At 50.5% G+C, this 59,081-nt stretch overlaps 19 protein-coding genes across 19 annotated transcripts; 11 read left to right on the top strand and 8 right to left on the bottom strand.

Annotated features, from left to right (window-relative positions):
- Nucleotides 1-157: 157 nt before the first annotated feature.
- Nucleotides 158-775, bottom strand: T310_4948 (uncharacterized protein; the record flags this gene model as incomplete). Its single annotated transcript, XM_013472200.1, has 2 exons — nt 158-439; nt 503-775. The coding sequence occupies 2 exons, from the start codon at nt 773-775 to the stop codon at nt 158-160; spliced, it is 555 nt and encodes a 184-aa protein (XP_013327654.1).
- Nucleotides 776-1,793: 1,018 nt separating this feature from the next.
- T310_4947 (Hydroxymethylglutaryl-CoA reductase (NADPH)) lies at nt 1,794-5,400 on the bottom strand (the record flags this gene model as incomplete). The annotated part of the gene is made up of 4 exons (XM_013472199.1): nt 1,794-2,145; nt 2,218-4,580; nt 4,635-4,997; nt 5,059-5,400. The coding sequence occupies 4 exons, from the start codon at nt 5,398-5,400 to the stop codon at nt 1,794-1,796; spliced, it is 3,420 nt and encodes a 1,139-aa protein (XP_013327653.1).
- A 662-nt stretch (nt 5,401-6,062) lies between these two features.
- Nucleotides 6,063-7,346, top strand: T310_4946 (uncharacterized protein; the record flags this gene model as incomplete). Its single annotated transcript, XM_013472198.1, has 7 exons — nt 6,063-6,263; nt 6,336-6,364; nt 6,496-6,515; nt 6,729-6,856; nt 6,907-6,978; nt 7,134-7,208; nt 7,278-7,346. The coding sequence occupies 7 exons, from the start codon at nt 6,063-6,065 to the stop codon at nt 7,344-7,346; spliced, it is 594 nt and encodes a 197-aa protein (XP_013327652.1).
- Nucleotides 7,347-8,431: 1,085 nt separating this feature from the next.
- T310_4945 (uncharacterized protein) lies at nt 8,432-9,609 on the top strand (the record flags this gene model as incomplete). Its single annotated transcript, XM_013472197.1, has 2 exons — nt 8,432-8,885; nt 9,044-9,609. 2 exons carry the CDS (start codon nt 8,432-8,434, stop codon nt 9,607-9,609), a joined length of 1,020 nt encoding a protein of 339 aa, XP_013327651.1.
- Nucleotides 9,610-9,942: 333 nt separating this feature from the next.
- T310_4944 (uncharacterized protein) lies at nt 9,943-15,032 on the bottom strand (the record flags this gene model as incomplete). Its single annotated transcript, XM_013472196.1, has 10 exons — nt 9,943-11,410; nt 11,479-11,649; nt 11,878-12,659; nt 12,809-13,200; nt 13,280-13,456; nt 13,550-13,684; nt 13,844-14,069; nt 14,267-14,443; nt 14,631-14,801; nt 14,937-15,032. 10 exons carry the CDS (start codon nt 15,030-15,032, stop codon nt 9,943-9,945), a joined length of 3,795 nt encoding a protein of 1,264 aa, XP_013327650.1.
- A 1,331-nt stretch (nt 15,033-16,363) lies between these two features.
- Nucleotides 16,364-17,764, top strand: T310_4943 (Complex: NBP2 interacts with Nap1p; the record flags this gene model as incomplete). Its single annotated transcript, XM_013472195.1, has 1 exon — nt 16,364-17,764. One exon carries the CDS (start codon nt 16,364-16,366, stop codon nt 17,762-17,764), a length of 1,401 nt encoding a protein of 466 aa, XP_013327649.1.
- A 1,195-nt stretch (nt 17,765-18,959) lies between these two features.
- T310_4942 (Uncharacterized protein) lies at nt 18,960-22,300 on the top strand (the record flags this gene model as incomplete). Its single annotated transcript, XM_013472194.1, has 4 exons — nt 18,960-19,413; nt 19,522-20,389; nt 20,449-21,679; nt 21,710-22,300. The coding sequence occupies 4 exons, from the start codon at nt 18,960-18,962 to the stop codon at nt 22,298-22,300; spliced, it is 3,144 nt and encodes a 1,047-aa protein (XP_013327648.1).
- A 989-nt stretch (nt 22,301-23,289) lies between these two features.
- On the top strand, nt 23,290-24,423 carry T310_4941 (Peptidylprolyl isomerase; the record flags this gene model as incomplete). The annotated part of the gene is made up of 4 exons (XM_013472193.1): nt 23,290-23,494; nt 23,708-23,901; nt 24,035-24,141; nt 24,240-24,423. 4 exons carry the CDS (start codon nt 23,290-23,292, stop codon nt 24,421-24,423), a joined length of 690 nt encoding a protein of 229 aa, XP_013327647.1.
- A 983-nt stretch (nt 24,424-25,406) lies between these two features.
- T310_4940 (uncharacterized protein) lies at nt 25,407-27,436 on the top strand (the record flags this gene model as incomplete). Its single annotated transcript, XM_013472192.1, has 4 exons — nt 25,407-25,610; nt 25,715-26,691; nt 26,789-27,227; nt 27,371-27,436. The coding sequence occupies 4 exons, from the start codon at nt 25,407-25,409 to the stop codon at nt 27,434-27,436; spliced, it is 1,686 nt and encodes a 561-aa protein (XP_013327646.1).
- Nucleotides 27,437-27,830: 394 nt separating this feature from the next.
- On the bottom strand, nt 27,831-28,753 carry T310_4939 (Exosome complex endonuclease 1; the record flags this gene model as incomplete). Its single annotated transcript, XM_013472191.1, has 2 exons — nt 27,831-28,299; nt 28,458-28,753. 2 exons carry the CDS (start codon nt 28,751-28,753, stop codon nt 27,831-27,833), a joined length of 765 nt encoding a protein of 254 aa, XP_013327645.1.
- Nucleotides 28,754-29,183: 430 nt separating this feature from the next.
- T310_4938 (DNA excision repair protein (Rad26L)) lies at nt 29,184-32,285 on the top strand (the record flags this gene model as incomplete). Its single annotated transcript, XM_013472190.1, has 1 exon — nt 29,184-32,285. The coding sequence occupies one exon, from the start codon at nt 29,184-29,186 to the stop codon at nt 32,283-32,285; it is 3,102 nt and encodes a 1,033-aa protein (XP_013327644.1).
- A 766-nt stretch (nt 32,286-33,051) lies between these two features.
- Nucleotides 33,052-34,887, bottom strand: T310_4937 (uncharacterized protein; the record flags this gene model as incomplete). The annotated part of the gene is made up of 2 exons (XM_013472189.1): nt 33,052-33,160; nt 33,248-34,887. 2 exons carry the CDS (start codon nt 34,885-34,887, stop codon nt 33,052-33,054), a joined length of 1,749 nt encoding a protein of 582 aa, XP_013327643.1.
- An 835-nt stretch (nt 34,888-35,722) lies between these two features.
- Nucleotides 35,723-36,607, bottom strand: T310_4936 (Phosphoprotein phosphatase; the record flags this gene model as incomplete). The annotated part of the gene is made up of 1 exon (XM_013472188.1): nt 35,723-36,607. One exon carries the CDS (start codon nt 36,605-36,607, stop codon nt 35,723-35,725), a length of 885 nt encoding a protein of 294 aa, XP_013327642.1.
- Nucleotides 36,608-38,392: 1,785 nt separating this feature from the next.
- Nucleotides 38,393-41,327, top strand: T310_4935 (Acyl-CoA dehydrogenase; the record flags this gene model as incomplete). The annotated part of the gene is made up of 3 exons (XM_013472187.1): nt 38,393-40,227; nt 40,576-40,612; nt 40,668-41,327. The coding sequence occupies 3 exons, from the start codon at nt 38,393-38,395 to the stop codon at nt 41,325-41,327; spliced, it is 2,532 nt and encodes an 843-aa protein (XP_013327641.1).
- A 964-nt stretch (nt 41,328-42,291) lies between these two features.
- Nucleotides 42,292-43,298, top strand: T310_4934 (uncharacterized protein; the record flags this gene model as incomplete). The annotated part of the gene is made up of 3 exons (XM_013472186.1): nt 42,292-42,582; nt 42,872-43,102; nt 43,161-43,298. 3 exons carry the CDS (start codon nt 42,292-42,294, stop codon nt 43,296-43,298), a joined length of 660 nt encoding a protein of 219 aa, XP_013327640.1.
- Nucleotides 43,299-44,032: 734 nt separating this feature from the next.
- On the top strand, nt 44,033-46,418 carry T310_4933 (Oxysterol binding protein (Osh7); the record flags this gene model as incomplete). The annotated part of the gene is made up of 8 exons (XM_013472185.1): nt 44,033-44,092; nt 44,310-44,427; nt 44,549-44,808; nt 44,841-44,983; nt 45,048-45,323; nt 45,373-45,622; nt 45,673-45,986; nt 46,037-46,418. 8 exons carry the CDS (start codon nt 44,033-44,035, stop codon nt 46,416-46,418), a joined length of 1,803 nt encoding a protein of 600 aa, XP_013327639.1.
- Nucleotides 46,419-47,776: 1,358 nt separating this feature from the next.
- T310_4932 (Histone deacetylase) lies at nt 47,777-49,246 on the bottom strand (the record flags this gene model as incomplete). The annotated part of the gene is made up of 1 exon (XM_013472184.1): nt 47,777-49,246. One exon carries the CDS (start codon nt 49,244-49,246, stop codon nt 47,777-47,779), a length of 1,470 nt encoding a protein of 489 aa, XP_013327638.1.
- A 2,738-nt stretch (nt 49,247-51,984) lies between these two features.
- On the top strand, nt 51,985-52,896 carry T310_4931 (Allergen Asp f 4; the record flags this gene model as incomplete). The annotated part of the gene is made up of 1 exon (XM_013472183.1): nt 51,985-52,896. One exon carries the CDS (start codon nt 51,985-51,987, stop codon nt 52,894-52,896), a length of 912 nt encoding a protein of 303 aa, XP_013327637.1.
- Nucleotides 52,897-57,091: 4,195 nt separating this feature from the next.
- Nucleotides 57,092-59,071, bottom strand: T310_4930 (uncharacterized protein; the record flags this gene model as incomplete). The annotated part of the gene is made up of 2 exons (XM_013472182.1): nt 57,092-58,727; nt 58,773-59,071. Coding segments are annotated over 2 exons (1,935 nt in total), but the record flags the coding sequence as incomplete, so codon positions are not given.
- Nucleotides 59,072-59,081: the final 10 nt, after the last annotated feature.

The raw sequence follows: 59,081 nt of genomic DNA, 5'->3' as shown, positions 1-59,081 counted from the left end.
AAGCATCCCTAGCTCATCAGTGGTCCATCCATTATGCTAGTCCCAATTGCCCAGCCCTTTGGTAGATCTGGATACCAATTAGATTGGTGATTCTTGCCAGCAAAGATGATCATTGGGGGCAGGGCCCAGCCAGCTGCATTGATTGCCTCAATCACAGTCACCCATTCTCGATTCCCTGGTTGTATTGCTTTAGGCCGGCCCCTAGATTCAGAGCCAGTAACAACTTTGCTGTTGATATCATGCCCATTGAAAAGCCAGTCTCATCAAAGTTGTAGATATCCTGTTTAGTAATGCCATATTTTTGTACAGCCTCAAGAACACGCTGAAACCACTCTTTAATAAGCTTTGGATCCTCACATAGAGCCCGTTGATGATCATGTCTGCGGCTATATTTGGATTTGAGCTCATGGTGGCGATTGATAAATCTTCGGACCCAACACTGGCCAACAGTAGCTGGTGCATTTAACCGGCTAGATAGTAATAGACTGGCCATATCTCGTACAATGGTGATTCGTGGTGGTAGTCCCTGTTGGTCCATAGATAATATCCATTTGACAAGCATAGATTCTTCAGTGGTAGTGAGCTTTTTGCTGTTTGGTGTTGCATCTACGCGTGCAGTACGCCCGCGTAGGCGGTGGTAGAGTGTTGGATGTGGCACATTATATGCCTGTGCAGCAGCCTGTATGCTTTTAAATTGACCATCATTGAAAGCTTTAATTGCAAGCAAGATACGGCCCTCTTGATGAACTGCTGAATCTGCTGTTTTGCGTGGCATTTTGGTGGTTGAAGTTGATGAGCGCGTCGCGTAGTTTGGTGGGGTGTTTCGCTCGGTGATCTGTTTCGCTCGATGATTGATTACGTTAACCATTTAATAAACCGCCCTATTGCGAGGTCCGGAGGATTAGCTACTTTTAGGTAAACAGGTAGTTTACCTATCTAGTTAAGGAGTGACCAGATTAGCGCACCTAGTCAACCTCCTAGGTCCCTGTTTTGTTTAATACGGAACTAATTGACCAGCTAAACTAATAATTTCGTGGTTTAACTACGTTTTTGATCTGTGCTGTAACTGTTGTTGCATCCCTGGAACAGTGGAAAATAATAACTTTTCTTGCAACCCAAGTGCTACGGACAGTGAAACATGATTGACCGTGATGTCAATGGAGAATGGCCGGGAAAAGAGGCTCCACGAGGCTGAAGCAGGGGTAACCCTGGATATAAAGCCAATTACCCCGTACTTGTTACACAGTGTTCCCATTCCAATCGGGTTTCGAGTTAGTTGACACAAAGAATCCATCGCTTTTGCTTAAAAAAACAAATAAAGAACATGGTTTCCATTAAAGTATCGGACATGAATGTGTTCCTGGGGAAAATCCCGTCTATGCAGACCGCACATGCCTCCAGTGGAAGGTCACTATATAACATGATGCAGCCAAGAATAAGAGACAAGAGATCTCAAAACGGAATCCCTCATATCGGACATGCAATAATATACACATCGAAGTGATGCAGAACAAGTGCACGGTGGGGGGTTTGGGGGGGGGGGAAAGGGCATCGCCGTCATATGCTTGGTTGCGATGGTCTCCATCTTCAAGGAGGGAAATGAAAGGAAGCCATTATTAAATAAGGCGGAGGTATCAATCCAACCAAGCGTTATGTCAAACATATCAACAAAAACTCTTCCACAAAAAGAGACGCCAATCTATGTTTTTTTTTCTTCTCGAATCACTCCGTCTTTCAACACGCTCCGGAAGGCAAAACCGTGATTCGATTATTTCTGCTGTATGCTTCTCTGCTCATTTCGCAGACGTCATGGCAAGTTTTTCGGCAGTGCTCTTTGCAGCGCCCACCGCGGACGACACCGGTGTCGCGGACCGTGTAGGGACCGCGCTCCGATTGTGCGCCATATGTGCCCTGACCAGGTGACCGGCAGCGAGGGCGGAGCACAGACTGAGTTCACCAGCAAGAACTGCCGCGGCCACGATACGGGCCAGCTGGCGGGCGTTGTCGCCGGGATTCGTGGGATGAGAGCCGCGCACCCCGAGCATCTCGAGCACCGCAGACTGCGCTTCCAGGATCGTACCGCCACCGATTGTGCCGACTTCAATGGATGGCATCGACACGGAGATATGGAGATTACCATTAACACTATAGACACATCATCAGTCAGCGGGATCATACCCCCCGGCAGAAATGGAACAAAGAGCGATCATCACTTACTTCTTCATGATCGTAATACAGTTGCTGCTTTCAACATTCTGTGCGGGATCCTGCCCCGTCGCCAAGAAGATAGCGGTAACAATGTTAGATGCGTGGGCGTTGAAACCGCCGACACTGCCAGCCATGGCGCTGCCGATGAGATTCTTGCTCGTGTTGAGTTCAACCAGGGCATTGACATCGCTCTTGAGAACGGACTTGACCACATCACCGGGGATGACAGCCTCTGCGACCACCGACTTGCCTCGGCCGTCAATCCAATTGATAGCAGCCGCCTTCTTGTCCGTGCAGTAATTGCCCGACACGGAGATCGTCGCCATATCTTCAAATCCACATTCGGTAGCCATCACATGAAGCGCTTTTTCAACACCCTTCGAGATCATGTTCATGCCCATGGCATCGCCCGTCGTGGTCTTGAATCGAATGTAAAGATACGTGCCAGCAAGCGCAGTCTTCAAGGACTGGAGACGGGCAAAACGACTGGTCGAGTTGAACGCGTCCGTGAGAATTCTCTTCCCTTCCTCTGAATCAACCCAGTTCTTCGCCTCGGCGGCTCGGGCAAGCGTCGGGAATCCTACACAGGGACCACGGGTCATGCCGTCACCATGGAGAACAGTAACAGCACCGCCTCCCGCATTGATAGCCTTGCATCCACGACTCGTACTCGCCACCAGCACACCTTCGGTAGTAGCCATGGGGATGAAATAACTCTGTCCGTCGATGACAAGAGGACCAGCCACACCCAGCGGCAAAGGAAGATATCCAATAACGTTCTCACAGCAGGCTCCGTGGACGAGGGTGTAGTTGTAGTCCTTGTACGGAACCTTCGATGTTTCCAAAGTACTCGTGACAGCAGACGTAGCAGGGGTCCTCGAAACGACAGCTCTGCGAATCTTGACTGCTCTCGTGAAGGCCTCCAGACGGCTCATGATGGGTTGGTCCGTCATGGTCTTTTCAAGGGCATACCCTGGAATCTTTCCCCGTAGTGAGAGCTCGATGAGTTCCTCGTCGTTCAAGAGTGACGCTTTCCCTTCTTTCAGCATGGCCTCACACTCTTCCTTGGTCCTCCGGGTTCCATCATCCTTGTATTCAACCTTTGCAACCTCCGGCTTGGGTTCCTCGACAGGAGCCTTCGCAACCGAACTCGCTGCTTCAGGCTCCTTGATGCTCCATCGTGCAGCATTGAACAGATACCCGTTCAGGACGATGCTTAGCGTCAAGGCTGCGATGATCCACTTGCTGATGACGGGGTCCTCGACACTCTTCAGGAGACTTTCAAGAACTCTACCGCCCACAGCGTCCAGAAGTTGGTCGGTGTATTCAATGTCAAAGCTTCCACGGTTGTCCGGCTGAGCGTAATGTACCGAGGGGTATTCCAGTTTGTACTTAATCGGCGGAAGAACAGTCACCACGGTCTCAAGCTTGTTGCTCTTTGCGGTCACGTAAATGGAATCAAGACCGTTTTCAGCAACCTTGAAAGGATCAATCGGGGTCGCAGCAAACATCCGAGACAGGACAGGGAAGCTCTCACCCCGAGCCGGGTTTCGGAAGGGGATGGTAGACAGATTGACGACGTTCACCAGAGCAAATCCACCGACCATGAGCATCTTGAACTTGGACACACTACTAGCCTTGATTTTCTTCCCGAAAACACTGGTGTCGTTGTTCTTGCTGCTATCCGAACCCATCTGCGGCCAGTCGTTGCTTGAAGCCACGTTTTCCGCGACATGACGAGACACACCATCCTCCTCCAGAGCCTTTCGCAGTGCAACATGGCGCTTAATGCGAGTGATTTCGAGCTTGATGCAGAGAATAGTGGTGTAAAAGGTGAACAGCAGGACGCAGTCGAAGAACAAGATCCACGCGGCGAGGAAGCAGAACTGCCGAAGTCCACCTTGGACCCCAGATGCAGCTCCGGCCACCAGGATACCAATCTCAATGCAGTAATCTCGGACAATGCCAAAGCCTTCTTCTTTAATGGCGAGCTCGATCGAGTCCTGAATCGACTTAGGCGAATTGGGGACGTTGCTGTTACCAGCGTTACGTCTATTGGCACCACCAGCTTGGCGTTTGGCATTAGTTGAAGCGGACAGTACTGCCTTTGTCAAAATGGTGGGCTTTTCGAAACCAACTGTCACAACAAGGAAAGGCAGTCCCTCCGAGAGTAGCAGCATGTTGATCGGAACACCAAGCTTCGTAGTGACCAGAAGACCAAACAGGAACGCAAAGACACTTGACAAGAGAACCGACGTTGCTAGCCAAAATTTTGAACCCAAACGTCTCATGGAAATGAAAAGTGACACAAATGTCAGGTGCATCGAAATGTATCCTAGGGTCATAATCGCGATGTCGATGGTTTCCGCATGCTAGGACATGTTAGAACGCTGACGGGTAAAGATAATACAGCTAATAGTGCCTACCTTGATCAGATCAACAAAGGAACTCCAGGCATCTGATAGCCAGATCTTCAGGGCCCTACGAGAACCAGCCCCACGAGCTGCCCTCATGATCCATTTTCTCTGCTCCGTCGCGTCCTCCTCGGCGGTTGGATCGGAGATCTCTTGGACTGCCTTGAGGAAATTGGGCAGATTATCAAAGGGAACGGTAAACGCCAATGACGAATCGTGCGAGAAAGGAGAGAAAAGATTGGGGGTGTGAGGGACCGGGCGAGCAGAAATGTTTTCCGGGATAGGAATGTCATCGAGCAACGGCGCAGTGGAGGTGGATTTCCAGGATGAGTCGGGGAAAATGAAAGTCGTAAGTGCTAGGTGCTGCGCAACTTGCTGTTTTCATTCTCAGTAATCTGGAGAGAACCCTTATGGTGGGAAAGGTCTTGATGCTCACCTCACTATCCTCGTAAGTCAACTTATCTTCCACCTGCCATCGCCATGAAGTACGCTCCCCCAGACGAAGGTTTCTACTTCCGTAGAGAAGAGAGTTGACATCCAATTGATTGGTAGCATCTCCTGAGCTGCGGAATGCGTCGAAGAGACTGCCCTCGAGGAGTCCAACATAGGTCGTACTGGCAAGCAGCGCAATTACGACGATGGTATGGATTGGATGCACGCATGCGCGACGGGACACTGATTGCAGCACGGCGGTCACTTGACGCCTCAGCCAGCTAGGTTCGGCATCGTTGTCCAAGCCCGTGGGGCGAAACCTCTGCGGAATCAAAGAAGTAGCCATCGCATCAGATTTCGCGGATAGGCGGTGTAGGCTGATAGGTTATGGAGTCTCAGGGCCACTTGTGGAATACCACAGGTGATCGTAAGACAGAGAGGATAGGTACTAATCAGAGTGCCTTTCAATTTGCCGAATTGCTGGCAAACATTGGATGGGATGACCGTGCCGAATCGTGGTTGAAACGATCTGTGGACGGGAAAGGAGTCAGGTATAGCGTCTTGGGGAGTCATCAACTGCAACACGTACTATGACAGATTATAGCACGGTCTGAGCAATCTTCTTACTGCAGGATAATGCAGCGAAAAGTACTGCCGTCCCAGCAGAACTCTCCCTCCGGATTTCTCGACAATTGTTGAACGAACAGCCAGGGGGGGAACCCGACAGTCTCAAAAGAAGCGGGTTCGCAACCGCACGGACGGAGCAGATTGCCACAAGAAATCCGATAAAGACAGAGCAGCGGCTCGAGTTCGAGGCAAGAAGAAGAAGAATGACGTTGGCAGACGTCAATGAGAATTGGCTTTTCTTCTCTCCCTGACAGAGCTGCTCGCCGCTCGCCAAAATTGTTCAGAGAGCTGCTCTAGGGGCGGTGGGAAGAGCGGCAATGTGACTGCGTCGTTAGCTCGACGTCGGAGCCCCGAGCGCATTCGCTAGATAAGCCCGGCGCTATGCCCAGCAAGGCTCACCGCCCACGGCAGCCCCAACAAGCCGAGAAACAGCACCGACAGCGATCGGACAGCGATCGGACAGCCGACCTATTCAAGAACAAAGTAAACAGGCAAAAAAATATAGAACTTCTCAACCCATTATCAGCTGTCGTGTTTTGTAGGTTGGCTGACTGCAAGCATGCCTCTTCTTTTATGGAACTAGTAGGTCAGAAATAATATGGCCTTGATGTCAATGCAGAATATCGCTGTTGAATCATACTGCCAGGCACACAGGCACATGCCTTTTGCCACCCTCACATAAGGTGTGTTCGTAACGTTCTCTTTCATGCAATGGGGGTGACTCGATCGAGATGGGGCCTTATGCGGGGAAATCAGTCACAGCCAATATGACAACAGAAGCCACCACCTTCTCTGTCTGGCTACATGTATTCAGCTGTACGTATAGAGGCAGCCGTACGTCTCACAACCCTCAGAAATAATAGCAGGGGGTAGGACAGTTGCAAATCCAGACCCCAACATCCCAAATATATTCAGCTTGGCAGTCTTTATGATCATGTGGAAATATGTCGTTGGACATCACTGACCCATAAACTCTAGTGTTGTGATGACTTGGTCCAACATCCTTTGAAGAGTGCCAATTCTGATATCTGGAAGAATTGCAACTAGATCCCTCTGTTAAAACGGAAAATTTTTTTTTCGTGAAAATTGCCAGTCTGACCAAATTACGAAAATTGCATAAGCATGCTGCACATGTTCGCAAGGGAAACAACGAAGATTATGGCAAAGAATTACAGGTGGGAAGCCCGCCTGAGAAAGAGATAATAAAAACTACCCAATCTAGTAGGTAGACGTGGGTCCAACAAGCTGGCATAGACCAGCTATTTTCTCTTCGAATCAGTCGAGCGAAGCGAGACTTGTAAGGTGTGTCACCAACATGAGATATATATCTCGATGACTCAAGCTAGTGATGTACAAGTAACTCAGTCGTGACACCAAACCACCCTGCGCTCTTTTCAATCACACAAGTTCCGCAGAAAGAACATATTCTCACCTATATGTTGACTACGACAGATGGTTGTCATAAAAGTTTACAATGAGAACTCATCCGAAGTCACGGTTGTCGAAGTAGCAAGCTGGGATGGTCAGGTAAGACAGTGGAAGCCATATCACCTACAAGTTATAGAAACACCCAAGGTAAAAAAAAAGTTTCTCTAGAACAGGCCCGGCGGCCTGGATGTCGAGGTGAAACGAGCGCAAAAGCTGCCCGACCAGCGGAGTGGCTAATATCGCTCGTCCTCGTTTGCGCGCGGCAACGCCGTTTCGGACCATTAAAGAATTAGCCAATCAGTCGCACTGCTCGATATCCAATCATTCGACTCTGCAACACGTGAAATTCTGGATGACGATTCCTAGCACGTTGATTCTAGTCATTCACTCAAAGAAATCGCATCAGAGTAGCGCTGCAGTCGGCACTGTAGTTATACTCATATACTCAGCGCTTGACAAGGAGTCCTTCAAGATATACGTAAATACGTGGAACCGTTGCTGATCCACTTGGACTGTGTTGCTATTGCACGAAGCAAGCCTATCATATTGCAACAGCTAAAGATGAAGAGCCCAAGATGTGGTGATCCAGTCGTGATGGATGAATTATGCCCGGCCACTGAATAATTACAGGATTGTGGCTCTGAAACAAGCATGCCATATCCATATCGTAAGGCTAAGAAGCATGTTCGAGGAGCAGCGTTGATAGGGCGATCGATTGGCTGGGCTTCTCCTGCTTCACTTACTTTGTGAACTTGACTTAGACGCTGCACTGGAAGCCAGTTGACTATGTTTTCTCCTTGGCATCCATGACATCATCAGGCGTTTCGAATGTCTATGATCAAGGGTAATTTCATCTTAATTAACCAGAGGCTGATTCACTTTATTCTCTAGACAGTTTGCCAACAATAGACAACATTCTATCAGGCACCAAGCTCCTACTTTGTCACTTTCTGGATGCCTTATATCATGGCAAGAGAAGAAAAAGGGACGCCAAAGTCTATCAATTATCTGTATTTCTCTCTTTCCTATTGATTGTTTGTTCAAATGCGGGCTTTCTTTCCCGTAAGTGACTGACTTACCCCGAGCATTTACGCTGCTAGCCATTGTCCGACCAAAACAATAGAATATAACAATGCTCATTGTTTCCGAATCTCCCTTGGACAGTGACAAAGCATCCGCACTGACACTTTCTTTTCGACACGCAGAAAAGGATTTATTTATCGGCTCCGGACTTCTGCTAGTCAGAATTCCTTGTTCTTTTCCTTCCCTTGCCAGACGATCATTGTTCTACGACTCAGATGCTGGACATCATGAGACGCAACATGCAAGCTTTGATAACGCTGCTCACCATATTTATCTCCACAGTTAGTGCCCACAGCTGGATCGAGCAGCTGATGGTGATTGCTCCAAATGGTACCTTCGTTGGAAAACCCGGGTATCCGCGTGGCTTCGTTCCTAGAGATGCAAAGGGATTCAGTGACACCGATATGACCTACCTGATTCCCCCAAATAATCAGGGAAATAACGATATCCTCCCTACGACCCCCATATGTTCGAGTAGTCAACGGACTCGGAATCAGACAGCAGGCTACCCAAGGCTCCAGGCGCCTCCCGGGGCTGCCGTCGCACTTCGATATCAGGAGAACGGCCATGTCACCCTCCCGCAGAATCAAATTGGAAAACCACCGAACAGAGGCACTGTCTATGTCTACGGCACGACAGACCCGCGCGAGAACGATACTCTCCTTGCCATTCACAAGGTGTGGAACGAAAATGGTACAGGTGGCGACGGGCGGGGGGTTCTCTTGTCAAAACAAAACTTCGACGATGGCCGTTGTTACCAGGTCAATGACGGTAGCATTTCCAAGTATCGCCAACAAGCATTCAACCACACACCAGACCCGTTGATGGGAACCAATCTATGGTGTCAACAGGATATTGCATTGCCGTCCGATGTGCCGACTGGCAGGCCCTATACCCTATACTGGGTTTGGGATTGGCCCAGCTGCCTTCTTGGAATCGAACAGGACTGAATGAGACTTATACAACCTGCATGGATATCGACATCACGGAGAGCGTTGGCGCCGAAACTTACACGAAGAATGGCTACATTGAGAGCCAGCCCCTCAACAATGCCGCAATTCCATCGGAGTTCGCTGAGCTTGTAAATTCTCGCAACGGATCCCCATCCCCCACGGCTTCTCCTGTCGGACCTGCAACGACGTCTGCATCTCCAGTGTCTTCGACGACCCCATGTCCATGTGCAAAATCGCCAAACCCTTCTACTGTCACCGTCACTACCACGCTGTACGAAGTTTTAATGCCGCAAATGGAGATCGAACTCGTATGGCCTACTCAAGGTTTGACGAGTACCTATCCGCAACCACCATTGACACTTGTCGCTCGTACTCAAACGGCTTCGACACACCGCTGTGAGAAGACTGCTGTCTCGCAGCAAGTACGGGATGCCTCTGACAAGGGAATCGGCATTCCGTACTGACAGTCACCACGGTTACATCCGACAAGCAGGCTTGTGAATCACATCTAGTCTGCAGCCTCACTCGAAGACATAGCGCCAATGGCCAAAGGAGTTAGGAGTCACCAATTTGCCTATCAAGTGGCTGAGACTAGGAGAGTTTGTGAAATCGAATTGAAACTTCTGTTCTTGTAAAATAAATAAATAGTCTTCGAAAAAAAACGTCCCTTGAATAGAAAATATGCTATTATGTATATTTATATATCCTCCCATGTAACCAGATAAGTATGCACATACACGTAGCAGACAAGAGAAAAGAAAGAAAGAAAGAAAGAAAGAAAGAAAGAAAAAAGACACCTAGGACATTGTCCAAGAAATACACGTCGTTTTCCTTCGTTTCAGACTAGGCGCCTGCTCCTCGCCTGTGTCTTGGGCTTCCAAGAGAAATATGTTATTATGATTACTACCGTCGCTCGTGTAGGTGGGAACGCTCGTCTCGGACCGCTCTACAATCGCCGGCAGCGACAGATCGCCCACGTCATCCAGTGAATATCGCTCCTGGGCGCCCTTGTTCAGCAGAATCCGGGAATAGCCCTCGCGCCTGCCGGCGGCGGCCGTGTTCAGAACACTCGCCACGCTGGACGATCGGATCTTGTCCGGAAGGCGAGACAGCGTCTGCAGATGCAGCTTGCCGTCCGCGCCCAGGGTCTGCAGCACGATGGCTCCCTCGTCCAGTTGCGTCAGTTTCGAGATCTGCGCGACCCCGTCGCGGTTGCGGCCGAAGGTCAAGGAATCCGTGTGCTTGACGGCGTTTTTTGGCCGATCCCTCTTGCAAAGAGAGACGAGATGTTCGAAGGTCCTCTTCCGCGCTTGCTGCTGCAATGCCGTGTTGGACCGGACAGGGAGGCGAACCTGACGATCATCATTATCCTGGATGGTGCGCGGTTGCCGCTGCTGCTCCTTCTCCTTCAAAAAGTCGTCGAGTTTGATGACGACAGGATCCCCCGTCTTGGAATCCTCGCCGTGGATATACTCCCCATCACTGATGAAGCCCAGTGAATCGAGGAGGCCATCGTGAATGACGTACAAATTACGAACCGGGAGATTGGTAAGATGCTTGCTGTCGTTCAGAGAACCCCCAAAGTGCCACAAGTATGTCTTGACGGGACCGGGATCAAGTCTCCCGGAGCATGGCGTCCGCGAAGGGATCAACGCATGGAAAGCTACAAGGGGAAGACGGGGATGAAAGACCGTCGCTCGGTCGAGGAAGGAGGCCGTGTATGCCGACACGACCTGCAAGTGCCACGACTCAAAACAGCCGTACGAGGGCCTGGGGTGTCCCGTGGCGAAGTTCACGTCGTGGAGAAACTGAAGGAGTCCTCCATGCACCAGTTCTCCGCAAGGCGAGTAAGAGTATCCCAATGTACGACGGAACACGGCGACGACGCGTCCAGAACCCCACAGTTTTAGCTGAAAGGAAGCATCGACGACAGGCTCCCTGTGAGACGGCAGTCTGCCGAAGACATCCAGGGTATTATACCAAACCTGTGCCAAACCGGGGCTGAGTCGGACGACCGAATTGAGAACAATCACCGCCTGGAGGTCATCTGCAATGGCCACCGGAAACCGAAAACCAGTCCACTTCCGCCAGCCAGGCAGTCCATTCGTAGCGTCTTCGAACAATGTCTTCAGTGCGGCGGGCTCGACATTCCACGTAATAGCGTCCAAGTGTTCATTCGGCTCGAGACTCCACAGATCATACCGAGCTTGCCAGCCAACAATATCGACCAGATAGTTCGAGTTCTCTGGAATTTCGAACATTGAGCTGGAAAAAAAAAAGAGGATGTATCAGCTCCGACGAGTCACACATTGTGAAGTGAGGACGGCACTGACCTTGGAGGGATCAATCGAATAGTGGCTAATTTTGTGGCATCAAGGGAGGCCTGACTTTTGATCAGAATATTCCTCTCCGAGGCTGCATGAATCCTTTCCGGACGCGCGATGGGGATGACTCGGCTGTGGACCGTCTGGTGCCAGAATCGGGATTGAGTGAAGGCCTGGACGCTGTGGCCCCAGACTTCGTTGGGCTCTTTTTTTCAGCAGATGGGACCATTCCCGCGTGAGTTTGCGGACATTCCCCGCGAAACTGCCGACATCGTCCACGATCTTCTGGAGATTGATGTTCCCATGATTCACAGCCGCGAGAAAGCCGTAGGGCAGGGGACAGACTGTCGGTGGACTACCAAAGAGCCAACAAGCTTCCAGCCAGACAGTCACTTGTTCTTGTCGTACAGAAATCGGATAAAGACATGAAGAAGCTCCTGGAGGCTGGGGCGGGAGGTGTTGCAGCTTGCTAAAGTTCCCGTAATAGCGTCTACTACGTGTTGGGACCAGAACTGAGAGGCATACGGCAGGAGAGGAAACCGCCGCTTTGTCAAGTCAGCATCCGGCGTCGTATCGACGTCGCCGCTAAGTGGCTCGCCAGGGATGGTGTACACAAGATATGACAAGCAGCACATGGCAATGCAGTGCTGGACCTCTGCGTGGTCTGCCTGAAATTCTGATCTTGTCGATGTGGACGGGCCGTCATCCCCTTCCGTGCAAGAGAAGAACTCGTAGGCCGACAGGTAAATGAAGCAGACGGTTCGTTTTGATGTCAGTTCAAGGAGCCCTCCAAACACATTACTGAGGGATCGCTCGAGATTCGGGATTGTGTCGGCCGCAGAGAGCGGCCGATCGAGGGGGACGGCGACAGCGACGGCAAACTCGTCGATGTCGACCGGTCTGCGGGCGCCTAGAATCCACTTCAGGCCCTTCCGGATGTTCAGGTTCGATTGTCCGGAAAAACGCTCCCGGGGTTTGGCTGCAATGGCCCTGTACAACGCGTCGAGGCCTTCCAGCCGATTGAGGTACTCGATCGCGTCGCATCTTTGGTTCAACGTGAGGACGTCCATGTAGAGGAAGTTGACCAGCAGCTTGACCCAGAGAAACATCCCACTGGCCCGGGAGATGATTTTGTCGACGTAATCCTCGAGACTGGCCGTGCTTGGTAGAAAGCCTCGCCTGGCGAGCTCCTGTAGATGGAATCGCAGGAACAAGATCATGTCATTCGCATTGTGTGACCTGGACAAATTCAATACGTAGCTCTTCGCCATCAGCCGATCCGGAACCTGGACCGTGGGACGACAGAAGAATACGAGAAGACACTCTTCTTCGAACCCACCTGTGACGGTATATATAGGCGGTCAAGGAAGTGCTCCGGGTCGCTGCACTCGTCGACAGCGTCGATGACCAAGTAGAACCTGGGGAACTCCTTGAGAAGCAGTTGGAGAACGGCAAAGATCTCGGCGTCGGTTGCCCTGTGCTGACCCAGGTTCCGCTTATCGAAGAGGGTTGACGCGATGTCGATGGCCTTTTGGCTATGTTGGAGGCCATGCAGGACCTGGGCAAGGAGATAGCGGAAAGCCGAACCGGGGCTTTCTTGATGCTGTTGTTGATTGAAAAAATAATAGGCGACCACATTTGTTGGGGATGATGTCGTTGATCCGGCAGGGGGTATCTCGCTCGCACTGAGATCGTCAATTACAACGGGACAGAGAGTTGTCTTCCCAAATCCTGGTTTTCCTAAAGTTTTTGGAAACAATTAGAGAAGATGCACTCCAAAAAAAAAGGTTAGTTATATAAGAATTAATACCTTGGATGGAGAGCACGCGTTTTGTCCCACCGTCACGCTGGGACTTCCATGCTTGATACTCTGGATCCTGGAGAACCCAGCTACACGTCCCCGTCGCCCTCGAATGGGCAGCAGCGTCGTAGGATTCTTTCCACTGGGGTGGATCAATCCATAGACCCAGTTCGTTGATCCGCGACTCTAGTTATTTATTTCCCTTAGTCAAATCATGTCTTCCTTGAAACGCAGAAATTGTATGTCCTGGATGCGCGCGCGTGTGTGTACTGTACATACGAAACTGCTCTCTCAACGCCGCCTGTTCCGCCTCGACGCTCGTCTCTCGGTCCCTTTGCATCTGGGCATCATATCGCGCGTAGAATAGCAGGGCCTCTTCATGCGATGAAAAGCACTTCGAATTCGAAGAGCTGTCTATGCTCCCCAAAGCGACGTAGAAGATCGCCGAATTCCAGGTCAAAAGGCTTCCACGTGAGCCGCCCGAGACTCTACAACTTGAGGTATAATCCTTCCGACATCAGGACGGGGACATCAACGGTGGAAAAGTAAGAGGTATGTATGCACAGTACATACCAGAACGCTTTGCAGAGAAAAGACGAATAGCCGGGTGGCAGAATCGGATGAGGTCCGCGTAAACATTCGCCAGGGCGTGCACAAGACGTGACGAGATCGTCCGGCCCTGCGCGGCCAGCAAAGACCGGAGTTGCTCGACATGGTTTTCGTAGGCTGGCAGCTTGCGTGCGATCTCGTTGAACATGCTACTGAATTTCTCCATGTAGTCGATGTAATTCGAGCTTAACTGGGAGAGAGTCAATAATGAGCAAGAGGGAAAAAAAAGAATTGTGTCGACATGAATGAGGGGCGCCGACCTTGAAGAGCAGTCTCAGGCTACCCCAAAACAGACCTGCATACTGGGGATTTGTCTGGACAAATATGTCGACAATTGCGAAGTACGGTTCCATTCTCCGTCCAAGCTTGACGATATGATCCACACACCTCTCCAATCGGGTCCTTTGATCCTGCTTCTTCAAAGTTTGCTTCATCTCCGTCTGGATCCAAGCGATCAGATCGTCGACATTTTCGGACAGTGGGAGGCTTTCTTTTTCCTTGTCGGATAGTTCGTTGCAAAATGCCTCGAACGCGTCTTGGAAAATATCCGCGGGCCCATGGTCCCTAATTCTTTGATTTGACCCGGATTAGAGACACTATAGCAGATCAATGGAGGTACGTGCTTACTTGGCTGTACCTGAAGACTCCATTTATGACCTTTTCTTTTGCCAGCAGGCAAGGTTCCTCAGGTGGCAGAAAAGTCGGAGTCATATCATCAGCGACTTATTTATTTCACTTCTCCTTGACTGACGGCCCTCTTGATTCTGCCTTGGTGAGTTGTCAAAATTTCTTTTCCTGATGCCTGCACAGCCTCATGCATGAATTTCAGCCCAACACAGCCACCTTGGGCCCTGTTCGTCGTGCTGGTCACGTAAGGCTGACTTGTGTTCCCTCGGAAGTAACAGTTAGTCTGCCTACCTACCTAGATACTACATAGTCATTAAATATAGCTCTTGCTGCCTTTTTCACTATCCTATTATACTCTACTATACCTCTTGTAGGCCCATAGGAGCTGTAGATACATCTCTACCCCTTCAGACCAACCTATGACTCTCACTTTCGATTCATTTTTTTCTCCATCAAGAGCTGGACTCTGCAAGGTGAAAATAGTTGAAATAGGTAAAAAAACGCTAGGAATACTCTGCATTGTCATGGTGTTTGTGAGAGCTATTGAAATTGAGATTTTTATGGAATAAACGTAAATATCTCATACCAGGCCAGGCGCGTGCCTTTGGAAGTTACAAACTTGCAATCCCGATTAGGAAGCCAGGGCGCCATCCCCGGATGAGAAAGCACCGAAACCTGAAACACGCCAAGCAGCCCTTAAATCACGTGACCAACACACCGCGGTACTGTTAGTGCAGATTAAGTTATTGGAGAGCAACAACTGCAGAGTGCAGACTCGTCACTGCTCACAGTGTCTTCACGGAATCCTGATTCCTTCTCTGTTGCCATCCAAGCTATGATATTCAATCTCTCCAACGTCACTGTGATTGCTCATGCGTAGGACTCTACTGCAGTGAAGTTACGTAAGATCACATGGCAATCAGACTGCATGGGGCAACTCTGCGGCTGCCGCTTTTAGCAACACTACCCACTGGCGCTGGCCCGAGCCCCAATTCAGCGTTGCGGTTCTACCACGCAAGTAATGCTACTGGGCCTCTGTTGAAGTAATCTCCGGAGATTTCCTGTCTCCTTCATTTACGCCCTGACTTAACCCTTTTCTCCCATCCCATTGTCGTTTGATCGCTGTTGACTAGTCACCACTGGTGGTTTCTGGTCTTTCTCCTTTTCTGACGCTCCTTTGCCCTTCCTTCTCGACACGCGACATCGTCTCCTACTCAACGACCCCTCTCTGACCGCTTGCTATATTTAGAATCCTCGAATCTGCCTCGACAACTCGTCGGACCACACAACGTTCACAACCCAGTTAGTAAAGCTTGCAGCCTGTCGAGTCACGGTCGCTACCTCAGAGACAAGCCCCCCTTTGCTCGAATACACGTTCATACAGAAGACTTGACTCGATTGAACCCGAGGTTCTTCGAGTTCCACGTCTGTTCCCGTCCGTCGCTTCGCTCGTATTACCTCCTCTAAGGCGTGTTGCGCAGGAGTCTCTCAGCTCGCTGGTTGCTTGAATTTCAGCGTCGCAAAGATATTTCACCTTTGTCGCATTTCTCCCTTGCATGCTCGTGTGTTGTGGTGTGTCATCAACGGGACTGGCCGCGATCAAGGGTGGTCGATTGCCGAGCAGGCGCGACAGCCAGCGCTTTGACAAACGGATCATTGCTACAGAACAGAAGATCCTATCGACATTGGCTGAGAACATAAAGGTTCGAAATGCGAGGCTAGGGCGAACTGGACTCGTCTCTTAGTGCATCGCTCCTTTCTGTCCTATGCGAAGTTTAAATACGTGCTTCGCGATTCTCCGCACAAACATCGCCAGTCGCTCAACTCTTCGCCAATACGACTTTATTAATTAGAACAATGGCATCGTCTCCCGAACCGCAGCGCGGAAACCAGTCCGACAACGCTGCAACTTTATCTCCCGACGGGCCGTCAAAGCCTTCAGGGTTGCGAGCAGTGTCCTCGAAAGACCGCCTGTCCACATACTCAAATGCGTCGCACACTTCACAGAATTGGTCGCGACCTGCGTCTAATGTATTCCCTGCCTTTCAGTCCAGCTTGCCTTATGCCTTAGTTCGCGACTTTGCGTATCCTGCCATTCACCCTCTTCATTATGGACCTCCGCCACGCACGTCAGGCGTGTCTACTCCTGTTAGCGAGAGCCGACGACTGTCAGATCCCCAACCTGCGTCATGGGATGGCTCAAAGAGCCACTGGTCTACGGGATCCTGGTCATCTGACAGCTCTTATGGGCATCAACAACTTCCTGCTATGTCCTTTGGCGATGGGCCTCCATATAGTGAGGATGAAGATCTACATAGCCCGATTGTCACGTCTCGTCATCGCAAACATAAATCTGCGCACGTTTTAGAGGGAAGAAGAGGGAGAAGCCCGGGTGACAGTGGTCGTGATTTCAGTTACTCTAATGAAAGTGATCGAGGCACACTCGTGAGCTTAAATGGTGACGGCAGTGAGACGTATTATGTCAAAGACGATGATGCAACTGGTGATGGACCTGGTGGCGAGTTTGTCACGTATTCCGCCGGTGAACGTGAGTATTCTGGAACGTATGGGACTGCAGATTTCGGCGAGTCAAACTATGCATCGTATGGCGACGAGGGCTATGGTTACGATAGGGACCCTGATTCCGATGACGATATCTCAGATACTGATCCTTCTCGGTATTCTCGTGATTACCAATTCTCCATTGCGTCACCGGATGAAGAGATGCACGGAAAAGCCGTCGCGCTTTTTGATTTCACTAGCGAACATGAAAATGAGCTTCCTTTGAAGGAGGGTCAGGTGATATTGGTTTCGTACCGACATGGCCAAGGCTGGTTGGTGGCCGAGGACCCCAAAACTGGTGAAAGTGGGCTCGTCCCCGAGGAATTTGTTCGGTTGGTGCGTGATATTGAGGGTGGTTTGACATCTCTTCGTGGAGAGCTCAACAATGGTGATGTCGAGTCCAGTGCTCATCTCAATCCGATGACATTGGACCAAGATGGCACACCCACGCAGACTGAAAATTCTATATCATCCTCAAACAGTCTTTCTACTTCGCCTGGTAACGGGACGCACGAGAAACACCCGTCTGTGATCTCCACTTTCTCCACCAGTAGCCGCGATCTGGAACCATATCCCACTCATTTGTTGGCAGACAGTCAGGGGAAAGCAAGTCCGCAGCAGGTGGATCATTATGATGAGAAGAAAGTCGAGAATAGTAATCATACCGACACCATTTCGGGTGAGACTACGGAGTGAGATGGGAATCAACTGCAAAATATACAACGATAATGACAATCATACCCATGAAGCATTGAATGTTGAATGTCGCTTTTGTTCAGCGTTTCGAGTTCGGGAAGTTCTTGGACGGAACTGCATTCATGATATAATGCTGCTTGACCGGGTCGAGCCGGACTCTCTACCCGAGGAGAATACGCTCCCTGGACTTTTAGTCCTCGTCCATCATCCCGTCCGTTGTTGGAGAAGAAGTATGAGATTCGAAGTTGTGTTGCTGATATGGACGACATTTTTTATGCCCCATGGCATCGTGATTGTTGAAGTCGAAGGAAGCTATCTGGAACTGGAGAATGCCCGTAAAAGGGCGTGTCATGTACCTGAGTCATATGTGTATTCCCCAAGCGCTGTGCAGTGTTGAAATAATAATAAAGACAAATTAATCCCTTGATGTTTGAGAATGTCTCCTTTAAGGGCATCGTGGAAATCCTAATGTTTAGTGCATCCTATCAGAATAACGTCAACCTTTATGGCTTTGTTTTCGTGCTCCACTGGCCTTTTATTCTATCTACAGATGTCTTTGTTTTGCCGGTTCCTGTGTTCGCCTTGATATAATTTTGTCGCCAATTGCGTCCCAACCTAAGTACTAATTTAACCGCCCAACTCGTTTCTACGGCTAGAAGACCCTTCGAAACTAGTTCAACATTTTCGCCCAGATTGATACCCAAAGCTTCATATTCGTCGCTCCTGGTACTATTTGACAGTTCTTGCCTTCATCTGCTTCGAAATGATGACTGCAGCCTGTTCTTGTGGGATTGATTGGAGATGCGTGATTGTTTCACGCGGCGCAGCGGCTATGAGTTGTCGCCCCCGCATGCAGAGATTATCCAATCTAAGAGCATTCTCTAAGCGCCTTCTGATCAAAGTAACCAGGCATGGGATCTGATTTGCCAGGCGAACGTTACAAATGAGGCTCTTTATCACTCTCCCTGGGGCGTTGATTTTGTTCATGCAGTTAGCCGCCAGGCTTTGCAGCAAGTTGCCTCGCGATGAACACAGCCCCGCAACATGGCTGCAGACGTTAAATAAAATGCTGCGAGCTGCTCTCTGAGCTCCTTCATGATGATTTTGTTTTTTATTCTTACATTGCTGCTATCGCCAGGAGTCGCTTGATGCAGGATTAAAACCGGGCATTTGGTTGTTCTGAGTGACAAAAACAATGGCGGAAGTTCTTGCGGTGATGGGCATTATTGCCAACATCGTCCAGATCGTTGACTTCGGCGAGAGAGTGATATCCCGTCTCAATGACTTCCATCGTACTGTCAATAATTGTCCCCGAGCTTTCCGCCAGACCATGACCGAAGTGCCCCTTTTGGTGGATACACTCAAACAAACGGAGAAAGGGATTGCTGCCGGCACCGTCCAGGAAGATACGGCTCGAGCACTCTTCCCTGTGGTGGAGGGATGCCGAGAACAACTTGAAACCCTTGACTCGCTCCTGAAAAAGGCGCTGCCAAAGAAGGGTGACTCCATGGGAACACGAAACCTCAAAGCTTTGTCGTCTCTGATTCAGGAACCAAAGGTGGAAAAATTAAATAGATCGATTCATAGATATATCCAGACTCTCACCTTTTATCACGCAGCTGCTGCATCGACGGCGTACCCTTCAGTAGGTATGTGAACCATCAAATTGTGTACACGCGAGGTCAACGGCCAGGCCAGGTAAGGGCTTAGGGCTCTGAACTGCAGCTCATGCCTTCCTCACGTCACCTCGCCTACAGATTCTGCGCAGACTCGCACCTCAATTAGTCCTTTCAGACTCTCTATACCGCCTCCTTCTGCCAACATGCTGACAACAGATGATGCAGGAGAGAAACTTGCTAAACTCCGTCGATGGTTATCGGCTCCAGACCCATCACCAACGCAGTACAAGCTTGTCAACGAGCGTTTAGCCAACACGGGTCTCTGGTTCCTAAAAAGTCAAAAATATATAAGATGGAAGACTGATATTATGTCCTTTCTCTGGCTTTATGGGATACCTGGAAGCGGCAAAAGTGTCCTATGTTCTGGCATTGTCGAAGATGTTTCTCGGGATTGCGAGTCCGATGCTGGCAAAGCGATTGCTTATTACTACTTTTCCTTCAGTAGTCTGGATGACCAAGCACCAGAGCAGATGATCAAGTCCCTCATCTCTCAATTCTCTGAAAAATGTGTCAGGATACCTGCAAGCTTGGAATCAGTGTTATCTTCTGACCTGACCGGGCAGCGACAGCCACCGTTGCACAAACTCCTGGATATGCTACGTGCAATTATGCAAGAATTTCCAGCTTCATATATTGTCCTTGATGGTCTAGACGAATGTCCGGATCGTGAAGGACTCCTTGGCGTCCTCACGAAAATCGTAAGATGGGAGCTTGAGAATTTGCACATGATTGTCCTGAGCCGAGATGAACCAGACATTCGACGATCCCTCGAAGACATTTGCAACGAAAAAGATACCGTTTGTCTCCGAAGCGGGTTGGTAGATGAGGATATTGGTCGTTACGTCCGCCACAGATTAGCCAATGACAAAAAGTTGAGGAGATGGCACAAAGATCATGAGATACGGCAGGAAATTGAAACCAAGTTGATAGAGAAGGCTCAGGGGATGTGAGATATAACCCCTCCATCTTAGTTGTTTCTGACACAGTATCGTTAACGTCGAATAGGTTCCGTTGGGCGGCTTGTCAAATGGACATGCTTGCGAACTCCATAAATCGCTCACTACTTCGGAAGTATTTAAGAAATTTGCCCCCAACATTGGGAGAAACATATGAACGGATCTTGTGTGGCATTGACGACGTCTACCGCGAGTATGCAAGAAACGTTCTTCGATGGCTGGCCTTTTCAGCCCGACCGCTCTATGTTGAGGAGGTTGCAGAAGTGGTGGCTATCTCTGACGACGACTGTCCTCATTTTGATAGAGATGCAGTTTTGGAGGATCCAATGGATGTTTTGAGCATCTGCCCGAGTCTCATTACGGTGGTGGGGATTCCTATTATTGGCCCAGCCCCCAAGGAATTCGCGGAAGAAGGAATCCCCCTTGAACAAAAATCCTTTACATTGGCTCACTACTCCGTCAAGGAGTACCTGCTCTCCGATTTGATTCAGAAAAGTTCCGCGTCTGCATTCTGGATAAACGAGACAGCTGCCCACTCCTTCATCGCCAAGAGTTGTCTTGCTTATATTTCGCAGTTTCGTGACAAGGACAGCGTGGACACGGAAACAGGAGAACAATTTAAATTAGCTATTTATGCTGCTGAGTTCTGGCCGCATCACGTTCGTGCTTCTGGAAAAGATGCTACTTCTACATATGATCTCGCGATGGAGCTGCTGTCTCTCAAGAATGACAACTATGTTAACTGGTTCCGTTTATTCGACATGGATCACTCAAGAGATATGAATCTCACCCTAACATCCGAAGACATCCCGGCGCCTTTATATGCAGTATCATCGGCGGGACTAACAGAAATTGCCCGCCTGCTGATAACTGAACACCAGTTGGATGTCAATCGACAATGTGGACGGCTTGGCACTGCACTGCAAGCGGCTTCATTTCGCGGACAGGAAACAACGGTCGAGCTACTATTGGGGTTTGGGGCCGATCCCAACATTGAGATGGGAGACCGCGGAAGTGCACTGCTGCTTGCAGCATCTCGAGGCCACTTTGCGATCGTACAGAGACTCCTGGCAGCAGGTGCTGATGTTAATTGGCCAACATCTCACGGAACTGCACTGCACAAAGCATTAGATGTCGCAGTAGCCAAACTGCTGATTGATGCAGGAGCCAACATCAATGCGATAGGAGGGGAATACGGCACCGCTCTACAAGAAGCGTCATATCTAGGCCGTGATGAAGTTGTCGATCTGCTACTCAAGATGGGTGCTCATGTCAATATTGTAAGTGGATTAAATGGTACCGCGTTACAGGCAGCGCTCGTGAGAAAGCATGATAGCATTGTGGACAGGCTGCTAAAAGCTGGATCGAATCTCAATCTGCAAGGAGGGAGGTATGGGACTGCACTACAGGCAGCATGTGCTACCGGCCAGGAGAGCAGAGTTCGGGACCTCATAGCTGGCGGTGCTGACGTCAATCTACATGGTGGCCGATATGGTACTGCCTTGCACGCGGCAGTGATCAACAGGCATGACAATATAGTCGAGATATTACTAGCGTCTGGTGTTGATATCGAGGCGCACTGTGGTCAGCTTGGTACTGCTTTGCACGCAGCATCGGCCAATGGGTATGAAGAAATAGTGAAGCGACTGTTGGCAGCCGGCGCAGATGTCAATTCGCAAGGAGAATGTGGCACTCCCTTACAGGCAGCAATAGGAGGAGGGCATCATAAAATCGCAGTGCAGTTGTTGGAGGCAGGTGCAGATTTCAGTTTTGGCGGAGATCCCTATGACAATCCTTTGCAGGCACCACCATATACGGGTGCAAATGATCTGATCAACGGAATACTCAATGACAATGCCACTGTTAAGAAGGATGGAGGGAAGCATGGTACCTCGTTATAGACGGCGGCAGCGGACAGCCATTTGAAGACACTGGAGTATTTAGTGTGAGCAGGACCAAAGATGGAGCCTGTTGTGTGCCCTACTCTTTCTTCAAGTCTCTATTAATAGGCGACTGTTCCAAGGAGAGCACATATCAACATCACAGAGAAATACCTTCATCAACTGCCGAAAAGTGACGATAGTCTCTGGAAACTGGTCAGTCCTATGCCACACAAAATACCAACTTCCTCCGATACTGGATAAATGAGAAAAAAGGAAAAAGTGGCGGGCAATCTTTGCAAATTAGTTTACATTGAGTCAGAGGGCTCTCCTCTGTTTCTTTTTCATCTTGTTGAACTTATTGCATGTTAATGACTACATCTAAGGTCTATTGTTTCACGTGACGATAGATGCGGTATGCCCGGAGAGTCGGCTTCGACTTTTCCGGCGCTGGCGCTTTCGTCTAATACCTACGGAATACAGAGATGTTTGCTGCCCTGTGATCGATTCCAGCCTGTTTCCAAGTTGTCCGCCCAGTTATCCCTTAATTACTGTTTCCATAGTCCTTTCTTGTTCTCTGGAACTGTATAATTTGAATATCCTTTCTTAAAGTGTATTTTTTAGCATTATTTTTCAACTCTCTATCTGCATCCATACCTGTCCCTGTTTCCCTGGGAATTTTTTCTGCTCCTGTCTCAGGGACTTTACTCGCTGATCCGATCTTTGGTAAGAGCAGCTCATCTTCCCAGCCTGTGCGCTGCTTGGGCCGGCGGACGTGAGAGAAGATGCAGCGCAGCAGAGGGCCGTAGCCAACCAGTGCTCTTGCTCAGTGCAGTTCCCCTGTATTCCCCGTCCAGAGCAGGGACGGTGAGCAGCTGCAGCTTCGTGACTGGATCGTCCGGGCTGACGGAGTGTCCAAACAGACTCGACGCCGTCCGTGTTTTCCTCTAGCCTCTGCGCCGGCTGCCCCTCTCCCGTGACTTCGAGTGCCCCTCCTCAGGAAAGCAACAATGTTCTCCCGAGCCCTCAGAGCAACAATAACCCCACCTTGCTTTCGTCCCATCTCCTCCTCCTCTCATCCTATCTTCTTCTCTCGTCCCATCCTCAATTGCAATCAGAACCCAGGCCTCCGTGCTTTTCATCAATCCTCCGCAGCCATGGCTCCCATCAAGGCTTACTTCGTCGTCCAGTACACCCCCAAGGGCGGTTCAGCTCGTGAGTATTTCGTTTTCTCCTCCCCCAAGCTCAGCAGAAAAAAATAGCGTTTACCCCGCCATGCCCTCTTTTCCCTTTCTCACCTCATATCTCCCTTACCTTTCCCTCACCAATCCATCATAGCTTTCCTATCGTCTCATCTCTTAGCCATCTCAATTTCATCAATTGAACCGCGAATGGCTTCCCGCTAACCTTGTTTCTTCCACGCTTCAGCCAAGCAGGGTCGTATCGACTTCGAACTCTTCAGCGATGACGTCCCTAAGACTGCCAGGAACTTCGCGGAACTGTGCAAAGGCTTCAACTTCGGCACTCCCGAGAAGCCCCAAATCCTAGGCTACAAGGGCTCGACTTTCCACCGTATCATCCCTGGCTTCATGCTGCAGGGTGGTGATTTCACCCGGGGTAACGTGAGTGCTACCTCTACTAATTTCGGCGACGAGTATCCTGCCTCCACTCAATATTAGGCTTCTTAGAGGCAAGGGGGCGGCAGTGTTTCTCGTCAATTACGAACTTTATTGCTGACATCTCATTCCTTATTAGGGCACTGGTGGCAAGTCCATCTACGGTGAGAAGTTCGCTGATGAGAACTTCAAGCATCGCCACGAGGGCCCTGGTATCCTGTCCATGGCCAACGCCGGCCCCAACACGTAAGTTACTGCCGAACTCGTCATCCTTCCTTATACGTAACACTTGTTTCCGCCAAAATGTGTTAAATGTACTTTGCTGATTGCCTTTGGCTATATAGGAATGGTTCCCAGTTCTTCATCACCGTTGCCAAGACCAGCTGGCTCGATGGCAAGCACGTCGTCTTTGGCAAGGTCACCCAGGGTATGGACGTCGTCCGCGAGATTGAACAGCTTGGCAGCCAGTCTGGTGCTGTTCCCGACAACAACCGCCCCACCATCGTCGATGCTGGTGCCGACATCTAAACGCCCAGAACATTGCCAGTCGTAACGGTCGAATGTGATCGTCATTGTGTTGCTAGCTTCTTTCTTACATATGGTCTAGTCGCTGTTTCCACTAGACAAATATAAACCTCTCTTACCCGGTTCTTCCGGGGTTAACATAGCTTCAGCAGTCTTACGTTTGATTTTTAGTCGTAGACCGCATTCTTTCGTATTTAGAGAGTTGAGTCTTGCCATCTCTGCAAAGTAAATGATACTATCTGTTTGCATCTTGGGAATTCAGCCCACATGCTTGTAAAGTCAAGGTAATATTATGAATTTGACGGCTTGAACTCCAACTAACGACATTTCTGATCAGATACGGAAGCGTTCCGAGGGTAGGTGAATAGTCAAGCCACATTCGTGTTTCACGAGCCGACATTGAAGTTGTCACTCTTCCAGCACTATATTCGCTCATTCACATCTCCAAGGCGAGGTGAATTTCCCACTTGGGTAACTACACGTACCTAATCGTGTTCACCTTCCCATGATCGTCCCCACACTGAATGTGGGTTTCCTAAACGTCTACAGTGTGGTGAGAAGGTTAATATCTCCTTCAGGTGAATAGGTACTTATCGCTCAATTAGCTTCGATCCGTGCAAATATCCTGCCGCCTAGCAACAAACAGAGCCATAAACAAAGGTTCTCCCCGTGTAAACAATGACTTTGTTGGTGTTGCTGCCCCGCGTTGTGGGCTCCCAGCTACGGAGTACATAACTTAAGCTCTGGATTGTCATTCGCTAGAAAGCCTGGTAGCCATAAACTGCTTTAGAGAGGATGTTGGTTGATGAATGTTACACTAAACTACCTACTCAGGTGCCGATTAACTATTTCCATTCAGTCCAGATTAGAGCTCTTGGATAACCTCCTCAGCTCGATATGATCGAATTCCTTTTCCAGCACTGTGAAGATCACGACGATTATACAGAACTGGTGTGTTATATTGCTGATGTTATCGTCGTTTAAACATGATGGTCTCCGCCCTGTTATTAGCGTCGCTGGTTTGGGTCGCGGGAACTTGTAGTGCCTCCAAGCAGTTCCCTCTTGGTGGTAACTCACCGTCATCTCCATTCGACAAAGTTTTCGATGAAAAGGTCGTTTGGGCGCAGAAACACTTCCGAATTCCCGGGGTGTCGATAGCCGTGGTGCATGGCAATGAGACTTTTTTCAAGGTGCGTTCCGCACGGCTGTTCCGCATCTTATCTCGACCCATTCTTGGCCAGATCTGTGTTCCCCGCATTATTGCTAACACCTCCGCTACGCATATTAACTATAGGGATACGGGGTCTCTGATCTCTCCACGGGGAGTCCCGTCACTGAAGACACGCATTTTATCGGAGGAAGTACCACTAAGGCCTTCACTGCTGCTGCCATCTCCCTTCTTGTCGACGACAATGAGAACTTCCCCGAGATCCAATGGGACACTCCGATCCACCGAATTATCCCCGAAGATTTCGTCCTGAACGATGACTGGTACACCGCTCACGTTACCCTTGTCGATGCGCTGTCGCATCGATCCGGATTACCGCGTCATGATATGACATGGCTGTGTTCCAACATCACCCTGAGGAAAGGCGTCCGCAATATGCGGCACCTCCCCATCACGGCTCCCATCCGCACCGTATGGCAGTACAGCAACTTGATGTACATGTCCGTGGCGCATATCATCGAGACGGTTACTGGCCAATGGCTGGGTGATTTCTTCCGGGAGCGCATTTGGGAGCCGCTTGGCATGACGGACACGTACTTGTCTGTGGATGACGCTCTCGCCGCAGGTGCTGAGATTTCTCGCGGATACTATGTCAATCTCACCGGCGATCTCGAGGATCTCAGCTGGGTCCCACTGGATCATGTCCGCGGAGCGGGTCACATCGTGTCGTCGGCTCGAGACTATGCAAAATGGGCCAGTGCTATGATCCATCGTGCTCCCCCTGTCTCGCCAGAGGCACATGCGGCACTGGTCAGCGCACATTCCATTATGGTCCCAACTGTCATGGAACCCGAATCCGCACCGCAAACGTACGGCCTGGGCTGGATGATCCACAATTATTGCGGGGAGGTGATCATTGAGCATGGGGGTGCAGAACCAGGGTTCGGGACCCTCGTGCTATATCTGCCGAAGCGTGAATGGGGTCTCACCATCTTCACCAACAACATGATAGGCGGCTCTGCCGCGGTATGGTTTCTAGCGTATCATCTCATCGATGAGCTTCTGGGAACACCCGAGGAGGAGCGGTTTGACTGGGTTGCAAGGTTTGTCTGTCCTATCTGTTAACATCAAATCGGAACAGAACAGTCGAGATACTGAGAAGAGAACATCGCGACTGACATTATGATTCTGTATCTATAGATCGGACAAGAATATCCACGAAATAACCACAATAACAGACGAAAAAGCCCAGAAAACCTATCCATCTCTCCCAGACCCTCCCCACCGCACCTCTCTCCCTCTGTCAGCATACGAGGGAATCTACGTCCACCCCGCCTACCCGACATTGAACATCAGCAGAGAGTGCAGGAAGATTTCCCTATTCCCCCGTTCCTACCAATCCTCCCAGGGGAAGGAAATCTCCCTCTGGGATCGACAAGCCCTCTGCGCCACGATCCCCGGCGCCATCTCCGACGGCGTCTTCGAGCTCCGGCATGCGTCCGGCGACTTCTGGTTCTTCGCCTACGAGCTGTGGGGGGAGGTGGAATTGACGCGCGCGGAGTTCAGGCTCGGCCCTGATGGGACGGTCAGGGCCATTGGCGTCAGGTTTGAAGAGACTATGACGGACTATATTTGGTTGGTGAGAGGGGGCTGAGACAAGTACTTTTTTTTTACGAGTGATGACGGCGCGGATTGGAGATTCGACAGCTTGGGGATTGGCATTGCACTGTGTGCAAGCAAGCATTTACTATTTATGATATTATGATGCTACTTACTTCCCAGCGCAATGATACGATTCATAAGTGGAATGAAATAGAACTTAGGGATCTTCCACATTATCCATTTTGATTCTTTTGTCTAGCCTATCCCGCCGTATTTTTTGTATGCCTGACTTATTTCACGATCATCTGAAGAGGCGTCTTTGTCTCCTGCATACGGTGACAATGAACTTCTGTCTCTTGTCCAGTTGAACCCCCTCCCCACACCCCAAAAAATGGAGGCTTTTCCTGATTGCTGCCGGCGCTGGTTCTCACTGCGCATCTTCTTCGAATCGACGGCATTCATTTTTTTTTCCCCTCCCCACCCTTCGTCATGGCCTTGCAGGTCCTGCCTGACTTTGGCCTTCTGCCCACGGGCTCAGTGCATTAGAGATAGATCTCTCTCGTAAGAGACATCAGATCGATAATAGACGTAAAAAAGATATGACAGACACAGTAGTCAAAACTTTCCAGCGACAACCCTGTCATACATCATCTAGGCCTTCGCTGCTGGCAGGGACAATAGCCCGGTTCGCTCCCTTGATCACACCTTCCAGGATCTCTCGTATTTGCTTGCACCCGTCAATACCGACTGCAAGCATCGTCTCGAGATACGAGATATGCGCCCTGGTCTCCATATGCAGAACCGACACTCGCATGTCATCCACCTCGTCTTCCATGGCATCTTCCCCCGTGGGGATCGGAGTTGTCGTCCCGACGGTCACAAACGGTAACTCTTGCTCTTCTGGCAGGGAGAGATCTAGCAGCGGATCGAGGCCGTCGTCGTTCGGATCCCGGGGCGTAGATGCGCTGCCGCTCATTCCGGCAGTGCAGCCGCAGAGCAGGCCCGGCATGGGAATACCCGCGTCGACGAGCGCAAGAGTGCAGGCGTTTATGGCGGCTGCGAGCAGCGATCCGTCTGCCGATAGCACGGAAACCTGGATGCTTATGGTACTGTGCGGATACAGGTAGGTATGGAGATGGGATTGGAATGCGGAGCGAAGGACGTTGGCGAGCTGTGCCGATTGTCTGGATGGATGTAGGAAAAAATCGATTAGCATCCTTGCCTGCACTGTAAATATTCTCTCTCTCTTTTTTTTCTGGATTTTTACCTGTCACTTCCACCAACTCTCCTCTTGCGATCGACTAACGCGAATCCTGCAATATTGACATCGACCTCCACGACTGCACCTGTTGTGCCCCCTGCACCTGCTGCTTCGCCGCGACGACCTTCGGCGGGACCGTGAACAGTGCACATAACAGCCGTGTTGCCCATGGACAAATATGAGGAGCCCGAACTTGCTGGGTTTGTAGAGATCTGGGCCTGAAGCAGGCGGAGCTCGTTCCACCGACGGCCATCGAGCCGGAGCTTGGTAAGAGGATATGTCGTAGACGTGTCTAGGGGCATTTTGAGGAGATATAGATTTCAGCGACGCTGCGAGCCCCTTTCAATTCTTCTTGTAGAGTGAGTCTTTGCCTGTCTGGAGAGAGTTGCTTCGGGTGTTTCAGCAGTTCATCGGATCTGGAGAAATTTCGCTCGAGGTCACCGGGATCAGAATCACAATCTGGCTGAATGATGACAAAAAGATATAACAGTATTCCCGGCTAGTATACTGCTGCTCAATCGCCGCAATGAGCAGAGTAAGACTGATTCAAATGCGTGAGGTCTTAGGTCTATGCGGTTGTCGCGCATTTCCGGCGGAGAAAATCAAGCTAAAAGCTCTTTTTCCCTACCAGGCAGGCTTGCCGTCCGCCGACGCGACAGGACCCCGCGACAAGCTCCCCGCGACCAGCTCTAGATCGGCTGGAGCTGATGGACTGAGAGCAGAACAAACAGCATGGGGTCGGACTGGGAGTTACAGGATTCTGACGCTGCTTCAGCCAGTGCTGACGAGGATGACGATGATCTGGAAATTACCCACGTGCTCGAGAGAAAGGCTCCCGCTATCTCCGGTAGGTTCCCCCGTCCGCCGCGCGAAGTATCGGAGTGCTACTTACTGACAGCTATTCCAGACTCGCGGCAAAGATTTCAATATAACAATGGACGCGATAATCAAGATTCACCAAGCGATCATGGACATAAAAGGCGGCGAACGCATTCAGACGAGGAAGGAAACCGAACCACGATCGTCGTGTCCGAACACGACAACAACGAGGACGATGACGATGACGACTTCAACGACGGCGAGGCTGCTTACAAGCAGTTTAAAAACAGGAAAAGTCTCAAACGCAAACGTTCCTCGCTAGGCGGGCGCAAGAGCAAGGCAAAAGTGGTTGCGGAGGACTCCATCGTTGGCAGGGTTCCAAAAGATCGACAGATTTATCGACCAAGGCGTCAGATGAGGGAGTATGACGAGGAAGTCTCATCGGAGGATGAGTTGATGGAACACACGCTGCCGGATTTCTTGCAGAAGCGACGGGCCGAATTTGACAGGAGGCTGGAGCGTCTCAAGCAGGCTGGGTTGAGGCTACCGCCGGATTACGACGACATCGAGTTTTCGGATGACGAAAGGCTGGAGTTCCTGAAGGAGAAGCCGGATTTCAAAGATCTGAAGCCGTCTGGAAAGTACGAGGATATCCAGCTTCCCTACTCTCTGGGATTGATACCCGCGCCTATCGCTCAGTGGCTGCGGGAATACCAGGTTGAAGGCGCTGCTTTTCTACATGAGTTGTTTGTTTACCAAAAAGGTGGCATCTTGGGCGATGATATGGGTCTGGGAAAGACGGTTCAGGTTATCGCCTTTCTCACCGCGGCTTATGGCAAGACTGGCGACGAGAGAGACGCGAAAAGAATGCGAAAGATAAGACGAAGCAGGGATAATCGCTGGTATCCCCGGACTCTGATTGTCTGTCCAGGAACGCTGATCGAGAACTGGAAATCTGAGTTCCACCGATGGGGTTGGTGGCATATTGGAGTCTTCCACGGTGACAGGAAGGAAGAAGCTCTCCAAGCTGCCAAGACCGGTAGGCTGGAGATATTGATCACGACATACACCACATATCGCATGAACAAGGATTCGATCAATATGGTTGAGTGGGACTGCGTGGTGGCCGACGAGTGCCACCTAATCAAAGAACGGAAATCGGAGACTACCATCGCGATGAATGAGGTTAACGCTCTCTGCAGAATTGGGCTGACCGGGACAGCCATCCAAAACAAGTACGAGGAACTGTGGACGCTCCTGAATTGGACCAACCCAGGAAAGCTGGGTCCTGTCACAGCTTGGAAGAGAGCGATTTCCGAGCCCTTGAAGATAGGGCAGTCCCATGATGCCACAGTTTACCAGCTCAGCAAGGCCAGGAAGACAGCTAAGAAGCTTGTTCAGAACCTGTTACCAGCCTTCTTTCTCCGACGCATGAAGACTCTGATAGCAGACCAACTGCCCAAGAAGAGTGATCGAGTTGTCTTTTGTCCGCTCACAGAGACCCAAGCGGATGCCTATGAGAATTTCTTGGACAGTGATATTGTGCAGTACATCAAAACTGCCTCTGAAATCTGTGATTGTGGCTCAGGGAAGAAAGCTGGTTGGTGCTGCCGGATGTTCTTGCCTTCCGGTGAAAAATGGCAGAGCTGGGTGTTTCCGGCCATCGCGAATCTTCAGAAGCTTAGCAACCACCTTGCAATCCTGATTCCGCAAGGAATAGATCCCAAGGAGAAACAGGAAAAGGACTTGGAAATGCTTCAGATCGCAGTGCCCGATCGCTGGCGTGAACTCTACCGTTCTCGAGACTCGATCATCAACTATGCGAATCCGGAATTCTGTGGAAAGTGGAAAGTTCTGCGAAAGCTCCTCAAGTGGTGGCATGCGAACGGCGACAAAGTCCTCGTGTTCTCGCACAGTGTTAGGCTTCTCAAGATGCTGCAGATGTTGTTTAACCACACGAGCTACAACGTCAGCTACCTGGATGGCACAATGTCCTACGAGGATAGAGCCAAGGTCGTTGACGATTTCAACTCGGATCCCAAACAGTTTGTTTTCCTCATATCTACCCGTGCTGGAGGCGTAGGTTTGAACATCACGTCCGCGAACAAAGTTGTCGTGGTCGACCCGAATTGGAACCCGTCTCATGACCTGCAGGCCCAGGATCGAGCTTACCGAATCGGCCAGCAGAGAGACGTTGAAGTTTTCCGGCTGATATCAGCCGGGACAATCGAGGAGATCGTCTATGCACGTCAGATATACAAGCAACAGCAAGCCAATATCGGGTACACCGCAAGTTCCGAGCGGAGGTATTTCAAGGGCGTTCAAGAAAAGAAAGACCAGAAGGGCGAAATCTTTGGATTGACCAACTTGTTCGAGTACCAAAACAACAACATCGTGCTGAGGGACATCGTGCACAAGACCAACATTGCCGAGAGCAAGGCTGGAGTTCAGGTGATTGGAATCGATCTGGACCAGGAGGATGTCAATGAAGGCGAGTTCCCCCTTCCTTCAGCGGACGACGAGGACGAAGATGGGACAATGAGCCAGCTTGCCGCAATGATCCGAGGGGAAACAGACGGCTCTTCGACACTGGGGAACAAGACAGCAGGGATCACTCCGAAAAAGCACGATCCCATCCAAGCCATTCTAGCCGGTGCAGGAGTGGAATACAGCCACTTAAACAACGAAGTAATCGGCCCCTCGAAAATGGAAGAACGCCTCAGCCGGCGCGCAGAACTTGCAGGGGACGCACTAGGCGAGATGCAGGTCTTCGGCAGCTCACAAGACAATGACAACCTGATCATCCGCAAGGATGGCCGCCCAGTCAAATTCAAGTACCATCCGCCTCCGGACGTGATGAAGCGGCAGTTCTGCAGCATGGCGAGGCGGTTTGGGTTTCCGAACGCGACGGAATTCGCCCTCGTCGTGGAGAGCATGACACAGGCTCAGAGACGGGCCTGTCTCGAGAAGTGGTATAGAGAGAGGAGGGAGATACTGTTGAAAAAGGGTGATTAGGCCTCTCCAAAGTACCGTCCTTAGCACTCGATGCGATGCGAGCTTTTTTTTACGTGACATCTACTACCAAATTTGGAAAGTTCCATATATATTGGGTGCGTTTTGTTTTCTCTTTCTGGCGTTTACGGAGGATCGGTTTTTCAAGATACCCCTGCTGTATCAGCATACAGTTGTTGTCGAGTTCTGTAAATTTAGCAATATAGATTATTATTATCGTGTGGTGAAAAATGTCTTTTTTTTTGTCGTTTGCCTAATTAGGCCGTAACAAACTGATTCGTATTTCTCTGGGTTCATGGAAGAGAAGTGCAACATGTATGTACTAATAAGGTCTTTTTTTCAATTTCATGTTCCTCACTACCTAATTACCTTGATATACCAAAAAAAGGCCCGAGTTTGCAGCTTTTCTGCTACGTAGCAATACAATCTCAATCAATCTGTCTGAGTAGGGAAAAAGAAAAGAAAGATCCTTAGGAAGAAGAGGATTGATTAAAGGGATGAGAGAAGACAGGGCAAGACAAGACAAGACAAGAAAGAGAAAATGAAATGAAATAAAAACTCGATCAATTAATTACTCCATCACTGTTTCCCTTCCTCCATCCTTGTTTGTTGCTGGTACCAGTTGGAAAAGAAGTGGTAGCAGTAGTAGGATGAAGGGGTAACTAATGCCTCTGAAAACCTGTCCGTAAACACCATAAACACTGCCATATGTATGCTGAAGAATAAATCTCCATTATTTGGTCACCAGCTTCAATCGCTGTCGCTGTCCTTAATCCCCGATTAGGTAACCTGTGTCTTGATTATCGACCTTCGACCCGCGCTCATCATAACGTAGAGAAAGCCGATCGACCAAATGAGTCGAGTCGCAATCGCATTGCCTGTCCATACTTATCTGCATCAAACGAAACCGTCTGTCGAAGTTGTTGATGTGTGAGAGTCTTCACTCCACGACGCTCCTGACATACCACATGAACTCATGGTCCTGCATGAGGCGATCCATATCATCCGTCCGCAACTGAATAAGAACTTCGCTGTCATCTTCGTCGATGATCACGGCCCCTTGCGGCAGCGGCGTCGTCCGCGGCGGCTGCGGGTTGCGACTCGGCAAAAAGATCATGACGCCCTCCTGATGCGTCCAGGGGGGACGGACGAATTCCACGCGTTTGTCGTTGCCGATCCCGGGGATCTCCCACGTGTAATCCTCATACTTCAAAGCGCGCCAGTTTTCGACCACGATGTCCATTCCGCCTTTGTAGTGCGAGTTGAGAGTGACGTCTCTGATGTCGGGCGTTACGTTGCACGCTGAGATGAGGGACCGGACGTGGCCTTCGTCGACTTTGGCCATGGCGTGACGGATTTCGATCAGGCTGGACAGCAGGGCTGTCGCTGATTTCGGCTTGAAATCAGTGCCTGCGAACTTAAGGTCGAGCACGGAATCGCTGTCTTTGTGGAGAAGCCTGGACAGTGGAAGCACGGCCTGAGACTGAACGGTTGTGCCGCCGATGAAGTCTTCTGGCACGGGGGGATCCATCTTGCCACGGATGGTCACAGGCAACGTGATGCTGGAAGTCCTTACGTTCTTGCCTTGAACAGGGCTGCCGTCAGCGTTCAGAAACCGCCGACTCCGAGCACGAGTCACGAATACCCAAACCAGAGCATAGAGAACTTCTGTGATCAAAACAGACTTCAGCAGAAAGAGTTCGCCAAGCTCGAAGAAAGCTCCCTTCATGTTGTCTTCGAGAAACTTTCTGAGAGTCACAATCCTCTCGTTCGAAAAGGCAAAGACTTTACCTCGAGCCATGGCAGCCAAGATGTCACTCGCCTGCTTGGCAGAGCCTTCTTCCACTGGTGATCCGGCCTCAGACAGATCCGGCGGCGTTTTGACAGTGGTGACGATTGGGAAATTGTATTCACGATGGCTCTTCAAGGACTCGTCCACGGCGAGTCCTTTGTCTAAAACCGCTCTGAACTCATCCTGGTCAATTCTTTCGTCAGGCAGCACCACTGACTCGTCGAGGAAATCTCGGAAATGATCTATAACGATCGACAATCCAAACTCGTCAATGACACTGTTATGAGCGTAAACGGCCAGGATCAAGCCACCTCGTATGAAGTTGGCCTGAAACACTGTAGCTGCCCACGGCTTGTCCAGTCCCAGGTCATGGGGAACGTTCGAGACTAGAAAATTGGGAAGTTTACTAGGGGGCATTCCCAGGCCCCGGAGCTCTTCATAAGTGTATGGAAATTCACTCGCATCATACACTTTCACAAGCAGCTTTGAATCTTTGACGTAGCGGTCGTCATACGTGAGTTCCAAACGACCACTTTGTTTGCCGCCATTTTTGTCCAGAGCAACGTGTCCAGACAAATGAGGAAAGAGACAAAGGATAGCCTTATGTGCTCTTTCAAGAGCGTCAACAGCTACGTCGATATCATCACCCACGAACGGAAAACAAAACAAACGTCGGAGATAAGTACGCGGCATGAGTTGCTCCAATGGCGATAAGAGTATAAAGTGAGTTCTGTTGTTTCGCCTAGCTATTGATCGCTGAACCAGTGCCCAAAGGGCTTCGGCTCGAGAATGTCCTTGGGCTGCCAGATCCATGATTTGGCTGAAATCAGATAAAGAAAGAATAGTAATGCGACGACAGCGACAAAACTTGCGACTTAAGAACGTCGGTATGTAATATTTCGAGTTCTCAAAGCTCTTTCAGAACGACCTTGAGACAGTTCTCTGAGCCTTCTGCCTGTTCCCTTCAAGAGACACGTCCTTCAGGGAAGGAGACACGTTTGAATAGACGTGTCGTAAACGGACGACTCACAACGTTGTGAGGACAAAAAAGTGAAATTGAAGCCAGAATCCACAGGTGAACGGCTTGCAGCACGCAGAGATGCTCTCTGATCCAATCTCGACAAGAAGAGAAGAGATCCAGTGATTGCTAGAATCAAGAAGACATGATGCAGTTAAGCAAGATGGGATGGGATGCGAGGGTGTAGAGAGTGATGAAGAGCACACGGATTCATGAATCCTCATGAAAATAAACAGTGAGTAGCTGCAGCCTTAGTCCCGCACCAGCGGCAAAAAGACTCTCGGCGATGAGGGTGGTGAATGGGCGTGGAGCTGCCGAGAAAGAAGAATCTTCCGGACATGTTTCTGATAGAGGATGGACCAGGAGAAAGGAGACGCAGCCTCCTGAAGAAGGGCATCAGACAAATAGAAACGAACAAGACAGTTCTGTTTCATGATTATAGGATACACATCTTGTAGACAGGAATCCAATGTCTTCAAACAAAGCCATCATTGTAAAGCTGTATTGCTCTAAGAGAATAGTGTGAACAGAACCAGCAGTTGACCCAAAAGAAGCTGCAGACTAAATGAAACCTTACTCCTAAACACCATGCTAATAATCATCAATCATACATAATATGATATGGAAAGCTCAAAACCAGGATAAGGTCCACAATGCTGGCAGATTAGGCCACTTCTCTTGCCATTCAGCGAGGATCTCTGGTACTCGCTCGTCAAAGCTTCGTCGGGCATCGCCAGTGCCGTGGTCCCAGCCTTCAGTGCCGTTCCGTCGGCGCTCTTCGTTGGCTGCTTCATTGAGTCGATCCGCGAGGTCGAGGATGGCTTTGCCTCCCAGCAGTGCCTCCTCGTGATTATCCCTGATATCAACATTGAAGACGTGTACCGGTCGATTGAGGGGGGCTCCCTTGTTCATCAGGTCATCTAAGACCGCGTCCCAGCATCGCTCTTCGCAGGTGATAATGACATCAACAACACCACCTTCCGTTCCCACGCTTCCTTTGTCACCATTCGCCACGCGGTCGACGCGAGGCATACCAGGTACCCAGTCCTGAAATCTCTCGGGGCCCCATTTAAGATTCTTGTTTCGCTCGAGCATGTTGAGGAGTCCATTGTTGCGATAGAGTCTCTGATCCTTGGCATACAGCTCATCATACATTTGCGCATATGACGTCGTATTGAAGTTATAGACATTGGGCTGGGTGATCGATGGGCCAGGAAGACGGACTAAAGAGCCGGTTCCAAAGGAGATGACGGGATAACTAGCAGGTGCAGAAGAGAGGCGAAGATGGGCTTCCATGGACCGGTTTTGATTAGAGGCGCATACAGTGCAGAACTTGAGCTTAAAGGGTATATCGTCTGAAGATGTAAATGTAGATGTAGATGTAGGTCCATCTTGCTGCTTTTCTACTACATCACCGGTTGAGTTCGACGTAGTGGGAGGAGCCGGTTCTGAGGGAGGCGGCGTAGATTCCGGGTTCGCAGAGTCTACTCTTGCGAGTCGAGGATCGGCAGCCATTTCAGCAAAGTACTCCGTAGTATGAATCTCAGAATATTATGTCCGGGCTTCTCCCAAAGGCCAAGTGAGATTAAACTTAAGCAAAACCGAAGCAAGGGCGGAAATCAGGGTGGGTGGAAAGTTCGACCACTAGCTCTCGAAAACCCCTGACAAGGACAATCAGCACAGATCTACTAAGCTTATACGAAGAAGTGCAAGCAGAGACAAGATACGGCTGAATATCAGACAGTTTTTCCGCGTATAGTAAAAAGACTCTCGACATTGCAGGGCTAAGACAGCTCCAATAAAAAGGATCATCACTTGGATTCAGAAGCTGAGGGACGCAGCAAGCGACAATACTAGCTTACCTTGCAGTATGCTATCATCATCTACATCAAGTTCCAGACCGAATTGCCGCGTAAGTGAGAGCTGGCAAAGGCTGGATTGAGGAGGCGAGCTTGTGGCTAGTGAGCATCAAAGGTGGATGTTTTGCAAGAAGGAACTGCCTGAGAGGGCACTAATACTGTGTGTGGCCCGTGCACAGATGAAGTCACGTGACAGACATGTGATAATGTCCTGAGTGTTATGGATGAGCTGGAAAATCCAAATCCACACCATGTTGATAGAATCGGTGTTTGCTTTAGGAGAAAGAATTCTCTAGAGTTGGAGGTTGAAATTTACAGGTACACGATCTTTGCCAGTACTAACAGCAGCAATCTGCAAGTCTGGTTGAAATCTGGACCAGAACTGAAGCTTATGTATCTCGAGCCTCTATTTAATTATTCAATAATGACTCTCCTAATGAAACGGAACTTTCCATTTGTTATTAACAATCGTGGCGTGACTGGAGATGGCAATAGTTGATTGCAGAGATGTGCTCTCTCACCCATACGGAAACACATGAAATTCAGCCTCCTGACCATTCTTGGCAAATATCATGTGACTAAAATCTAGTGGATGGCATGTGCCTGCTGCCCCACACTCCCGGTTTTGAAAAACCATAACGGTTATGCAGGTTTTTCAACCGTTTTTCCAGCGAAATTACTAAACGGTTAACTAACGGCTAAGTATTAGAAAATGTTAGATTTTTCAAAAACGTTAGTTATAGGGAGACATAAGCATTATATAATATTTGCAAAAAAATAATGTTCTTTTTAGGGTAAAATAACATTTTTAAGTAAGAAATGGTTGATCTTTTTAAGGTTTTTCCAAAACCTGGCCTTTATGGTATCGCTCTACCACGACCTCATTATTTGGGTAGTTTAGCCAGTCTAGTGGTTCTATTAGATAGTTCTTAGGTATAGTAGAAATAATAAAAACCTCATCTTCTTCCGGTAAAGTAGTATCAGTGGTGGTTCGAATCTAAAATAGTTTAGATGCAGCTTTAAGTGGGAAAAATGGAGTTGGTTCGTTTCTAAAATTATTAGAATTTCTATAAATACTGGGTTTTTATACATGGTTTAGGAAGGGAGATCCTTTTCTCAATACCAATACTTATTTGTACGTTGGATTTTTCATAAACGGTTAAGTAAACGGTTTATCAACCGGTTTCTAAACCACCCGAGTTCCGTATGGACATGCCGAGGTAGATCACGAGTCGACCCCCATCTCCAGACAGGAAACGGATAAAGTTAAATTGGCCCGGGGTAAGCATGGAGACGCCTAGACGCAGAGCTGATGATAGACGACCTTTTAAGTATTTTGCTTGAAAAATTCCATATTATTTAGTATGATCTTTCAAGGCAGCGACGCCTGAGAACAATCGATCGCTGAGAAGAAGCAGCAGCTTATGAGATAATAGTCAACATGGAACCGTCAAGCTCTACAACGGGGTTCTTCCAAACGCGCCCGGTCATCCCACCCCAGTACTTCGAGGACAGGGCTCTTCAACGCATTATTTCGCTCCACCTTCCATCCCCTACACCGCAGGAAATCTCAGAGGATCTCGCGCAATTTTCTCGCCTTGTTCTATCAAAACGTATCCTGTCCTACATTGCCGATGCGGAGAAGAATACACCCTACCTTAAACCTCTCACCACGTTCGGCGCCGAAAATAAGCAGGATCCCTTGGTCACAAGCGAAGGGTGGCGTGCGCTGCAAGAGATCGGTATCAAGGAGGGCATTGTGGCGTTAGGATACGAGGACAGCAAGGGAAGATGGAATCCGCGCGTCCGCCAGTACATTAAGTATCATCTATGGAGCGGGAGCTCTGCCCTTGTTACCTGCCCCAGTGCCATGACGGATGGTGCTGCGCGTCTCCTCGGAAGGCATCTGAACGACGAGAATGGAGACATCTTCGCTGAGGCGAGAAGAAGGCTGACCAGCCGGGATATCGACATCGCATGGACTAGTGGGCAATGGATGACTGAGCGCAAAGGCGGAAGTGATGTTCGTGGAACGGAAACGATCGCAACCAAGGTGGTCGGCGAGGATGAAACCGATGGCGTCGATGCGGAAGGCATGCCACTTGGTCCGTGGAAGATCGACGGATTCAAGTGGTTTTCGTCCGCAACAGATGCGAACATGACCATCCTTCTTGCCAAGACCGGAAAAGACGGCCAGATAAGTGCTTTTTACGCGCCGTTGAGGAGACGTGTCAAGGGTGGTGCAGAGGATGAGACTGAGCTCAATGGAGTGCGGATCCAACGACTCAAGAACAAGCTGGGCACCAAGCCTCTTCCAACCGCAGAACTCGAGCTGAAAGGAATGCGAGGCTATCTACTAGGCAAGGAGGGCCAAGGAGTCAAAGAGATCTCGACCGTTCTCAACATTACTCGGATGCAGAACATCGTATCTGCAGTGGGCGCATGGGGCCGTGGACTGGCCATCAGCCGAGCCTTTGCCAGAGTGAGAAAATCTGGTGGGAAGCTGCTGTGCGATATCCCCGCGCATGTGAGAGGAATGGCACAAGAACATGTCAAGTACTGGGCCCACATGCATCTGGCTTATTTTATTGCAGCGCTTCTTGGTCGTTCCGAAGGTTACACAGCCTCAGATGATTCTGCTGCGGCAAACTCTCTTATCCTACCGCACAACGAGGAAGACAGCAAAGCTCTCTATCGAGTTCTGACTCCTCTCGCTAAGGCCCAGACAGCGTTGTCTGCTATTAGCGGGCTACGTGCGTGCATGGAAAGCCTGGGTGGAGTAGGGTACTTGGAGAACGAAGACCCCGAGCTGAATATCGCGAGACTCTATCGCGACTCGAACGTGCTGGCCATATGGGAAGGGACAACAGATATCATGGCAGATGATCTTGTGCGCGCCATCAAAGGTGCGGGCGGCTCCAAAGTCCTGAGCACACTGGACAGTTGGTTGAAAAAGGCCATTTCCACAGGCGCAAAGGCGGGCTTCAACCAGGAGTGTCAGACATTGAAATCACTCTCAGATAAGCTGCTGTCAGACTTCAGCCTCAAAGACAAAGATGAATTGCGATGGAAGGGTAGAGACTATATGCGCGACTTGGACCTTCTAGTCAGCGGTTGTTTACTGGTGATGGATGCTGCGAGAGATGGGGATGCGACGGCACGAGAAATAGCAAAGCGATGGATCTCTGGAAGCAGTCACCACGGTCAAGACTGGAGAGCCGAGGCTGACTGGGACAGGAGGATCGTTTTTGGTGACAATTCGCTGCCGGCAAAGCTGTAGATAGAATTCACCTGTACTTATGTTGGATGATGTATGAGAGACTGCATAGTTATCACGTGCAAAGCTTATGGACACTGCCGTTGTTAGTTCTGATACCATTCCCCACGTTCCTTGTTAGCAACATTTCCATCACAATATTTACTACCAGACGCTTTCCCCACTTGAGACTTGACCTTTTAAGGAGCCCTTGTGCAGGTGTTGATACTCTGGGATGACCGCCAAAATCGAGCGGAAAGAGGCCTCGTGCTGTACTCGGAAACCATCCCAGGATGGATTCGTACCCGCTCTTATTGTTGTTGACATGCAGGAGGACTTCTGCCCACCGGTGTGTACCACCATCACAGCTTGGATTTAGAAAATGACATTGAATGCAAGAAAAAAGTACTTTTTTTGATTATTGATACTGAGAGATTTTCTTTGTCTTTGGCTTCTGTAGAACGGGTCCCTCGCAGTCCAGGATGGCCGATCCATCGCGCCCTTGATCAATTCCCTTCTGGAGCTTCCTGGCTTCGTGATGCGCATTGCGACCCAGGACTACCATCCTGCAGATCACATCTCCTTTGCCAGCAACCACCCACCGCCCAACAACCGCCCGTTTGAATCCGTCATCGAGATGAAGAATCCGGCTCCGGGCAAGGAGCACGAGACGAAGCCGCAGCGGCTCTGGCCCGTGCATTGCCTCGCCGGCAGCCCCGGGGCGTCCATCATCCCGGAGATCAACACGGAGAAGATCGATCTGTTCGTGAAGAAGGGCATGGATCCCCGCGTCGAGATGTACTCTGCGTTCAGCGATGCGTTTGGCAATCTGGACCCTGCGCTCGTCCGAAAGTCCGTCGACGCAGACATCCAGGCTCAACTGTCAGTCCGCAAGGTCACCGATGTCTTCGTCGTCGGATTGGCAGGGGACTATTGTGTCAAGTGCACGGCGATCGATGCGGCACGGGCCGGCTTCAGGAGCTGGGTGATCGAAGATGGGACGAAATTCGTTGATCCTGGAGAAGGCTGGGAAAAGACCAAGGCGGAATTTCGAGACTTTGGAGTCTCAGTCATCACGAGTGATAGTCCTGAAGTGGCTCGAGTGAAGGAGCGAGCATAGTAGTGATGCGATCAAGCAAAGAATCCATCTTTGTCGCCTGATGATCTCTTACTAGACTGATATCTGACGAGTAGAATAATACCAAGGACTTGCACTTTCACATGACAATAAATAGCTAGTTCTACAGGATTATCTAGATTGTGTTACCCAGATAAAATGCATCTATACCCCACTATGTGAATTAATTTTACGTATTACTGTATAATTATACCTTGAAAACCAAATTCAGAAAGAATCTAGAAAGGCTCCTCATTCAAGTTAGTGACAACTAGTTTGAAATTTCGAGCTAGACCGTATGTTAGATAGCAAAAGTAGAGAATTCCGTGCCTGCGAAGAGACCGTTGTATACCGTGCAGAAGGTGGGGTGCAGCCGCTAGCTATAAGCTTCGTGTGACGTATGACCAGCCCGAGCTCCCATGTCGAGGTCCTCCGGAGCATGACGCTAGACACTGCGGACGTACAGTACACAGATATGACGAACCTGCGTGGTCAATGCAATTGCGAAACCATCAGAAGCTATGGGTTTCTATTCTACAGTGTAAAGGTCTCTGTGCGAGATTTGAGAATTTGAGATTTTAAATCGAGGCGACTAGGCCAGGCGCAATGCCATGACGCGCGAATACAAGCGGTGAGTACGGGTAATAATAATCTAGTGGAGCACTGGACGCTCCCTGACGCTCCCCTTTTTTTATTAATATTACCTTCGGGTTCTGTCGTATGTGGCAATGTTTATGTCTGGCAGCTTAGGGAGAGTGGCCAATTTCAGAATGGATTTCTTGTGAGCTTCAAGAGAGCAGCCTCATCCATCCAGTCTCATCAGGTCCTTCCCGCCCCTGGATTCCAGCGCGTTTTTCCGTCGCCCATGCCAGCTGCGACACGTCGTATGGCAAACATCTCCTGTCTCTAATTAGGTGAATATACGACTGTGCTTCCTTTTCGATGATCGCTGGAGAGACGCTCCGTCATGGCGCATCACCTGGGCCCCTCTACATCCGCAGCAACCACTACCATCAATGAGAAGAAGCTGACCGACAACATCGACGCACGCATCGACAATACATCCTTAACTCCAATTTCTCATCCTCCAAGCCATACCGCCCATACAGAAACCGAGTCGCTCCCGTACTGGCTGGTCAATGTGCCACCGGGCGAACGGCCGACGACATGTCCGGAGTACCTGCGCGATCTGTCGCAAAAGAACATTCGAATCCTATCGACCCCTGACGCAGCATTCAAGAGACAGAGTTGGGAAACGGTGAAGGAGATAATCAGTTGAGTCTCCCGATCCATCAACAATTGGAGTAGCTGGGGCTGCGGGCTGACAGATGGGGGTGCAGGGACGAACCGGATCGACAAATTCCAGCGCGTTCCGTCGGACCTGCGAAAGTACCTCGAGTACATGTACCACATCAAACGGAAGTATGGGTCGGTGATGAACTTCGTCATCAGAGAGAGACTGCGCTGGGGCGAGGGGAGACCAGAAGACATCAAGCCACGAGGCCGGCCGTTCGAATATGCTGGTGGGTTGGCACTTGATGATGCAGGGATCTTCTAGAAGAAGGACTGGTTTGTTGACTGGTCGCATCACAGACGACTTGAAGATTCTCTACAACGACTGGCCGTACGGAGTCGAGAAGGGGATCGTCCATCTAGTGGTCTGGACCAAGTTCGAGCTGGACGAGGACCCTGCGACGGGCGACCTGACGGACGAGATGCGGAAGCAGATAAACGACTTTGTCCAGAAGACCTTCTGCTCGCGTGTTCCTCCTGAGCAGGTTAGTATTCCATTCAGCAACAAAATACCAAGTACGAGTTCTGATGGGTGGACAACAGGTCGTCTGGTTCAAGAACTGGAAGTCTCTCAAGTCGGTCCACGCGATCGAGCACTTCCATGTCATGCTCTACAAGCCCGACATGGAGTTTGTGAAGGAAGTTACGAATGGCGATGTTCCCCTGATTGAGACGATCTAATAATCTTTTCGCAAGCCATGGTGTTTCGGTGGGCATAGATATATATATACAGCGTCGCAAGCATTGGCTTCATGGGCATGGGTTCTTCCTACTTCGACTCACCATAATAGACCTAGATTATAGATTGGGATATATCCGTTTAATACCATCTTTTTCTCTTTTTTCTTCATGTGTGTGAGATTGTATTTCCCTTTTGTTCCTGCACCGCACTGTGCTGCACTGTCTTGGTTAGCATTAGAGTTTGTACCTTACAGAATCATTACCGATCCCCATATTCCATCCAGGCTCATCACGCAATCACCTCCATAATAGTATATACTGCTAATAATAATAACACTGGAAAATGAAGACATGCCAGACTCCATCTTGATCTCTTGGCGTAGAGAATCGAGCACGGGGCAGCAAGCCCCTCTGCCAAGCACGGTGTTTCCGGATTGACGGCGAGATCGACACGGCCTGCGAAGCCGGAGCGGGGAAAAGTGGCGGCACACGATCACGACGCACTCTGCCCTGGAGGACAATACGGCAGAGGCGCATAGAGAACAAGAGAAAAATGAAGGAGAATGCAGGCGCGTGCATCGCATGCATGTGTGACCTCTGCGCTGCGAGAAGTGCTATGAATAGTATATAGTAAGCAATCGGCGACGGGTCGGAGCAGCAGGGCTCCATGTACGTCGTCATAGCGCGCTGGGCTCGTCTCCCCAACGTCACCGCTGGGCCAGCCAGAATAAAAAATGTCGCCTGCCGCCGAGTCACCACACCCACTCCCCCAGCAATTGGTTTCTATGCCTGCAGTGCGTGGGGTCCTCCATCTGCCGGGACATCGATCGAGAGAGCCTGTTGACCCTCTCCGTTCGCCGTTCTCCTCCTCTGCTGTCTCCTTCCCCTCCTGCCTGCCTGCCTGATCGTCTGCGGTTTGCTTTTCCGCCTGCCCGACCACACTGGCCGCCGTCTCTCCCAGCCTGCCAGGCAGCCCCTGCGTAGACCGTGAACTGCTGGACCGCAGTCCAGCTGGACGTTCATGATCACTTGTGTCTTTCACCAGAGCACGCACGAAAGCCTTTCCTTCAGTCGTTAGCCGCCATGCATGTGCCGCACCTCCATAGCAACCGCCGCTCATCCCTGCAGAGTGAGTCCCTCAGGAAGTCCCACGAACGCCGACGACGTCATCTGTCCCGCTGCAGGAAGGGTGCCTGAGGTGAGAAATACGAGCCAAAGCAGTCGCTGATCGCTTTCTACCATTCTTGTAGGTAACAAGGACTCTGGCGACGAACAGAACAATTCGAGCCCCGAAGATGAGACCGTTGTCGAGCCGGAACAGGGCAATGGTAAGCGCCAACAACACCTCGCCGTGATCGCGGAGATGGCTCGTATGCTAAAAAGTGCCGGTTATCCCGTTACCAGTGCTCACCCACATCATCTCGCAGCTCCGTCCGGGAGCGGACTTGAGTCGAGTGACGCTGCCTACATTTATCCTCGAGCCCAGATCTATGCTGGAACGTATTACAAAGTGCGTTGAGTCGGAGAGATGGAGCGAAAAAGGATGCGATGCTGATACGCGGGGTTACTTTTAGTTTCATGGCGCATCCCGAGACGCTGCTGCCGATGCCTGAGATCGACGACCCGCTGGAACGATTTGTCTCGGTGGTTAGATTCTACCTGAGTGGTTGGCACATCAAGCCCCCGTATGTGTGACTCGCAGAAAGATTCCGGTGGATAGATAGGCAGTCCCGCTAATCAAGTATGCAGAGGGGTGAAGAAGCCCCTCAACCCGATCCTAGGAGAGACCTTCACTTGCTACTGGGATTATGCGGACGGCACGCGGGGTTATTACATTGCAGAGCAGACTTCCCATCACCCCCCAAAATCGAGCTACTTCTTCATGGCGCCCGAGCACCATATCCGGATAGACGGCACTCTGAAACCGCGAAGTCGGTTTTTGGGGAACTCTGCCGCCAGTATCATGGAAGGCGTTGCCATTCTGCGGTTATTGAACCGCGGTGGGGATAAGAAGGGCGAGAAATAGTGAGTAGGGGCTGTCTTCACTGACAGACGTGATGCTGACAGCGGCCAGCATCTTGACCCAACCAAACATGTATGCGCGTGGAATCCTCTTCGGAAAGATGAAATATGAGCTCGGAGACCACAGCTACATCCGGTGTCCGGAGAACAACTTGCTCGCGGATATAGAGTTTAAAACCAAGGGCTATTTTTCCGGCACGTATAACGCCATTGGAGGGACGATCAAGAACGAGAAGACGGGAGAAGTCCACTACGAGATCTCCGGTCTGTGGAATGGGGAAATGTATTTGAAGAATAGTCATGTAAGTTTGTTTTTCCGCTTGTCAGAACGCGACTAATCCGCTGCATCCAGACTGGGAAGAAAGAGCTGCTTTTCAACGCCACCAACGCGAAGCATACGCCACCTTCGACGCGGCCTCTGGAGGAGCAGTCAGAGCGGGAATCGCAGAAGCTGTGGTATAGCACGGTCCAGGCGCTCCATGCCAGGAACCACGACCTGGCGACGAGCGAAAAGACCAAGATCGAGGATCGACAACGAGACGAGGCGACAAAACGAGCTGATGAGGGTGTCGAATGGCATCCGCGGCTGTTCCGCCCGGTTCGAGGGGGTCCCGGTGGTTCGGAGGAAGGCGAGGAGGATCTCGACTGGATCATCAACGCTGAGATGTGAGCGATTCACCCTGCCCTATCTGGAATCTAGTTCTGACAGTTTCTAGTGACGGGAAGAATGCGGAGCTGGCCAATAAGCAGATCCTGTCTATTGCGCCGATCCTCCCGGGGCAACAGGTGTCGCATCAGTTTGATATTCCACCGTACTCACCATCCTCGAAATCAAAGTCACAAGGACAGTCTGGAGGCGACAATCTCATCGATTTTGGCGACGAGAATGCGGCTCCAGCACGGAGTGGAACCACGAATGCGGGCGGAGCTTCCCAGGATCTGCTTGGTGGAGACGAGAGCCAAGGGCCGGGACAGAACTCGTCCGGGTTGATGGCTCCGCTGGTACCGACGACCAGCCACACGAGTAAAAATCCGATGGAGAGGCTAGACTCGAAGAGCCCTGACGGGGATATTTTTGTAGACGCAGAAGAGAAGTGATCTCGAATCTCGAATCTCGAATCTTAATCCTAACCGATCTAGGGAAGTCTCATATGCTGCAAGCCCAGTGCTCCTGGGCCGCAGGTCAACGGCCTGGTCGCGAAGCAATGTGCGCGGAATATCGCAGCGTGATAATGATTGAAAGAGGGCCTTTATTTATTTGTTGTTTTCTTCTCTTCTCTTCATGTTTCTATCTAGAAAGGGAAAGGAAAAGGAAAGGAAAGAAAGAAAGAAAGAAAGTCAATAATGGCCAGGTTTATCATAAACAAGCAAGCAAGCAAGCAAGCAAGCGAATACCCATGAGAATCATATTTCATTTCATTCATTTCATATCATATCATATCATATATAATTTCTTTCATAAGAAAGGATAATTAAAGGAACAAACAAAAGGGTCTATACAGAAAAAGGTTTTGTCTGTTTAAAAAAGGAAAAGAATAATTAATATAAACTGGATTAATTGAAGCTTTTTTTTATTAATTATAGCTTTGTTTTTTTTTAATTGCTGCCTTCTGCATTTTCATCTTCATTTCTACCGTGAGTTGAGGAATTATTTTCTCTATAATCTGATCTATTCTAATCTAATGATTTTCATCTATCCAGTCTACCAGATGGATGGCTGTACGCATGTACTGTGCGTATGCATTGCAGCTAGCCTATGAACTTATATAATATAATTCTCATCGCCTACCTAAATGATGACAAAGATCAATCTTTTCTCTCTCCTCTTTTCTTTTTTTTTTGCCTTCTCTTTTCTTAATTGATACTACCCTTATTATTGACATTGACATTGACATTAATATCAGGAGAAGGGGGGAAAAAATTTTTTTACTAGTTGGTAATCCCTTTTTCTTTTCTTTTCTTTTCTTTTCTTTTCTTTTCTCTCTCTTTTTTTTTTGTTTTGTAGACTATTGCATGGCCCTGACGTTTTGTTTTTCTTTTATTTTTTTTTGGCTCATAGGATAAGTGAGATTACTTGTGTTGATTATTCTACCAGTCACTGTATGTATGTTCCTACAGGGGAAAAATAATGAATAAATTAGAAGGAAAAAGAAATGAAAAAAAAAAGGACAAAAATAAAATCCAACTATGTAATAATTGCAATTGCAAACCTCATTCCTATCGTATTAACTCCAGACACCGTCAACCAACGCCTCCGGCTCCAGTAGTCCTGAAGTAGTCCTAAACTATGGTATGTATGTATGTACATGAATTATCAGACGATAATGATAATAAATTTATAAATAAAAATACCCATTCCATGCCATGCCATGCCATGCTGTACAACGCCATATCATGCCATGCCGACTAATCACGCCAAAAACGAAATAAATAAAAGTCGAAGGAGGACGTGCATGCTACGTCGCTAATTCGCCTCTCGTGCCAAGTCCCCGTTCCAGTTCTCGTCGTCGGCTTCTTTCTGCTCGTGAAGAAGTTGGAACTCCGGCGCCGTCGCGGTCTTCGCGCTCCTGCTCCAGTAGCTCCCGCTCCTCTTCGATCTCCTTCTCCATGTCCTCCCGCAGGCCCAGAATGTCCGGCGGGATAAAACTCATCTGCACGCTGGGGGCCCCCTTCATGTACCGCAGCTGCTCCTTGACGGCCGCCACCACGCTGGCCAGGTACGCCTTGGAGTTCTTGTTCTCGATCCGGCGCATCTCCGACAGCGGCGGGAACAGGCTGTAGTCCGGGCCGAAGTGGTTGCGGAACGCGACCGTCTCGGGGATGTTGGGGTCGATCTTGTCGGCGGCGTCGATGAGGATGGACGTCTCGTGCGCCCAGGCTCGCGACACGTTGCGCGGCGTGTACCCACCCCCGCCAACCACCAGCAGCGGGATCCCAAATGTCTTGACGTACTCGACGCAGGAGCCGTGGCCCGTCACGTTCAGATTGAAGCAGCCCAGACGGTCGCATCCGAGGCTGTCGGCGCCGCACTGCAGGACAATCGCGCCTGGCCGGTAGGTCTCGACGCACGAGCCGACAACCTCCTTGAACAGCTGCAGATAGTCAGCGTCCTCGATACCGTCGTTCAGCGGCACGTTGATAGCGTGGTGGGCACCGGGGTTGAGCGGGTGCGCGGGTCCGGTGCTGTCGAGCGCGCCCGTGCCGGGGAAGAAATTGTCTTTGTCGTATTTGTGAAAGGACACGGTCAGCACCCGGTCCGTCGACCAGAAGGCCTGCTCCACGCCGTCGCCGTGATGGACGTCGATGTCGATGTACATGACCCGCGGGTGATGGCGCAGCAGCTGCAGGATGCCCAGGACGATGTCGTTCACGTAGCAGAACCCGCTGGCCTCGGCCTTTTTCGCGTGATGCAGACCACCGGACCAGTTGATGGCGATCTCGGACTGATTGTTGACGAGCTTGCGCGCAGCGTCGATGGTGCCCCCTGCGTAGAGAGAACAGTAGTTGTACAGGCCGTCGAAGATGGGACAGTCGTCGCCGATGTTGTAGCTAGCGATGCGGTCGCTCTGCTCGGGCGCCTCCATGTCGGCCGGGACGACCTGGCGCAGGAATTCCAGGTAGTCCTCCTTGTGGAACTCAGCCATCTCCTCGAACGTAGCGGCGCGGGTCAGGTACAGATCCATGGCGTAGTGCATGCCGTAGGCCATGACCAGCTGCTTGGTGAGGGTGAGGCGCCAGGGCTTCATGGGGTGCGACTGGCCGAAGTGGTGCGGCTCGACGGCCGGGTTGGCGTGCCAGGAGACCCGGTAGCCCTTGGGACGGGTGATGCCATTGTGAGCGCGCTCGTGGGCGGTTTTGCGGTCGACGGTGAAGGTGACGGAGCGCTGCGGCGGAGTGTATTCCTGGACGATCGAGGAGCGTGCCATCCGGGGGAAAAGATGGGACGGGAGAGATCACTGATGGGATTAGGCACTGCGCATGCCTTTGGGCTAGGATCAGGACCGGAATTGCAATCAGAACCGCGACAGACCGACGGAAGTCGACAAGAATGAAATCGTAATAATGAGGAGGAGAAGAGAAGAGAGTTCGGCAACCCGACCGCAGCGCTGCCTCGACTTCGGCCATCCCGTGGGGGAGCCGCTAAGCCGTTTTCGGATGTCACCAATCACGGGGTCGCCACGATGGCATTATTCTACAGCGTTCGAGTTTGATTTGATTTTGTTTCTGTTTTCCTTCTACTTTTTCTGTTATGTTATGCCTTTATTATTTGTTCCCTGCTCTTCCTTTTTGTGTGGATTTCACAGTAGTAAAAGAACAGCAGAGATGAAGCGACTCCAATCCGAACAGATATTTCATCTAACGCATAACGTAGCAAATCGAAGAAAGTAATTAGCACTGTACCCAGCCATAATTCTCATTCCGGATAACGGATTTTCTTTTCTTTTCTTTTTTTTTTTGGAAGAAAAAATTAAGAATAAAAAAAGCGCAAAACACTACCCATCCCCGAGGGGACGGGCGGCTAAATTGACCAGACTGGGCTTCGATCCCAGGACCTCATCGGATCAACCCGAACTCTGCTGAGCCCGCTGTTAACGATACGAGATAACCAACTACTCCATCCGGCCAATTATTGGCTGAGGAGCGACCCTTGGTGATTTATATGTGGCTACGGTGGGCAGGCTAATTCGGAGGCGACTGGTGGGGTGGGCGGTGGTGGCGTTAGGGTTTAGGGTTTAGGGTGCGGACTGTAGGGGTTGGGGACTGCCATGTGACATGTCAAGCTGGGATTCTGGTTCTGGATCGGCCCGGGACGTTCCTGCTGGAATGCATGGATTAAGTAATCATGGCATTAGTAAATAAATATCATAATAGCACAGCTTTTTCTAGATACGTTGCTACAATAATGCGTTGTTAGCAATGGGCAACCAGTCTACTGTAGGATGGTGTACAACGTATGTGAGGTTACGGAGTACTTGACTGGACTTAGGTATGCTCGTGCAGCAGCAGCTAGCTGGCAGGTTCCTCAGGCGAGATTACCTATGATGCGCGGCAGACAATCCTAAGTCCAAACTAGCCAGCTGCAAACAATATTAAATTTAATCTCTGGTGATGCAATCTCGATAAGAGATCGGCACTTCATTATCAGGAGCGTATCGTGGACCGTGGAATGTGGTGGGTTGGTAGCCACTGGCCCCGCCAACGAGGACAGCCAGGACCAGATCCCCCGTTCTTGTGACGAACCGATCGCTACGGGTTAGAGGGACTCTGGAGATATATCGATCGTCGTCAAGCTGGTCGAGAACGCTTCTAGACTGTCGTGGACTCGTAGTGGATCGGAGATGACTGATCATCGATGGCGACAATCACCAGATTCACCGTGCGCGCCGTGAAGATCGACGATGAATGCTGCACTTCAGAAGGTACCGCGGATACAAGCATCGATGAAGCATTCGGTGAAGGGTTTGGGGAATACCTCGATCAGGAATTGGTTATGCGTGATGACAGAAATCGTGGGCACCATCAGGCAGAGAAAACGGTGACGAGGTCGACGTCAGCAAAATACCGATCGGCGATGCGATCGGAATGCTGTGAAGAGTCTGTTCCACTGCCACGTGGCGACCAGGCTGGACAAGTCACAAACGACAGCATTTCATAATATTGACGGCAACATCTGGCAGCAGCATCTCATCTCATGCAGTCAAAAAGGCATCACACATTAGATTGATCTACGGGAGCGGATAAATTGTCTGGTCGGACTTAGGGGCTTGGCTTGGCAAGTAGCGACTGTGCGAGGGGAGTAGAGGTCACACTGAGGTCTACTTGAGGATTGGATAGAATAATTTCCTTGGATTATTACACAACAGGAATCGATGGAAATTGGCCAGGAGTGCGCAGCGATACGCCCACTGCCACGACAGTCGGCAAATGATCCATCGCACTATCCGCGGCGGCCACGTCGCTCCAGTGGTACGAGTACAGAAGTACTCCGTACGGAGTATGGAGTACAGAGACTAGAGTTCAGAGATGGAAGGTCTGCAGACCGCTTCTCAGACACAGGGAGCAGAGACTCCCAATAGTCAGCACAAGAATAGCAAGGTGACTGCGCTTGCTGAGACATGGACTGGGCGACTGATTTTTGGCATCAGGACGAGTATTGCTGTGGGCGCCCCGGCGGAAAAAGAAGCCAACGGAGAAGCCGAGGTGGGGCGGGCGCAGCCAGTGGAAGCCCGCAGCGGCGCCAAGGTTTTGCCGGGGCAGCGCTAGGCCAGGAACACACGCAAGCCCGGTCGCGCCTGCCGCTAGTGTCGCAGGCGCCCCTGCCCAGCCCGCTGCAGGGCGCTGACTGGCAGAAGTGGCAGGAGCCCCTGGCCGCCGTCCAGGGTCGAGACTGCCTCGCATGGGCCCGTGCCTGCCCTGCGAAATGAAAAGCCCTCACCGCGCGCCTTTATCATCCCCGGCCGGCCCCATCCTATTCCTGCCTCGCCTTCTCTCCCTCCTCGTCTTGCTTTGTCGCTGTCTGTCGCCCAGGGTACTGCGTTCGTTCTCTCGTTTCTTTGTGAGCCCGCTGCTCACTGTCGCTCTTTGACTCTCCACGCTCCTTATATCCTCGTGCCGTTCCTGGGTTTCTTGACCAAATCACTGCCAACGCTCCACCACCACCACCATGCAGCTGAAGAACTCGCTTGTCCTCCTCACGGCCCTCACTGCCGGCAGCGCCGTTGCGCGCCTCCACGGCCACGAGCGCCGCCACCAGCACCACCAGCGCAACGTCGAGGAGCGCGGTGTCGGTGACGTCGTCACGGCCACCATCGACGGCCAGGTCGTCTCGTGGATCAACGAGTGGTCTGGCGTTGCTCCGACCGCCGCCGCTGAGGCCTCGTCTTCTTCCTCCGCTCCTGCTGAGAGCTCTGCCATCCCGACTGCCTCTGCGACTTCCTCTTCCTCGTCTGGCACTGCCACCGGCTTTGGTGCTCGTACCTCGCCCCACGGCTCCGGTATCAACTACGTCGGCAACGTCGGCAACCCCTGGGGCAGCAACATCATCCAGATCTCCGAGAATGAGGTCAGCAAGTACAAGTACACCCTCAAGTTCCTCGGCGATTCCATCACGGAGCCCTGGACCGTGGTTTTCTGGAACAAGATCGGCCCGGATGGCAAGTTGGATGGCTGGTACGGCTACTCGGCCCTGCAGTTCCAGATCAATCCCGGTGAGACCAAGTACGTCGCCTGCGATGAGGACACCCAGGGTGCTTTCGGTGCTGCTCCGGGCAACACCCTGCCCAAGGATGCCGACGGTGGCTGGGCCTCGTCCTGGGGTGAGTTTGACTTTGGCAACAGCCAGAACGGCGGCTGGTCTGGCTTCGACGTTTCTGTCATTCAGGCTCAGAACGCTGGCCTGCCCATCCAGGGCCTGAAGATCTGTGATGCTGCCAACGAAAACACCTGCTCCTCCATTGCCTCCAGGCTCTCCAACGTCGTCAACGCCTACACCAACAAGGAGGCTGCCGAAGGCGGCATTGGTGGCAACATCCCTCCGGGCCCGCTGGCCCTCAACGTCTACCTCAACTACCACTAAACTAGTTGAGGAGGCGAGCGGAGAGACCATGTGATCTTTTGTTTTTCATTTCTGCGCGCATAGATACCAGACCCGAATCTCAGCCACCGTTCAATTGGGTTCCTTCCAGTACATTTTTTCCCCCTTTTCGGACATGAATATTTGCATTCCTTCTCCTTGTACATATTACGACATGTTTCTGTCTGACAATCAATTTCTTTCCATTCCGCCAGTGTACTCGGTGTGATCGTCCTGGGTGCGCTCAGAAACTGTGTGTAATACCGTACAGGGAGTGTCTTTTTTATCTTTCATTTTGTCAGTCCATATACAGAGTACATAATAGTTGTTCCTTGGCACAGTTGTACAGTACAGTATATTAATCAGTGTGTTCTTGTATCACTCCGTGCCAGGTTTGATGTAGGACGGATTGTAAATATTTCTTGTTGTGTAGGAGTAAATTAATCAAGACTACTGCATTGTAACGTATCCCTAGAAGGGGTTTTCGTTAACCTCGCCCCTTGGATGCAAGTTGTGCATCCTGGCTTCTGTCCTGTAAGGAGTATCAACCTCCCCGCGTTTCACATGAAGTTCTACTCTTGGAACTCGCGACACTCGGCGCTCCATACCTTACTGTAGAAGTCAGCCAATGAATTGGATATTGTTTCTGCTCCGGCTTTCTTTACTGTATCCCCGTAGACAGGAATGAATGACCAGAATAACGAATTACATGACTTAATTCTGTAATTAGAATTAGGTTACTATCCCTTTTCAACGCGCTGGAAGAAAGGGTGATAGTTGATACTGTACTGTACAAACACTACTACTAAGAATAATACTACAAAGAAACAAACGCAGACATCTTCCATGGGACCGTTCGAAGTCCTGAAACCTAAATCTGAACTTAAACCTAAATTTCCGATGAAATTAACTTCCATGGTAACAAACGGAAAGAGAACTGGTCTGTGAATCTGTCCATATTAAAAAAAAAAAGAGTGGAATGGAATGGATTTTTCTTTGTTATGGTTATGTCTTTGTTCTATCTCTGCTTTGTTTCATTTGAACTATAAATAGATAAATAACTATAGTCAGACAGTATGTCAACCAGCTTATAGACAAAGTATATACTGTACATCCAGAGTGCCTTCGCATTTGCTTCCAGTACTCCGTAAAGCTGACTGGCCAACATCCATATTGCAGAGTACCTACTACAGAGTAGGATGGAAGGGAAGGGAGAGTTACCAAAAACGGTATAGTCCGATGCCCTAAGTCAGTCGATCTTTTGGGAAGGTGCGACAGAGGTGTAGACATCATTGCCGGCAGTCACTACTGCCCGTGCAAGTGAAGATTGGCTGGAATTCTAGTGACTGCCTGATTTCTTCAATTCGCCCCTCTTCACCGATAATCTAGATCCTTGAAAGTGACATTGGCAGGCCTTACTTGGGTAGAAGCAGATTCACTAAGAAGCGAAATTGGCGCCATGGGCATCCTTTTTAGCTAAATTTGCAATATATATTTCTTTCTTGAGATTACCATCTCCATCTATCTACATTACTCCAATACGAACCGCTCACACGAGAGTGCCACCAGGCAATCATCAAGCCGCGAGCTGAGAAGCAGAGACTCGACAGAAGAGCGCAATTATCTCCACAGCAACTACATATTCGATAGAAGCAGGAGTACTTTTGATGATGCCGTTGTGACTTATGAAAATATTCCTCCTTGACTGGCTCCCTTGCTGGTTATGGGAAGATCCACCAGGGGAAAGAAGTCGTCCGCGGTGAGTTTCTCATAGTCTTTCAAGTATGTACTGTACGTCTACTAAGTTCCCTTCTCGATATTAAGATCCATTATAAGTCTCCCACAAGCTTACAAATCGTGATAATCCTCACAGAAGTTCATAATAGCCATCAAGATGGGTTCAGAACCCAGTTAACGCGCAACTTTCCTTATCTCGAATGAATGAGATGTACTATGTATGAGTGTTGGAACTTGTGGGTACTGTACTATCCTCTTAAACCCTCTTCATTAGGCTTCTTTACTAAATTTGGAAGGTTTAGGGAATTTCCAACTGCCATACGCAGCGTCTTCGAAAGACCCAACGGTTGCAGCTGAAGCCGGATGGTCTGAACTTACTCAGACGAACGCACAGTCCATAACATGAACATGCAACTCGCAGATCTTTCTGCGCAGGTCATATCGAACGATCACAACGCTAATAACCAACTGGAGCAACTACGCAAACACAACGTCGATGTTGATAACCAACTGGAGGAACTACGTGAGCGCATGGATTTTGTGGATTTTCTAACCTGCCTTGTGCTTTGAATGTCACTATATAGATTCACTAACTCATTGAGATAGGTAATTTCCCTGTCCCCGCAGCAGCGCCATAACATATACTTCTTGCGGGCAGCTCTTTGGCAACGCCATCCTGTCAGGCGAAACCAGAACGATACGTTCCACTTCGCCCTTGACGATTTCGTTGAATAGCAACCAGGTGCGTTCAGAAAATGGGTTTAACACCAGCATGAACGGCAAGCGGACATCCTTTTATTCCAAAAAAGGTCTTCTGTATCTGGCTGATTATCATCGCCTTCATTACTCTTGGCTAGATAGATGCTAGCTTCATAACTAAATTGCGAACTCGAAATCTCGACACCTGCGCTACCGTCCAATCTCGTGACTATGGGCTTCAAGACATGCCACTTATTGATGTGCAACACCAAGAAGCAGCGCCTGGAACTTCGACATGACGAAAGCCAATGAGAAGTGGATTCGTGAGCTGTTCAGAGAGTCGTTGGACTACAGCAGTGCACCCCTTGAGAGCACCGATTAATAAATACACGACATTTGCTTTACTGGAGGATGAGCTGATTGATGAACAGCGTGCCTCACCGACAAGGAGCCAGGGACATGAAAGGGATCTGCGGGTTGAAACAGGCAGGCCCCGGAAGAAGTCTTTTTTTTTTCCTTTTAGAAGAACGCTTCGTTTACCATTTTCTCTTTCAAAAAGAAAAAAAGAATTCCGCCTGGTTGGCTTTGGCCGAAACCAGACTGGCCTGGGGGATCCTCGCGGTCATCATTGCGCTCGGATTTCTTTTTTCTCGGGCTGGCGAGCTTTGGATGGCCCACATGTGTGTATCACATGCGAGACTGAAGAAACAAAAACAACTGACTATGCTTCAGGTGGCCCCCAAATGCTCCATCTTCCCCGGCTCTCCCTGTGAATATCTACGCGAGCAAAAAAAGGTGCAGATGGGGTTTGAGAAGTGGATTCAGACGCAGCCATCGATTTCTAATATGTACAGCTTTATTCTGAATTCTGATTCAAATCAGATATTCTGCGAAGGCTATAAAGTGGACACAGATAAGGCGCCAGTGTATCGACTTCGATGAATGCCACGTAAGCATACAAGCAGGGAAAGTTCAGCGCTGTCCTAGGACAATATGGGCTAACAAGATTATAGCAACCATGGTGGAGAGAAGCTTCAGCAGTAAGAATCCAATTAGAAGCATGAGTCTGAGCAGCGATTGATCGATGATGTTGCATTAAGATTGAAGTTTTTTTTTTTGCCCCGACTGCGCTACACATCTCCCACCTGTGCGACCAGCGGCGTTGTTTCAATCCAGATCACCTCGTCGCAGAAAGCGTCCAAGTGAACAACTTACGGAAGGGGTGCCCGGGCCCGATCGTGTGCTCAGTCCATGGACACATGATCGTGGACCTTTGCGTCCACCGCCCGCGATGCATCCGGCCACCACGGGACGATGTGCAATGCTGTCTCGCCCTGAAAGAAAGCGACCCGGTGGGCTGGGTTTGCCCCGACTCCGGGGATGAGAGGTTGGCGGTTGCTACCTGGAGTAAAGGTATGAAATCTAAACTCTGAATCATGGAATCTAAGCTTAATTCTTTGATCAAGCAACTAACTCATACTGTAGAGTGTTTGAGTTTTCATGTTTTTCTTTCTTTTTGCTTTTTTTATTATAAAAAAAAGATCGGTCGGGTGTACAACTACGATTCGTGATACAGTGGACTGACTGGATCGAGGTGAAAGGCATCGAGGTCGATGGGTATAATGCCGTTGACGAGTATTCATGGTATCCTGTCGACTAGAACAGCCGTCGAGAATTCTTCTATGTACTCTGCAAGGGAAGGGTATGTATGTCGATAGAAGGAATTTCATTTCATTTCTCTTTTCTTCAGGCGGATGGATTCTTACTTGTCTGTCTTCCTTCCTTTTATTTTCTCCACAAACACCGCAGCGATATCCAAGATCTTGCCATCATATCCCATCCCGCCCAAAAAGGTCACTCCGAACGGTAAGCCAGTCTCCTCAATCCACCCCGCATTGACACTCACGCCGCACAGGTCCAGGACATTGGCGGCATGAGTAAACGTCCCGAGCGTGGAATTCAGGCCCAACGGATCCCTCTCCATCTCCTGCATCGTGGGATGACACGGCGCCGTCGGCACCAGCAAGACGTCGATGCTGCCCCCGGCCAGCGGGTCGAAGATCCGCTGTACTTGCCTCGTGTACCGTCTCTGGAGGTCCTGGTCACGAAAGACGGTCCAGGGCTCGATCTTCCTGTACAAAGCGGCTTGAAACAGCGCCCGCGTGGTCGGATGGAGGGCGTCCAAGTTTGCTAACAGGAACTCGCTGCCGATCGACGCGATGCGCTCGTACAGCAGAGACGCGTTGTACAGCAGCTCGCCCGCAGCCTGCACCGGCGTATAGTCGATTTTGACCAGGCTCCCGCCGCACGAGCGGAGCAGTTGGACGGACCGCGCAAACTGCTCTTGATACGGCTTCGAGCAGGTCTCCAACACGGACGGCGGCGGGATGGCGAACTTGAAGCCTCCCGTCCGTGGACCGCGGAAGTCGATGTGCCATGTCGGCAGGGAGGAAGGGACCTTGGCATACGGATCGTGGGGGTCGTGCTGGTCCAGAATGAGCCACACCGTTCGAGCGTCGGAGAGCGTGGGCGCCGTGATGGAGATCGTGTCTAGGCTTTTGCAGGCGGGCACCACGCCGCGAGCTGATATCGTTCCTTTGGTCGGTTTCAGGCCCACGACGCCGTTGAACGCAGCGGGAATCCGGCCGCTGCCGGCGGTGTCAGTACCCAAGGCGAACGACACCAAGCCTGCAGCGACAGCGACAGCCGATCCAGACGACGACCCGCCGGCGATGTGGTCTTTGCTGTACACACACCGTGGTGCGCCGTACGGGGAGCGACAGCCCGAGAGGCCCGTTGCGAGCTGGTCCATGTTGAGTTTTCCGATATACAGCGCCCCGGCTTCGAGAAGCAGCTGCACCGCAAACGCGTGCGACTGGGCCACATAGGCGTATTTCTCACAGGCTGCCGTCGTCCGGATCCCTTGCACGTCGATGTTGTCTTTTACACCGAACGGGATCCCAAAGAGCGGCGGCAATGCCTGCCCAGCGTACTTGGCCGACAGGGCTTGGGCTGCTGCAACACAGTCTTCTCGAGGCCTGGTCGATACCCAGACTGCTGGATCGGTCTTCTGGTATTCTTCTATCCGGTCGAAGACGAGGTTGACGATTCGTACGGGATCCTCCAGACCGGATTGATAGCGTTGGCGTAACTCTTGGATCGAGGGCAAATACGATTCTGCCGTGGTAGGAGGGGTCGCCGGAGGAGTATTGGCTTGATCGCTGAACGACAGCAAGTCTGAACTCTGGCCAACATAGCCAAAGAGGCCGTCTTGCCCGCAGATGGTGTCCATCGCGGTTTGGACCATCTGCGCATCGAAGCCGGCGGTGCAGTCGGTGAGAAGACAGCATTCGTAGCCTCGATCGTTACACTCGCGCAGGGTGGTTGTGACGCAGCATCTGGGCATGTCAGTTGAGCACTATATTGAAAAGAATCGACCTTACTCCGTCGTCACCCCCGTCACCAGGAGATGGGTAATGCCTCTCGCGAGTAGGGCTCGATGGAACCCCGTGCCCCAGAAGCTGCCCTTGCCGGGCTTGTCGATGACCAGCTCGCCGGGCCGCGGCGTCAACTCGTCAATGATATCGTGGCCGTATTCGCCGCGGATCAGCAACCGGCCCATCGGACCGCGATCGCCAATGCCCATCGTGTGATGACCATCCGGGGCGCTGATCTGCCGGAGTCGCTTCGCCGCTGGCAAATCGGCCAGGTCTGGCTGGTGGCCTTCGCGCGTGTGAATCACCTGGAGCCCC

Source organism: Rasamsonia emersonii, assembly GCF_000968595.1.
Source record: "Rasamsonia emersonii CBS 393.64 chromosome Unknown ctg1118621760200, whole genome shotgun sequence".
Lineage (NCBI taxonomy): Eukaryota > Fungi > Ascomycota > Eurotiomycetes > Eurotiales > Trichocomaceae > Rasamsonia > Rasamsonia emersonii.
Note: the sequence above shows the minus strand (reverse complement) of the source record. Positions and strands in the feature narration are given on the sequence as shown.